This window comes from Zingiber officinale, chromosome 9A (assembly GCF_018446385.1).
Source record: "Zingiber officinale cultivar Zhangliang chromosome 9A, Zo_v1.1, whole genome shotgun sequence".
Lineage (NCBI taxonomy): Eukaryota > Viridiplantae > Streptophyta > Magnoliopsida > Zingiberales > Zingiberaceae > Zingiber > Zingiber officinale.
Window position 1 is genome coordinate 92,718,468 of NC_056002.1, and position 72,089 is coordinate 92,790,556.

The following is a 72,089-nucleotide window of genomic DNA, read 5'->3' on the forward strand; positions in this document are numbered from 1 at the left end:
CCAAATGAGTCAATATGAGATATTGAGCTCATTTGATTTAGTGAGTCTACTTGGAGATCAAGATTTAGATTGGTCAGAGGATGACACGGTCTATGCCTCACATTGATCAATCTAGATGTCTAGGATAGAAGGACACTTGCCATATATTATGAGGAGTCACAATTAGTAGTCACAAGGTGATGTTGGATCTCGACATTCTTGTAACTTGGGTAGTAATGATGTGTTGCTAGATACCGCTCATTACTTATGCTCCTAAATGGGTTTAGGGGCATTGCCAACGTTATAAGAACCTATAGGGTCACACACTAAGGACAATTAGATGGAGATTAGATTCATATGATGAACCAAGAGAATTAGATTCATTTGATGAATCAAATTGGATTAAGAGTAATCCTAATTGGGATAATTGAGTTGGACTCAAGTTGATTCATGTGTTCAATGAGTCTAATTTAGATTATGACTCATTGAATCAATTTAATTAAATAAATTAGATTCATTATATTAAATTGACTTGAATTAAATGGTTGGATTAGATCAACCATGAGAGAGATTAAGTCAAGTTTGACTTGACTTGAGAGGAAGAGGAAGAGTCAAGTTTGACTTGACTTTATGCCACATCATTTGTGACTTGGCATTAAGTGGGCAATGATGAGGTGCCACATCATCATGTTTAGTACATGTGTGTGCCACCTCATGGAGGTTACAAATCTCTTTAATGGCCACACTTAATGCAAAATGGGGGTTACAGTTTTGTAAAAGTGGCTGACCACTTTTGTAAAGGGAAGGAATTCATTTTTCATTCAAGTGTCATTTACATCTTCTTCTTCCTCAAGTGCTCTCTCTTCTTGCTCTTCCTCTCCTCTCTTGGCTGAACATCATCTAGGTGCTAGCACACCTATTGTTTGGTCTTCTCCACCTAATTAGTTCGTGTGGATACTTTTAGAGAGTTGTCTACTTTGACAACTTGAGATCCGACATCTCCTTGGATGAGCGGGATACGAAAAGGGCATGCATCGAAGGTATAAAGGGATTTCTCTTTGTAAATCTAGTGTATATCTAGATTAGAAACTCGTACTCGTAATTTTTGTTTTATTTCTACTTCGCACGGATCCGGTGGCTTGGGGCTTCAGGGTTTCCGCGACGCGAAAAAGTGATTTTCGCGGCCCGAAAAATCCAACAATTTCTACTTGCAGTACTGGGTGGAGAATATCGCCATGTGCCAGCAATTGGCCCAAGTGGAGGATGAGCTGAAGAGGCTCAAAATTTTCGGAGAAGCCTCCTCCTCCCAGGGATCACCGGTCGCCCGTTTGAAGGCCGAGCTGGAGAGGTCTCAACAACTCCTCACCGAGGAGCAGCAGAAGTCGGTCGAGCAGGCCAGCAGGCTGGGCCAGATCGAGGCACAATTGAAGACTTATGATAGGAAACTTGATCTGGCCTCCACGAGGAAACGACGGGCCATTGCCGATCTGGAAGAAAAGAACAAAGAGGCCTGATAGTTGGCCGAGGATCTGAAGAAAGTAGAGGACTCCCTGTCTGCCGAGAGGGAAAGTCGCTCAACCAAGGAGGCGGAACTTCAGGATCAAGTGAAGCGTCTAGAAGAGGAGCTGGGAGCCTCCTGGTCGGCATTAACATCTTATCAGGAGGTTGAATCGAGCCGCTTCGCGGTCTTGAGGTAGTAATACCTCCGGTCAGACCAATTTCATGAGAAGGCGACCAACTGGATCATCCACTCGTTCGAACTGGCCATCGACGCTACGCTCATCCTGCTGAAGGTGAACGACCACATTCCTCAAGCTTTCTCTGACAAGGATGTTGACTGAGTCTAGCTTCTCGAGTCCATTCCTGACGAGGCCTTCGACTATATTGAGTGAGCGAGGGGTTGGTAGAGAGTGTTTTTTGTAAGCCTTGACTATACTCCTGCCATTCGGCAGTATTTATTAATGAAATCTTTTTGCGCCTTCTTCGTATGCCATCTGTTTGCTAAGTATTTGGCTGTATAGTTCCGATCGGCTTTTACGACTGTGCTTTCGTTATTGAAATATTTGCTAGGATCATACTCCCGGGGTTTATCGTCACTGCTTGACTCTAGGTTTTAACGTCTCCGCTAGATGATCTTTTAAGGTAGGAGTTTAAGGTCGCCGCTCGACAGTCAATGGAGACATGGGTTTAACGTCGCCGCTCGACGATTTAGTGAAGACTGGGGTTTAAGGTCGCCGCTCGACCGTCGGTGGAGACATGAGTTTAACGTCGCCGCTTGACGATTTGGTGAAGACCGAGGTTTAAGGTCGTCGCTCGACCGTCGGTGGAGACATGAGTTTAACGTCATCGCTCGACAATTTGGTGAAGACCAGGGTTTAAGGTCGCCGCTCGACCGTTGGTGGAGACATGGGTTTAACATCGCCGCTCGACGATTTGGTGAAGACCATGGTTTAAGGTCACCACTCGACCGTCGGTGGAGACATGGGTTTAACGTCATCGCTCGACGATTTGGTGAAGACCGGGGTTTAAGGTTGCTGCTCGACCGTCGATGGAGACATGAGTTTAACGTTGCCGCTCGACGAGTTACATGGGCAACCTTTCATTTTTCATTTCAATCCTGCAATCAGAGGGCACAGGCAAAATGGAAGGTACACTTTAATTACATTGGTGCACCTTTCATCCAGCTCGGTACGGCTAGAGGTGGTTTGCACTCCAAGGACGTTCTAGTTGTCGTCCATCCTCATCTTCTAGGTAGTAGGTGTCCGAGCGAAGCTTCTCCACAACTTTGAATGGTTCGGCCCACGGAGCTTCTAGTTTAGTGACATCACCGACCGACTTCACTTTTTTCCACACGAGGTCGCCGACCTCGGGATCACTCGTCGATTGCAGCTTTGTCTCATCCTTTGCCTATAGGCCATCAGCCGAACAACTACTTTGTTGCACGTCTCATCCACCAAGTCCAGCTCCAGAAGCCTCCGCTCAACGTTGTCTTCACCGTAGTGCTGTATTCGATTGGACTCGACTCCGACCTCGACCGGGACGACCGCTTCACCGCTGTACACCAGGCGGAACAGGGTTACACCCGTGCCTTCCTTAGTGGTCGTGTGGATTACCCATAGTAGCCAAGGAGCTCGTCCACCCAGTTCCCTCTGATGTGATTGAGCCGCACTTGCAGAACTCGCAAGATCTCCCGATTAGTGACCTCAGCCTGTCCGTTGCTTTGAAGGTATGCTACGGAGGTGAAGGCTTGTTGGATGTCATATCCCTCGCACCATTCTTTGAGTTTCCGTCCGACGAATTGTCTGCCATTGTCAGAGATGAGCCGACGCGGAATGCCGAACTGATAGATGATATGCTGCCAGATGAACTTTTGGACCATCTGCTCGGTTATTTTGGCTAGAGGCTCGGCTTTAACCCACTTGTAGAAGTAGTCTACTGCAACGAGCAAAAACTTTTGTTGTCTGGTCGCCATGGGGAAGGGTCCCACAATATCCATACCCCACTGGTCGAATGGGCACGACACAGTGGAAGCCTTCATTTCTTCAGTCGACCGGTGGGAGAGGTGGTGGTACTTCTGGCAGGATAGATAGTTAGCCACTGTCAGAGCGGTATCTTCCTGTAGAGTCGGCCAGAAGTATTCGACCAACAGAATCTTCCTTGTTAGCGACCGACCGCTTAAATGTCCTCCACAAGAGCCTTGGTATACTTCCTACAGTATATAGTCGGCGTCCTCCGACCCGATGCACTTAAGCAGTGGCCTAGAGAAGGCCTTCTTACAGAGCTGGCCCCCCGACTAAGGTGAAGCGACCAGCCCTTCTTCTCAATAAGCAAGCTTCCTCCTGATCAGAAGGTGCATCTCCCGATCATAGAAACTCTATTATGGTCGTTCTCCAATTGCTGGGGAAAGTGAGCCCCTCCATCCGATTGACGTGCGCCACCAAGGATACTTGCTCGATCGGTTGAGTAATGACGATCGGCGAGAGCGAGCTAGCCAGTTTGGCCAGCTCGTCCGCTGCTTAGTTCTCCGCTTGGGGGATGTTCTGGATGATTACCTCCTGAAAGTTTGCCTTCAGCTTTTCGAAGGCTTCGGCATACAACTTGAGCTGCGTGTTACTAATCTCGAATGCTCCAACCAACTGCTGAGCGGCCAATTGAGAATCAGAGTGGATAAGAACTCTGCCCGCGCCGACGTGCCGAGTGGCTTGTAAGCTGGCTATAAGAGCCTCGCACTCAGCTTCATTGTTAGTTGCACGGTACTCCAGCTAAACAGATAACTGCACTCGCTCTTCTTGTGGGGAGATAAGCAGTATGCCGATCCCGCTACCCTGCCGGGTGGACGACCTATCCACATATACTTTCTAGACTGAGTTGGGTTCAGGGTTTTGTACCTCAGTAACAAAGTCGGCTAAGGACTGTGCCTTGATTGCTGTTCGGGGCTGATATTGGATATCGAACTCGTTGAGCTCCATCGTCCATTTAATCAATCGGTCAGACGCCTCTGGGTTAAGCAATAATCTTCCCAAAGGGTTGTTGGTCATCACAATGATAGTGTGCGAGAGGAAGTAAGGACGGAGCCTTCGAGCGGTGAGTACCAAAGCAAATGCGAACTTCTCAAGAACGGTGTAGCGAGATTCAGCATCCTTTAATATATGACTCAAGAAGTACATCGACTGTTCTTCGTCGTTCTGTCGAACTAGCACCGAGCCGACAGCATGCTCGATCGAAGACAGATATATCCGAAGTGGTTCACCGACAGTAGGCTTAGCTAGTACAGGTAGTGAGTTCAGATATACTTTGAGTTCCTCGAAGGCTCGGTCACACTCCTCGTCCCACTGAAACTTGGTGGCTCGGCGCAGAATTTTGAAGAAGGGAAGACTCCGGTCAGACGACTTGGAGATGAATCGTGACAATATTGTTATCCGCTCGGTAAGGCGTTGCGCTTCCTTCAAGTTTCTTGGTGGTGACATATCTTGGAGTGCTTTTACCTTGCTAGGGTTTGCCTCAATGCCCCGCTTGGTGACGATATATCCCAAGAAGCGCCCACTTTTAGCGCCGAACAGACACTTCTAAGGATTTAACTTTATTCTGTACGTCCGAAGGGTCTGGCAGGTCTCCTTAATATCTGCATAGAGGTCGACGGCTCGGAGGGATTTAATTAATATGTCGTCGACATATACCTTCATGTTGCGGCTGATCTGCTGCCGGAAGACTTTGTTCATCAGCCGCTGGTAGGTGTCTCTTGCATTCTTCAAGCCGAACGGTATTACGTTGTAGCAGTACGTACCGTCGACGGTGATGAAGCTGTTGGTTGCTATTCGGAATACCGTTCTAGTTCCCCTGTACAAAAATTTGTACAAGCATAGAACTAACCCAGCTACCCATGTGCTCTACTGAAGTTAAATTTGGATTGCAAACGATGCTTAACATTATTAATCCAAATTATCCTTCAGAAGTTAAACTTGGATTGGAAACGATACTTAACATTTTTACTCCAAGTTTAACCGATGTGTTTCTTCATAAGTTAAACCATATTACAGAAGTTAATTAAATATCTATTTCAAAAATCGGCTTCCAGGTTAAAGATAGCGAGGCACTTGACCTTCTTGGGTATGAGATCATCCACCACTTCCTAGACAAAGCCTTTTAAAGAAATCGGATATTTAACTTCTTACAGAAAACTAGGTTTAACTACAAAGACCTCAATAGAAGCACAATATCGAAACATGAAATCAAAAAAATATAATCAATAACAAAACGATAACATAAAATTGATAGCCTCTTGTATTTGATTTTTCAAGATCTATACAAAGAAGATGAACTAGTTATGATGCGGAAACAAATAACTAGTTATACCTTTCTTAGTAGCTTATAGACCTCTTGATCTTCTGCTGTATTCCTCTCCTTCTCTTGGATGTCGTGTGGGCGATGATCTTCCAAGATGAAATCCACCCAAGCTTCTCCCTTTGCTTCCAAGTTTTGGCCACCAACTAACCTCCAAGGGATGCTAGACAAGAGAGCTTCCTTCTCTTCTTCTTCTCCTTCAAGCAACCGACCACCAAGAGAAAACCAAGCTTGATGCCGCTGACCTCCAAGAAAGAAAACAAAAGGAGAAGAGAGAAGGAAGAGGGTCGACCACCAAGGAAAAAGGAGAGGAACAAAGGATGTTATTGTTGTACCATGAATACACCTTCTACCTCTCTTTTATAATCCTTGGTGAATGTAAAAAAGAAAAGTTTTAAAACAAAAAATTAAAACTTCCTTTTAATCCTTTATATGGCCAGCCACATCATGTCCTAATAAGGAAAGATTTTAAATAAAAATTAAAATCTCTCTTTTAAAATCTCCTTTGTGGATAGCTATAAAAGACATGTTTTATAAAATTAAAATCTTCTCTTTTAAATTCTTTTGTGGATATCTATAAAAGAAAAGTTTTAAAATAAAACTCCTTTTAAATCATGATTTAAAAAAAAGGAAAGTTTTATCAAAAATTAAAATCTTTCTTTTAAACATTATAGATAACTACAAATAAGGAAAGATCTCAAATATCTCTTTTAAACCTTTGTAGTAAGCTATAAAAGGAAAGATTTTAAAAATTTAAAACTCTCTTTTAAAACAATGTGGATAGCAACAAAATTTTATTTTAAATAAATTTTTCCTTTTCTCTTCTTATATGGCCGACCCCTTGCTTGGGCAACAAGCAAGGCTTGGCCGGCCCTAGCTTGAGCTCCAAGCTTGACTTGGTCGGGCCCATGCTTGGGCTCCAAGCAAGGATGTGGCTGGCCCCTAAGCTTGGTTAAGAAGCTGGGCTTTGGGTAGATATAAGGCTTTATAAATAAGAGGCTACAACAGGGACCGAGAGAAGGAATTGGTTTTGGTCTCCCAATGAGCTTGAGCTTCCCATGTTCTCCCGAACACCCAACTCAAGTTCATCAATAATAACTTATACCATTAAAGAGTTATTATTGCACTACCGCACCAATCCCATATTACAATATGGGATTCTTCTTATCATGAGTGCGCTAATCTCCCTGTGTTTAAGATATCGAATGCCCATTAATTAAATGAGTTACTGACAACTCACTTAATTAATATCTAGCTCCAAGAGTAGTACCACTCAACTTCATTGTCATGTCGGACTAAGTCCACCTACAAGGTTTATATAACAATCCTTATAAGCTCCTCAAGGGGACATCACTAACCTAGATCACTAGGACACAGTTTCATTCTATAATCAACAACACACCATATAAATAATATCATTTTCCAACTTATCGGACCTATTGATTTAACAAACTAAATCTCACCCTTTGATAAATTAAAGAAATAAATATTAAGTATATGTGCTTGTTATTATATCATGATTAAGAGTATGCACTTCCATAATAACAGAGATCTTGTTCTTTTTTATAGTCAGTATAAAAAGAACAACCTCAAATGATTCTGCTCAATACACTCAGAGTGTACCATCTCGACATAGCATCTCCGAGCGGCCAGCTGATCACCCTTTACCTCTCCAACTCGATCTTCTACCGGGAACTTAATCTTTTGGCAGAAAGTTGAGACGATCGCTCGAAATTCATTCAGGGTCAGTCGTCCCAAAATGACATTGTAAGCTGAGATGGCCATCTTGATGAAGTTGGTGGCTCTTGTCCTCCGAAGTAGTTCCTCCCCGAGCGAGATGGCCATCTTGATCTGGCCAATTGGCAAGACTTCATTATCGGTGAACCCGTATAGAGGGGTCGTCATGGGAAACAGCTCGCCTCGATCAATTTGGAGCTGGTCGAATGCCTTCTTGAAAATGATATTGACTGAGCTACCTGTGTCAACGAATATACGATGAATAGTGTAATTGGCTATTATCGCTCGAATAATGAGTGTGTTGTCGTGCGACACTTCAACTCCTTCGAGATCACGGGGGCCAAAGCTGATCTCTGGACCGCTGGCCTACTCCCGGTTGCAACCCACCGCATGGATTTCCAGTCGCCGAGCATGTGACTTCCTAACTCGGTTGGAATCCCCGTCGGTCGGTCCGCCAACTATGATGTTGATCTCCCCTCGAGCAGCATTGCTCCTGTTCTCCTCCTCTTGAGCGGACGACCTGTTTTGATCACGTCCGACTCTTGCTGGCTCTGCACTCTTCCGATGAGACTGTCTCAGAGACCGCCTTGCTTCCTCTCACATATCAGAATGATGATACTCATGTCACCGATCAGGAGAGGGGGATCGTCGACGATAACTCCTGGGTGCCGGCTGGGCTATTGGATTGAACCCACAACAGTCGCGGGTGTTATGGGTTGCAAATTGGTGGAACGAGCAGAACAAAGAGGTCCATGCCTTCCCCTTGGGTCTTGGCCACTCTACGGCAACATGCTAGACGGCGTGTGGCCTTGCTTCTTGGTGTGGCCGCACCCCTTCGGCCCGGGGTCCTCTCGATGGCTGATGACTGGATGGCAGTCGATGCTCAATCGGCGCCGAGGGCTCGGATGGGGCCTCTTTCCTTCTGGTCGCCTGGGCTTCCTCCACGTTTATGTACTCGTTGGCCTTCTTCAACATGTGGTCGTAGTCGCGAGGTGGCTTCCGGATGAGCGATCGGAAGAAATCTCCGTCCACGAGTCCCTAGGTGAACGCGTTCATCATGGTCTCGAACGAGACCGAGGGGATATCCATTGCCACCTAGTTGAAGCATTGGATGTAAGCTCAAAGAGTTTTCCTCTAGCCCTGCTTCATGGAGAACAGGCTGACGCTTGTTTTCTGATAGCGCCTGCTGTTCGCGAAGTGGTGAAGGAAAGCCATTCTGAAGTCTTTAAAGCTTTCGATTGACTCATCCGACAACCTCCGAAACCACCGTTGTGTCGAGCCAGAGAGTGTAGTAAGGAAGACTCGGCACTTGACTCTATCCGTATACTGATGAAGAGTAACAGCGTTGTCAAACTTACCGAGATGGTCATCCGAGTTAGTCAACCCATTATATTCTCCGATCGCTAAGGGAGCATAGTGCCTTGGCAGCGGATCCTGTAGGATGGCCTCGGAGAATTGCCGGTTGATCCGCTTGGGTGATAAGTCAGCTCTGGGTGCTTTGCCCTTTCGTGCATCCCGCACGGGAGCCTCGTTCGAAGAACCTCTATCCTGGTTGGCTTGAGCAATTTCCGAGGGCGTCTGAAATAATGCCCTGTGAAATGGAATTGACGCTGGCGGAACCTCTCCTGGAGTGCCCGTCGACATCTTGTGTTGGTTGGTCCTAGGAAGATCGTATCGGTTCCACTGTACAAAAATTTTGTACAAGTGTCAAACCTTTCCTAAACAACCTATTGTATTCTTTAGAAATTAAATTAGGAATCGCAAACGGAACTTAATATTATTGATTCCAAATTTAACTTATCTGTTCTTAATGGTTTAGACTTGGATCGCAAGCGGAAATTAACACTATTGATCCAAATCAACGTATGTTACAAATTCAATTAAATATTTATTTCTAAAATTGGCTCCCAGGTCAAACATGACGAGTCACTTGACCTTCTTTGGTATGAGATCATCCACCACTGCCTCGACAAAGCCTTTAATAGAAATTTAATATTTAATTTCCTAAAATAACATTAGGTTTAACCAAAAAGAATAATCGAATCACAAGATCGAAAAATAAAAGAAAAGAAACACAACTTCAAATATTTAATCCGAAAATCTAGAATCTAATGCCGCTTGTGTTTGGAATTCATACAAAATAAAAACTAGTATGATGCGGAAAATAATTACTAGTTATACTTTCCTTTGTATGCAACGACCTATTGATCTTCTACCGTATTCCTCTTCTTATCCCGGACGTTGTGTGGGCAACGATCTACCGAGATGAGAACCATCCAAGCCCATCTTCTTCCTCCTTGCATGTTTCGGCCAAACCAAGACTCCTCCAAGGATGTAGAATTTCGGCCACAACCACCATGCTTCAAGGGATGCAAGAAACAAAACCTTCTTTCACTCCTTCATCTCCTAGCTAGAATCGGCCACCATCAAAAGCTCCAAGAGAAGGATGAAACTAGCCATTAAAGAAGAAGAGAAGAGGAGAGGGAGAACCTCTAGGGTCGGCCACAACCAAGGAAGAGAGGGAGGAAAAATAGAATAGAGTCATTACCTTTGAAGGCACCTCTACCCCCTCTTTTATATTCCTTGGTCTTGGCAAATAAGGAAATTTAAATAAAAACTTCCTTAATTCCTTTGCCATGAAAAGGAAATTTTAATTGATTTAAAATCAATTTCCTTTTCTTAATTTATATGGCCGACCACCTTTAATCCCCAAACAAGGAAAATTTAATTCACACAAGAATTAAAACTTACTAATTTATTTCCGGAAATTTATAAAAAATTTCTCCAATAATTTTTCCCTTCATGGTGAGATACAAAAGGAAATTTTTATAAATTAAAATCTTCCATTTAAATATGTGGATGATTTCCAAAAAGGAAAGTTTTCTCTAAAATTAAAATCTCCTTTCAATCTACAAATAAGGAAAGATATCTTATCTTTTCTTAATCTTTTGTAGAAACTTATAAAAGAAAATATTTAATTTTAAAACTCTCTTTTAAATCATGAGCATGGTTACAAAAAGGAAAGCTTTTCTCAAAATTAAAATCTTCCTTCCAATCTACAAATAAGGAAAGATATCATATCTTTTATTAATCTTTTGTAGAAAGCTATAAAAGGAAATATTTAAATTTTAAACTCTCTTTTAAAATCATGAAATCCACATAAGAAAATTTAAAAAATAAAATCCCTTTTAATATGATGTGGCCGGCCACACCAAGCTTGGGTTCAAGCTAGGGCCGGCCACACCATCTTACTCATCCTAATTGCTTTGGTTGGCCTAAGCTTGGGATCCAAGCTTGCTTGGCCGGCCCCATTAGGATGGGTATAAAGGTGGCTAAGAATTGAGTATGTGGTGGGTATAATTCTCTATATACAAGAGGCTACGATAGGGACCGAGAGGAGAAATTAGTTTTGGTCTCCCGATGAAATTAAGCTTCCCGTGTTCGCCCCGAACACTCAACTTAATTTCATCAATAATAATTCATACCACAAAAAAATTATTATTGAACTACCGCACCAATCCCAAATTACGTTTTGGGCTCCTTCTTATTATGAGTGTGTTAATCTCCCTGTGTTTAAGATGTCGAATGTCTACTAATTAAATGAGTTACTGACAACTCATTTTAATTAATGTCTTAGTCCAAGAGTAGTACCACTCAACCTTATCGTCATGTCGGACTAAGTCCACCTGCAGGGTTTAACATGACAATCCTTATAAGCTCCTCTTGGGAACATTCTCAACCTAGATTACTAGGACACAGTTTCCTTCTATAATCAACAACACACACTATAAGTAATATCATTTCCCAACTTATCGAGCATTTTGATTTATCGAGCTAAATCTCACCCTCTGATAAGTCAAAGAAATAAATACTAAATATATGTGCTTGTTATTATATTAGGATTAAGAGCACACACTTCCATAATAACTAAGGTCTTGTTCTTTTATTAAGTCAGTATAAAAAGAACTTACCTTAAATGGTCCTACTCAATACACTTAGAGTGCACTAGTGTAATTTATTAGTCAAGATAAACTAATCTCTAATTACACTACGACTTTACTGACGATTTGTTCCTTTCCATCTTAGTCGTGAGCAACTGTTTAAAATTTATAAAGAACTGATAACATGATTTTCTGTGTGTGACACAACACGCCATGTTATCTACAATATAAATTAATTGAACAACTACACTTAGCAAATAAATGTAGACTTTTGACCAATGTGATTCTTTTATTTCTAAATAAATGTTTATATAAAAAGCTAGGCTTTTAGTATACATTTCAACAATCTCCACTTATACTAAAAGACTAAGCTGTCATATCTTCTGCTATACATCTGATTCCCAAACCTTCAACATGCCCATCAAAAGCTCTTGCCTTAAGGGTCTTAGTGAAAAGATCTCTCAGGTTATCATCTGATGCAATCTAGGCGGCCACAACTTTTCCTCATTTATATGATTTCTCGTATTGGGTGGTACTTGCGCTCTATTGTGTTTACTTACCTTATGGACTTATGGTTTCTTCGAGTTTGCTACTACACCAAATAATTTTGGGCAAACCAAAAATCATATCTAAGTCTATCTTGAAGTATCTGAGCCATACAGCTTCTATGGCTGCCTCAGAGGCTGCCATATACTCAGCTTCTATGGTGGAGTTCGAAAAAGCACCTATGCTTATCACTCTTCCATAGTTATGACTTCACCTCCTAAAGTAAACACAAAATCCCAAGGTCGACTTACTATTGTCCCTATCCGATTTGAAGTAAAAATCCGTGCAACCCACAGGGATCAAATTATCTGCCTTGTAAGCTAGCATATAATCTCTAGTCTCTCTAAGGTACTTTAATATATGCTTTATGACAGTCTAGTGTCCCGGTCCTAGGTTACTTCAATATCTGCTAACTATGCCCTGGGCAAAACAGATATATGGTCTCATGCACAACATAACATACATTAGGCTTCCTACAGCTGAAGCATAAAGAACTGCCTTCATGTCTTCTATCTCTTTTGATGTCTTCGGAGACATCTCTTTAGATAAAGCTACTCTAAGTCTAAAAGGTAAGAAACCTTTCTTGGAGCCTTGCATGCTAAAATGAGATTATATCGATATTTGAAGCTTGGGATAAGCATAATATTCTTTTCTTGCGATCCCTTTGATCTCAAGAATATGTGCGCCTTCTCCCAAGTCCTTCATATCAAATTGTTTGGACAACCATACCCTTACTTCTGACAATACTTTGATATTGTTTCCAACTATCAAACATGTCATCTACATATAGTACAAGAAATACCATCATGTTTCCATCACACTTCTTGTATACACAACTCTCATCCGGGCATTGAATAAATCCATAGGTCTGGATTACTTCATTAAACTGGATGTTCCAAGACTTTGAAGCTTTTGCTTCTGTCCATAAATAGACTGATTGAGCTTACTTACTAGATGCTCTTCGCCCTTTGCAATGAATCCCTCTGGATGCTTTATATGGATGTTTTCTTCATGACTTTCTTTAAGGAAAGCCATCTTGACATCCATTTGCCAAATCTCATAATCCATATGAGTAGCATAAGAATCCAGATAGACTTAAGCATGACTACCGGTGAAAAGGTTTCCTCGTAATTGAGACCCTTTTCAACAAGCCTTGCTTTGAAAGTTTTCACCTTCCCGTCTGTCCTACTTTTTCTAATGGTTTTTACACCATTTGGTGATTCTACAAGCTCCCAGACTTTTCTATATTCGTTGTTTTTTGCAAAAATGCTACATCTTTATCTTGGAGCGCTTCGTCATATATCCGGGGATCAGGTTCATGTTCACCAGGGATCAAGTCCAAAGACTCTCCCAAAATATGAAATTTTTTTAGGTTGCCTAACAACCCTCCCACTACGACGAGGCATTGTCTGCAATTGTGCATCATTTGTGACACGTGTTGCAGTTTCTTGTGGTATCACATCTTGTACAATTGGTACTAGTTTAAACATGTCTTCTCTAATTTTCATAAGAACAATTTTACTTATGGGCTTGTGATTCATAACATAGTCCTCTTCTAAAATCGAGCATTGATGCTAACAATGACCTTCTGATTTTAAGGACTATAAACCTCCTTTCGTTTCTCTAAGATAACCCATAAACAAGTGAACTCCTATTCCATCTTATCAATGTTTCCCTTTCAGCACATGTGCTGGCCTACCCCAAATCCGAATATGCTTCAGATTAGGCTTACGCCTATTCTGCAATTCTATGGGAGTAGAGAGTTCTGACTTAGAAGGCACTACTTTCACTTCCGTTTCTAGATTATATCCTTAAAACGAACTTGGTAATTTTCTAAATAACTCATCATCGATCTAATCATTTCCATAAGAGTCATATATCTTCTTTCTTCTACACCATTCTGTTGGGGTGTACTTGGTGCAGTCAGTTGGGATTGAATCCCGACTTCTGATAAGCGACTCCTAAACTCTCCTAAGAGGTACTCGTCACTACGATCTCACCGTAGTGTCTTGATACTTTTACTTTGATGTTTCTCCGCATCAGCCTCGTACTCTTTAAACTAATCAAAGCACTTGGACTTGCGGTGCATCAAGTAAATGTATCCGTATCTCGAATAGTCATCTATAAAAGAGACAAAATATTCGAAACAACCTCTTGCCTGGATAGTCATAGGTCCACACAAATCAGAATGAACCAATACCAACATGTTGGATCGAAAGCGCTAGAGGGGGGCGGGTGAATAGCGCTCTTGGCTATTTCGTTTGTTTCAGAATCGTAAAACAATTGAGTAAATAAACGCAGCGGAAAAATAAAAGAGCACACTCTAACACAATTTGGTTACTTGGTTCGGAGCCTGTGGCGACTCCTACTCCAAGGCCTGTGATCATTGATCGCTTCCGGTGGGCAACAACTATAAGCTCGAAAGTTGTTATTACAAACTAAGTACAGTGTAAAAGCAGTAAACAAACTTTATATCGACAACGAAATACTGAAAGCTGACGCTCTGGGTCGTCGGGATCTTGTTGCAGCACTTTGGGGTCATCTCGTAAGCAGCTTGTAGCAGAAAGATCGCTTGGAAGAAGTTGTCTTGAGCTGCTGTTCGAAGTCCCCTTATAAACAGTGTTGGAGGCGCCTCTAAGGCTGTCCGGGCGCCTCCAACGAGCCGATTCAGCCGCGTAGATCAGCGCAGACTCCTTCTACGCTTATCCTCCTCAAGGCGCCTTAAAGGCCAGTCCAAGGCGCCTTGAACCCCAGCTCCAAGGTGTCTTCAAGTACATATAGGGTGCCTCCAGCGTTTCTGGACAGCTGGCTTCGGCTAGCACCCGAGGCGCCTCCAAGCCCCACGGAGGCGCCTCGGACACTGTTCATCCGAGGTTTGAGTTGCTCCTTTGTTCCTGCAAGTTGTGTTAGTCCCAAACACAAATCCTGCAAAACAAAGTTAGCACAGAAATAATATGAAAGATAAACTTGACAGTCGTCGGACTATCCGAGTCTGACTTTAAATTTCCAATCGGAAACCCTAGGTCGACCCGACGTCTACTGTTCCCTCTACGGGGAACGCGTCCTCACCTACTCCACTCAGGAGATTTACCTGTTGCCAGTGCGATCCTCCAGATCGACTGGGCTTTTGCTCAGCGTTCGAAGCTTCCGGACTTTCTGCTGGACTTCCGCTTCCCGGCTGGTCCAGTTTTTCACCTGGTTCGCGACACCAGGACTTTTCACCTAGGGTTACCCCCCCCCCCCTCCTAGGACTTTTACCTGAAGCTCTCGACCTGCTAAGGCTTTCCGCATAGGGTTACCACCCCCTATGATCTAGGGTTACCACCCCCTAGGGTTTTTCAACTGCCTAACCGCAGCTAGGACTTTCCTGAAACACTCAATCAAGTGCATTAGATCACAAAATAACTTAACTTTGAATTCCTTTGCCATTATCAAAACAACGGTCGATCGTCGGATACTTCCTGCACCAACAATCTCCCCCTTTTTGATTATGGCAACTGAAATTCAAAGCTAAGTAAAATAGATACATAAAGTTTAAGTAAGCAAGCTTAATAGATTTTAAATGCACGCGTGGTTAAGCTAAACACTTAAACTTCGTCAGGCTCCCCCTTAATAAAGGCATTCTTAAAAGGGATTTTTTATTTAACCTTTCTTTTGAATTTGCCTACCCTCCCCCTTTGTCAATCATCAAAAAATAAGTACGTTTGAAAAAAATCTTAAGTCTTTGTGAAGGTTTTTAGGAAAGAGAAAAAATCTGAACTTTCTAAAAGTAAATCAAATTCACTAAGTTAAAACAGTTTGAGCTCGAAGTTTGGTTTTCAAAAAATTAAATTTTGCTGGAGAAAGAGTTTTCTTTTGTAGTATAGCAAAATCAATTTTAGTTTTAAGCAATTTAGTTAGGATTTTGAAACATTAGGCTTTTAATAAGGGACAAGGTATTTTGGTAACACTTGATTTTGTATAATATTCTGAAACCAAGGTCTAAAGAGCAATTTTTCTTTCAAAAAGCTAAAAAGTTGACTTTGAAAAGTACTTAGTTAAATTTTCAAAATACTTTAGCTTTTTAAAATGGCCAGAATTTTGAAAGCTTAGTCTAAAAATACTTAGCTAGTATTTTCAAAAAAAGTACACAAAAATGATTCGAAAGTTTAAGGTTTTGAAAACTTAGCTTAAAGTTTGAAAGAATTTTTCTTTTGGTCAAATAATTAATTTAAAGCTTTTGAGGGCAAGGGAGGAGCTTTAATCCTTAATGTCCAAGCATGAGTTGAGTTAGATTGGTTGTTAATTAGTTAATTTCGCTTTAAGTAAGGTATCAGAGCCCTAATGTTCATGCCAATTTTTTTTTAAAAAAATCAAGCACTTGGGTTTGCGACCACATGTCTAACCAGTTAGCTACTAGCTGATTACCTAGAGGGCAATAGTTTTCACTTAGTTAGTCAAGTTAAGTCAATAGATCCAGTTAGATTTGACTAGTGTTGGAAGACTTGACTTGATTACTGTTGACTATGTGTTTAATGCCTAGACTCATATTGATGCACAGATATAAGCATTCTTGAGTCCAGGCTATACCCTATGTATCTCACGTCGTTCTATCTTTTTCAAACACAAGCAAGGTAAGCCTAGGTGTTTGTGAGATGCTCTGGTTGAATTCTAGGGGAGCAAGATTTCTAGGGTAGAGCCTAAGCTAATTCCATATTTTTGAAAGTCTAGTAAAATTGGAATTTTAAAAATAATATTTTCCTAGAATTTTTGAAACAGACGATGATTTTGAAAATTGTACGAAGCTGATTTGAAAATCAGAAACTATTCTACCCAACACATTCCTATTTGCCTTCTAAGTGCACTGAACTCAAGTTCAGGTAATGGTTTAGTGAAAATGTCAGCTAGGTTTGACTTGGACTCAACATAGCTGAGTACAATTTCACCCTTAGCCACATGATCTCTTACAAAATGGTGTTTTACCTCAATGTGTTTGGTCCTGGAGTGGTGAAATGGATTTTTGGTTAAGTTAATTGAACTTATATTGTCAATTAAAATTTTTATATTTTTGTATTCTAGCTGATAATCTTTTAGTGTATGCATCATCCACAAAAGTTGGGAGGCACATTCTCCTAGTGCTATGTATTCAGCTTCAGTACTGGATAGAGCAACACAGTGTTGCTTTCTGCTTGACCAACTTACTAGGCACTGACTTAGAATTTGGTAGCTCCCACTTGTGCTTTTCCTATCTAACTTACACCCGGCATAGTCTGAATCAGAGTAGCCAACAAGGTCAAGGGTGCATGTTCTAGGGTACCAAAGTCCTACATTTAGGGTGCCCTTAATGTACCTAAGTATCCTTTTAACATATGTTAGGTGTGACTCTTTTGCACAGGATTGGTATCTTGCGCACATACCTACTGCAAATAAAATATCGGGACAACTTGCAGTTAGGTAGAGTAGGCTACCTATTATACTTCTATAGTACTTTAGGTCTACTGATTTTCCATCTAGATCAGAATCAATGTTGCTATTTGTTGCCATTGGAGTATTTATAATTTTTGAGTTTTCCATGCCAAATTTTTTAATTAGTTCCTTAGCATATTTGGTTTGGTAAATGTAGATTTCATCTTTGGTTTGTTTAATTTGTAAACCTAAGAAAAAATTGAGTTCCCCCACCAAACTCATCTCAAATTCGTTTTCCATTAAACTAACAAATTCTTTTAAAAGTTTAGTGTTGGTTGAGCCAAAAATTATGTCGTCAACATAGATTTGGGCAACAAAAATGTCTTTTTCTATGGTTTTGACAAATAGAGTCTGGTCTATGTGACCTTGGTTAAAGCTTTTGGATATTAGGTAATTAGATAACCGTTCATACCATGCCCTAGGTGCTTGTTTTAGTCCATATAAGGCCTTTTTTAGTCTAAATATATGGTTTGGATGATCTAAATCCTCAAAACCTGGGGGTTGATCTACATATACCTCTTCTTTAATAAATCCATTCAAAAAGGCTGACTTGACATCCATTTGGTATAATCTGAATCCTTTATGTGCTACATAAGCCAGCAGCATTCTAATGGATTCGAGTCTAGCTACTGGTGCATAGGTTTCGTCATAATCTAAACCTTCAACCTGACTGAAACCTTTGGCTACTAGTCTGGCCTTGTTTCTAACAATTTCACCCTGATCATCCAATTTGTTCCTAAATACCCATTTGGTGTCAATTATGGACTTATCTATGGGTTTAGGTACAAGTTCCCAGACTTAGTTTCTTTCGAATTGTGCTAGCTCTTCCTGCATAGCAATGATCCAGTCTGGGTCGGGTAGGGCTTCTTCTATAGTCTTAGGCTCAATCTTTGAAATAAGGGCAATCTGACTTAGGTTTCTATACGAGGATCTAGTTTTAACTCCTAAGTTTGGGTCACCCAAAATTTGGTCAGGTGGGTGAGAAGTACCTATTCTTGTTGGTCTTATATTTGTGTTAGGAGTTAGTTCCTCTGGTTTACTAGTATTAAGTTGAATTTCATCGTCTTCTATAATTCTTGGGTTAATGTCTGTGTCTTTATCTATATTTGGTAGATTATTTTCTTCATCAAATATTACATTAGTTGTTTCTTCAACTTTTAGGGTATTTTGATTATAGACTCTATAGGCCCTACTGGTTGTAGAGTACCCTAAGAAGATTCCTTGGTTTGATTTGAGTGTAAATTTTCCTAAGTAGTCTTTAGTGTTTAAAATATGAACTTTACATCCAAATACTTTTAAGTAGTTTAAGTTGGGAATTTTATTATAATAAATTTCATAAGGGGTTTTATTATAAAGTTTGTTAATTAGAATTCGATTTTGAATGTAGTTTGTCGTATTTATTGCTTCAGCCCAAAATTGATTATTTAGATTATATTCATTTAGCATGGTCCTAGCGGCTTCTTGTAAGGTTCCATTTTTCCGTTCTACTAGCCCATTCTGTTGGGGGGTTCTAGGGCATGAAAATTCGTGTTTATATCCGTTGGTTTTACAAAATTGGATAAATCTATGATTTTCAAATTCTCCCCCATGATCACTTCTAATCCTTTTAATTTTAGTATCTTTTTCATTTTCTGTTAATTTACAAAAATTACTAAAGACTTCAAAAGTTTCATCTTTTATTTTTAGAAATTTTACCTAGGTGAACCTGGAGTAGTCATCAATTATAACTAAGCAATACTGGTTCTTACTTAATGACTAGGCTCCATGTGAATCAAATAGGCCTAGGTGAAGGAGCTCAAGTAAAGAGTTAGTTCTTTCTATATTGGTTGACTTGTGGGTTGACTTGGTTTGTTTTCTTTGTTGACAGGGATGACAAATTGTATTTTCTAGATTTCTTAATTTGGGCAATCTTCTGACTAAGCCATTTTGACTCATTTTTGAAATGAGTCTTATATGTGTATGACCCAGTCTTCTGTGTCATAAGTTGGTTTCCTCTTGTTGTGTCAAGAGACACTTTATTGAGGGTAGGTCAATTGTATAGATGTTATTTTTCCTAAGTCCTTTAAGTCTTATTTTCGGGTTGTTAACGTTTTCAATTAAGCATCCAGAATTATCAAAGGTAACTAAGTATCCACTATCACATAACTGGCTAATACTCAATAGATTGAAGTTAAAATTTTTAACTAATAGAACTTTTTGAATGACAAAATTGGAGTTAAGTTCGGTATTACCTCTTCCGATTAGCTTAAGTTTATCGTCGTTGCCGAATGCAACTGACCCTAGGTTCTTCAGTTTGAGCTTACTGAACTTCAACCTATCTCCAGTCATATGTCTGGAGCATGCACTATCTATCATCCATTGATCCAATTCCTACACATAAAGTAGTTGGTTTGGATTTAATGGATTAAAAGATAGTTTGATTGAAATAAGCTCTCTATTTTTCATTTCACTTGTACTAGGTTTTCAATAGTTATTAGGTTAGTTAAATTGAAAAATATTTTAAGTTGATACAAATTTATTATTATTAAGTTGATATAACAAACAGGTTAATTAAGTATTGAAACATATTTTACGTTAGTTAATTTTGAAAAATAATTTATGTTAATTTATTTTCGAAGAATAAATTAAGTTAATTAATTTTTGAAAAATAATTCAAGTTAATTAATTTTTGAAAAAAAATTTTAAGTTAATTAATTTTTGAAAAATAATTTAAGTTAATTAAGTATTGAAAAAATAATTTGAGTTAGTTAATTTTTTAAAAAAATTACATTAATTAATTTTGAAGAAATAATTTAAGTTAATTAAGACAAAATTTACGTTAATTAATTTTGAAAAACAATTTTAAGTTAATTAATTTTTGAAAAATAATTTAAGTTAATTAAGTATTGAAAAAAAAATAATTTGAGTTAGTTAATTTTAAAAAAATTTACGTTAATTAATTTTGAAGAAATAACTTAAGTTAATTAATTTTTGAAAAATAATTCAAGTTAATTAATTTTTGAAAAATAATTTTAAGTTAATTAATTTTTAAAAATAATTTAAGATAATTAAGTATTGAAAAAAAATTTAATTACGAATTTAACTTTAATTACGAATTTAATTTTGAATTAACTTTAATTACGAATTTAATTTTTAATTAATTTTAATTTCGAATTTGAATTAACTTTAATTACGAATTTAATTTTTAATTAATTTTAATTATGAATTTAATTTTTAATTAATTTTAATTATGAATTTAATTTTGAATTAATTTTATTACGAATTTAATTTTTAATTAATTTTAATTACGAATTTAATTTTTAATTAATTTTAATTTTGAATTAACTTTTATTCCTTAGTCATCTCACCTGATCTAAATTTTCAATTAGGGAATCCTATAATTGTTGTGAGATGAATTATGGTTCAATTTTAGGGTTTAGTTTAACTTTGTGTTAAATTCAGGTTTAGCTTTGGGTTCAACAAGTAGGCATCCTTTAGATAAACTTCTGGGCTATGGTGAGTCACAAAGACATCATTAAAGTAACCATGCCTTCGAGGGTTTCCAAATATTCCTACCCATTGAACTTAGTACAAAACCCTGGTCTAACTGGTTATGATCCATAAAGGGTAGCTTCGGTCAGTTCCACTTAGCCAAATGCACCAGGTCGAAGTCATATCTTCCTAGACATGAGATGACTAAGTTTCCCCAACGTACTATCATCCAATACTTCACCCTAGCCCATTTTAATCTAACCTTAATTTCCCGGTAGGGAGGTCTACTCTTGTTTACCCTTATCGGGTGGATTAATTTCGGAGGTGCCAGTTATTCTGTAGCCTTCCTTTGGATTTTGATTTAGTTTGAATTTAATTTGATTCTATTTGAACTTAATTTTAATTTGAATTTAATTTAATTTGAATTTAGTTTTATTTTTACTGTCTTTCTTTTAGCTCCCCCTGGATCATAGCCTCGATATGGTCTATCGAGGTAATGTATTTGATCTTTAGGGACCCAATATTATCCAAGTCCAACTTGATTGATCAAGTTAGACTTGGGGACCCATGCTTGGATCATTTTTCTATTTATTCTTTGTATAAGTGATAAATATGATTTATATTTCCTTTTTGATTTGAATCCTAATCTAGTTCTATTGTAAATTTCCCTTTGTGTTCCAAGAAGTAGGTCAAGGTTCTTGGAACCCAAAGAAAATCGTTCTAATGTTTTCTCCAGATCCTTGACCTGAGTTTTCAGGCTGGAGTTCTCTTTCTCAAGTTTTAGGACTTGAGTCGAGTTTTCAGTCTGAACTGGTTCAGTCAAAGATTCGGAGTTAGTCACTTCTTTAAGGACAGCTGCTTCTTTTAGAAGTGACTTAATTCTAAGATTAGACTTAGCTAATTTTCGTAATAAATAATTAACTAGGTTGTTAAGTCGAGGGATACTTACAGAGGGATCGGGCCCTTCGGAAACGGATACGGATCTGTGGCTTCTTTCTGATTCTACTTCCGACTCGCTCTCGCTCTCGGACACATCGATCTGGTCTCGAGCCATCAAGGCAAGAAGGCTCGTCTATTCGAGCTCGTCGTCGGTATCCTCTTCTGAAGATTCTTCAAAGGTTACTTTTAGTACCTTCTTCTTTCTTTGCTTCTTTGCATCCTTCTGATTGGGGCAGTTGGCCTTGATATGCCCCTTCTGGTTGCATCCATAGCAGGTCACCTCAAACTTGACCTTTGAGCTTGGTTGACCCTCCTTGGATTCGACTGCCTTCTTTAGGTCTTTCTTGTTAAAACCCTTCTTTTTCTTGTAGAGCTTCTTTACCAAGTTCACGAGTTCGGTTATTAGTTCGTCGTCTTCATCATCTGAGTCTGGTTCTGGTTCCGACTTTGGCTCGATTCTTCGTCGTGATCTTAGTTCGCGTGTTCTACTGGTACCTGCAAGCAAGGCTACACCTTTCTCGGGTGGTTGTGTATTAGTCTGCTTATGAAGTTCAAATTCAAAGGATAATTCGTCTAATCTAATGGAAGATAAATCCTTGGAGACTTTGTAGGCATCTACCATTGATGCCCACAATGTGCTCCTCGAAAAAGCATTAAGTGCGTACCTTATGATGTCCCTGTTCTCGACCTTTTGCCCGATCGCGTGGAGGGAATTTAGGATGTCTTGTATACGAGCGTGAAGTTGGCTGGCCATCTCGTCTTCCTGCATTTTCAAATTATATAATTTATTGAACAGGAGATCTCTCTTGCTTACCTTAGTGTCGGAGGTGCCCTAGTGGAGTTCGATCAGCTTCTCCCAAAGCTCTTTTGGACTGGAGAATGGTCCAACTCTGTTGAGTTCCTCCTTGGTCAGTCCGCACTGGAGGGTGCAGGTTGCTCTGGCATCAGCTTCCACCTTCTTGATTAGGGTCGGTTCCCATTTTTCGCAGGGTATCGGCTTGCCGTCTTCGTCGGATGGTAGTTGTAGTCCAGTCTTGATAATCATCCACGTGTCGAACTGTGTCTTTAGAAAGGTTTCCATTCGCCCCTTCCAATATCCGAAGTCTTCTCCGGAGAAAAGTGGGGGGCGAACGGTGCTGAAACCTTCTTATTGGGCCATTAGAGATATGCAACTCAAAAAAAAGGAAAATATCCCAAGACTAGGTCTTGGATTAGCAGTGCGGGAAATAAAGTTAAGAATTTGTGAACTCGAGTGGTATTACACCAGTCTCGAGCAAAAACCGATTCGAAAAAAAATTAATTAGAATATAACTATTAAGCTAATTCTAATTGACTCTGAAAAAGTAAAAATACCACGAAAAAAATTGTGTGATTGGTGGTTGCACCAGATCAACGCGACCCCACTCTGATACCAATTGTTGGATCGAAAGCGCTAGAGGGGGGGGTGAATAGCGCTCGTGGCTATTTCGTTCGTTTCAGAATCATAAAACAATCGAGTAAATAAACGCAGCGGAAAAATAAAAGAGCACACTCTAACAAAATTTGGTTACTTGGTTCAGAGCCTGTAGCGACTCCTACTCCAAGGCCCGCGATCGTTGATCGCTTCCGGTGGGCAACAACTATAAGCTCGAAAGTTGTTATTACAAACTAAGTACAGTGTAAAAGCAGTAAACAAACTTTATACCGACAACGAAATACTGAAAGCTAACGCTCCGGGTTGTCGGGATCTTGTTGCAGCACTTCGGGGTCTTCTCGTAAGCAGCTTGTAGCAGAAAGATCGCTTGGAAGAAGTTGTCTTGAGCTTCTGTTCGAAGTCCCCTTATAAACAGTGCTGGAGGCGCCTCTAAGGCTGTCCGAGGCGCCTCCAACGAGCCGATTCAGCCGCATAGATCAGCACAGACTCCTTTTGCGCTTATCCTCCTCAAGGCGCCTTAAAGGCCAGTCCAAGGCGCCTTGAACCCTAGCTCCAAGGTGCCTTCAAGTCCATATAGGGCACCTCTAGCGTTTCTGGACAGCTGGCTTTGGCTAGCACCCGAGGCGCCTCCAAGCCCCATGGAGGCACCTCAGACACTGTTCATCCGAGGTCTGAGTTGCTCCTTTGTTCATGCAAGTTGTGTTAGTCCCAAACACAAACCCTGCAAAATAAAGTTAGCACAGAAATAATATGATAGATAAACTTGATAGTCGTCGGACTGTCCGGGTCTGATTTCGGATTTCCAACCGGAAACCCTAGGTCGACCCGACGCCTACTGTTCCCTCTACGGGGAACGCGTCCTCACCTACTCCACTTAGGAGATTTACCTGTTGCCAGTGTTATCTTCCAGATCGACTGGACTTTTGCTCAGAGTTTGAAGCTTCCGGACTTTCTGTTGGACTTCCGCTTCCCGGCTGGTCCAGTCTTTCACCTGGTTCACGACACCAGAACTTTTCACCTAGGGTTACCTCCCCCCCTCTAGGACTTTTGCTTGAAGCTCTCGACCCGCCAATGCTTTCCGCATAGGGTTACCACCCCCTAGGGTTTTCCAACTGCCTAACCGCAGCTAGGACTTTCCTGAAACACTCAATCAAGTGCATTAGATCACAAAATAACTTAACTTTGAATTCGTTTGCCATTATCAAAACAACGGTCGATCGTCGGATGCTTCCCACACCAACATAACATACCTTTAGCTCTATACCCCTTAGACTTAAAAGCTTCTTGGTTATTTTTCCTTTTAAGTAACACTCGCAGGTTGGAAAGATTTCCTCTACCAATGAACCCAAGAGTTCATTGGTTATTATCCTTTGAATCCTACTCAACTTAATATAACCTAGCCTTATATGCCAAAGATATGATTGGTTCATTTCCGAATATTTCTTTCTCTTATTAGAGTTAGAAGATGTGTTATTAATTTCCATTTGTTGCATAGTGGGAGTTATTGAATTTATAAATTGACAACCAACGTACCAAAATAGATAACTTTCCTCTTTTTCTTGATAACAACTTTGTTATCAAAAGAGACAGAATATCAAGTTCTTTGAATAGTTTAGAAACTGAAAACTAGTTCTTTCTAAACTTGGTACGTAAAAATAATTTCTCTAAATTCATGTTTTATTCCTATCGGAGGATAAACATCTCCCACTGCAACAGTTGCTACTTTTGCAGCAGTGCCGATGAAGACGGTATTTTCCCTTTCATATATTTGTCAGGTTTCCTGAAACCCCTGCAATGAATTGTAGACATGATCAGTGGTTCCCGTATCTACACACCAGCTACCGGTAGATAACACCACTAAACATATAACAACTAATGAATAAAAAACACCTTTATTATTCTCAGTTCTGAGAAGACATCCCACTTTAATGTCCAAGTCTTATTTCCAATCATTATAATTAGGACCACTAAGTCTATTCTATAGTATAACAGCTAGGTGATTGACTAACATTTGAAATCCTAAGAATCACAAAAATATTTGGTCAAGATCAACTCCTTAAAATCCCTATGAATTTTGTATGTCACGATAGTGTGGATGTATACAAAATCAAAGAGGAGATTTTATCTATTAATTTTATTATCTCGTCAACCTTACTTTATGACGAATAAAATTAATAGTTGATCTGTCTTTGATCAAATATTTGGTCAAAACTTATGAATTTAAAATAATATTGATTCCTCAAACAATATTATTTAAATTCACCAACACCTCAAAACACCGTGAATATTGCATGCCACATTAGTGTAGACGTATACAAATTCAACATTTGTAAAAGAAGGGTCTTACCCATTAATTTTATTATCTTGTCATCCTAACTTTATGAAGAATAAAATTAATAGCTGGTTTTACTTTGGTCACGCAAAACAATAGCAGTGACTCCGTTGGGGAGGATATATTGAATGCGTCTAAGTGTATAGCATTACTTGATACTTATTCCATTAAATAGGATTGTGCCCCTTCAGTTGGAAAAGATCACACGCTCATAAATAATTTCTTATAACCATCTATAAAGGAAGTTTGATCTAGTGATCCGTAAAAACCCATCCGTTGTGGAGAGAGGCACTCAGAGTCAACACGCAAGCTTGTTGCATCACTTACAAACCAGTAATGGAGACCGTGGAATTTATTTAAAAATCCCTCTCCCACTTAGTTATTTAAGGTGAGGAATTTTAACCTAAGCTAACATATATCACATGCACACACACACATCACAGTAAATAAAAAGCAATAAATTTGGAAATTAATTTTCCAACTATTATGGCATTTTCCGTCACTGTTCTCCATGTGCTCCAACCCTAGCTGCTGCCATCTTTTGCCACCGCCATCGGGTCAAGTCGTCGCATCCATCTTACTTCTTATTCCGTTGTGCTTCTGGTGCTCCAAAAGTACCACGCCTCGCAATAATCCGATCCGCGACATAAATAGAATTTTACATATATTGATCCTATATTCCACGAAGGAATGTACATGTAATCTAGATCAAAAATAAAATTCTAAAATCCTAGGGCTAATACAGCTCCTGCTGTATTAGTTACATGCAATCATGCACACATAAAATAATGCCCTTGACATGTCCAAGGGTCCAATCACACACAATATCTATTTGCCATAATAGTTGGAGCCTGCAACCACAAAGTTAGCACATCCTACTTTTATCCTGCCTAAATTATGTATGACATGTGCATAATTAATTTGAAAACCAAACACACAGAGGCAAACCCTAGCTCTGATACCAGTTGTTGGTTAGTCCTAGGAAGATTGTACCGGTTCCACTGTACAAAAATTTTGTACAAGTGTCGAACCTTTCCTAAACAACCTATTGTGCTCTTTAGAAATTAAATTAGGAATCACAAACAGAACTTAACATTATTGATTCCAAATTTGACTTATATGTTCTTAATGATTTAGACTTGGATCGCAAGCAGAACTTAACACTATTGATCCAAATCAACCTATGTTACAAATTCAATTAAATATTTATTTCTAAAAGCGGCTCCCAGGTTAAACATGGCGAGGCACTTAGCCTTCTTGGGTATGGGATCATCCACCACTGCCTCGACAAAGCCTTTAATAGAAATTTAATATTTAATTTCCTAAAATAATATTAGGTTTAACCAAAAAGAACAATCGAATCACAAGATCGAAAAATAAAAGAAAAGAAACACAACTTCTAATATTTAATCCGAAAATCTAGAATCTAATGCCTCTTGTGTTTGGAATTCATACAAAAGAAAAACTAGTATGATGCGAAAAATAATTACTAGTTATACCTTCCTTTGTATGCAACGATCTCTTGATCTTCTACCGTATTCCTCTTCTTATCCCGGACGTTGTGTGAGCAACGATCTACCGAGATGAGAACCACCCAAGCCCATCTTCTTCCTCCTTACAAGTTTTGGCCAAACCAAGACTCCTCCAAGGATGTAGAATTTCGGCCACCACCACCATGCTCCAAGGGATGCAAGAAACAAAGCTTCCTTTCTCTCCTTCTTCTCCTAGCTAGAACCGGCTACCATCAAAAGCTCCAAGAGAAGGATGAAACCGACCACTAAAGAAGAAGAGAAGAGGAGAGGGAGAACCTCTAGGGCCGGACACAACCAAGGAAGAGAGGGAGGAAAAATAGAATAGAGTCGTTACCTTTGAAGGCACCTCTATCCCCTCTTTTATATTTCTTGGTCTTGGAAAATAAGGAAATTTAAATAAAAACTTCCTTAATTTCTTTTCCATGAAAAAGAAAATTTAATTGATTTAAAATCAATTTCGTTTTCTTAATTTATATGGCCGGCCATCTTTAAACCCCAAACAAGGAAAATTTAATTCACACAAGAATTAAAACTTCTTAATTTATTTCTGAAAATTTATAAAAAATTTCTCCAATAATTTTTCCCTTCATGGTGGGTTATAAAAGGAAATTTTTATAACTTAAAATCTTTCTTTTAAATATGTGGATGATTTCCAAAAAGGAAAGTTTTCTCAAAAATTAAAATCTCCTTTCAATCTACAAATAAGAAAATATATCTTATCTTTTCTTAATCTTTTGTAGAAACTTATAAAAGGAAATATTTAATTTTAAAACTCTCTTTTAAATCATGAACATGGTTACAAAAAGGAAAGTTTTTCTCAAAATTAAAATCTTCCTTCCAATCTACAAATAAGGAAAGATATCATATCTTTTCTTAATCTTTTGTAGAAAGTTATAAAAGGAAATATTTAAATTTTAAACTTTCTTTTAAAACCATGAAATCCACATAAGAAAGTTTAAAAACTAAAATATCTTTTAATATGATGTGGCTGGCCACACCAAGCTTGGGTTCAAGCTAGGGCCACCACACCATCTTACTCATCCAAATTGCTTTGGCCGACCCAAGCTTGGGTTCTAAGCTTGCTTGGCCGACCCCATTAGGATGGGTATAAAGGTGGGTAAGAAGTGGGTATGTGGTAGGTATAATTCTCTATATACAAGAGGCTACGATAGGGACCGAGAGGAGGAATTGGTTTTGGTCTCCCGATGAAATTAAGCTTCCCATGTTCACCCCGAACACTCAACTTAATTTCATCAATAATAATTCATACCACTAAAGAATTATTATTGAACTACAACACCAATTCCAAATTATGTTTTGGGCTCCTTCTTATTATGAGTGTGTTAGTCTCCCTATGTTTAAGATGTCGAATGCCCACTAATTAAATGAGTTACTGACAATTCATTTTAATTAATGTCTTAGTCCAAGAGTAGTATCACTCAACCTTATCGTCATGTCGGACTAAATCCACCTGCAGGGTTTAACATGATAATCCTTATGAGCTCCTCTTGGGGACATTCTCAACCTAGATTACTAGGACACAGTTTCCTTCTATAATCAACAACACACACTATAAGTAATATCATTTCCCAACTTATCGGACCTTTTGATTTATCGAGCTAAATCTCACCCTTTGATAAGTCAAAGAAATAAATACTAAATATATGTGCTTGTTATTATGTTAGGATTAAGAACACACACTTCCATAATAACTAAGGTCTTGTTCTTTTATTAAGTCAGTATAAAAAGAACTTACCTTAAATGGTCCTACTCAATACACTTAGAGTGCACTAGTGTAATTTATTAGTCAAGATAAACTAATCCCTAATTACACTACGACTTTATCGATGGTTTGTTCATTTCCATCTTAGTCGTGAGCAACTGTTTATAATTTATAAAGAACTGATAACATGATCTTCTGTGTGTGACACCACACAACATGTTATCTACAATATAAATTAATTAAACAACTACACTTAGCAAATAAATGTAGACTTTTGACCAATGTGATTCTTTTATTTCTAAATAAATGTTTATACAAAAAGCTAGGCTTTTAGTATACATTCCAACAATCTCCACTTATACTAAAAGACTAAGCCGCCATATCTGCTGCCATACATTTGTTTCCCAAACCTTCAACATGCCCATCAAAAGCTCTTGCCTTAAGGGTCTTAGTGAAAAGATCTCTCAGGTTATCATCTGATGCAATCTAGGCGGCCACAACTTTTCCTCATTTATACGATTTCTCGTATTGGGTGGTACTTGCGCTCTATTGTGCTTACTTGCCTTATGGACTTATGGTTTCTTCGAGTTTGCTACTACACCAAATAATTTTGGGCAAATCAAAAATCATATCTAAGTCTATCTTGAAGTATCTAAGTCATACAGCTTCTATGGCTGTCTCAGAGGTTGCCATATACTCAGCTTCTATGGTGGAGTCCGAAAAAGCACCTATGCTTATCACTCTTCCATAGTTATAACTTCACCTCCTAAAGTAAACACAAAATCCCGAGGTCGACTTACTATTGTCCCTATCCGATTGGAAATCAAAATTCGTGCAACCCACAAGGATCAAATTATCTGCCTTGTAAGCTAGCATATAATCTCTAGTCTCTCTAAGGTACTTTAATATATGCTTTATGGCAGTCTAGTGTCCCGGTCCTAGGTTACTTCAATATCTGCTAACTATGCCCTGGGCAAAAACAGATATCTGGTTTCGTGCACAACATAGCATACATTAGGCTTCTTACAGCTGAAGCATAAAGAACTGCCTTCATGTCTTCTATCTCTTTTGATGTCTTTGGAGACATCTCTTTAGATAAAGCTACTCTATGCCTAAAAGGTAAGAAACCTTTCTTGGAGCCTTACATGCTAAAACGAGATTGTATCGATATTTGAAGCTTGGGATAAGCATAATATTCTTTTCTTACAATCCCTCTGATCTCAAGAATATGTGCGCCTTCTCCCAAGTCCTTGATATCGAATTATTTGGACAACCATACCCTTACTTCCGACAACACTTTGATATTATTTCCAACTATCAAACATGTCATCTACGTATAGTACAAGAAATACCATCATGTTTCCATCACACTTCTTGTATACACAACACTCATCCGGGCATTGAATAAATTCATAGGTCTGGATTACTTCATTAAACCGGATGTTCCAAGACTTTGAAGTTTTTGCTTCAGTCGATAAATAGACCGATTGAGCTTACTTACTAGATGCTCTTCGCCCTTTGTAATGAACCCCTCTGGTTGCTTTATATGGATGCTTTCTTCAAGATTTTCTTTAAGGAAAGTCGTCTTGACATCCACTTGCCAAATCTTATAATCCATATGTGTAGCATAAGAATCCAGATAGACTTAAGCATGGCTACCGGTGAAAATGTTTCCTTGTAATTGAGACCCTTTTCAATAAGCCTTGCTTTAAAAGTTTTCACATTCCCGTCTGTCCTACTTTTCCTAATGGTTTTTACACCATTTGGTGATTCTACAAGCTCCCAGACTTTATTAGAATACATATATTCTAATTCTATATTCATTGCTTTTTGTAAAGATGCCACATCTTTATCTTGGAGCGCTTCGTCATATGTCCGGGGATCAGGTTCATATTCACTAGGGATCATGTCCAAATACTCTCCCAAAAAATAAAATTTTTTTAGGTTGCCTAACAACCCTTCAACTACGACGAGGCACTGTCTTCAATTGTGCATCATTTGTGACACATGTTGCAGTTTCTTGTGGTATCAAATCTTGTACAGTTGGTACTAGTTTAAACATGTCTTCTCTAATTTTCTTAAGAGCAATTTTACTTATGGGCTTGTGATTCATAACATAGTCCTCTTCTAAAATCAGGCATTGATGCTAACAATGATCTTCTGATTTTAAGGACTATAAACCTCCTTTCATTTCTCTAGGATAACCCATAAACAAGTGAACTTCTATTCCAACTTATCAGTGTCTCCCTTCAGCACATGTGCTGGCCTACCCCAAATCTGATTAGGCTTACGCCTATTCTGTAATTCTATAGGAATAGAGAGTTCTGACTTAGAAGGTACTACGTTCACTTTCGTTTCCAGAGTATATCCTTAAAACGAACTTGATAATTTTCTAAATAACTCATCATCGATCTAATCATTTCCATAAAAGTCATATACCTTCTTTCTTCTACACTATTCTGTTGGGGTGTACCTGGTGCAGCAGTTGGGATTGAATCCCGACTTCTGATAAGCGACTCCTAAACTCTCCTAAGAGGTACTCGTCACTACGATCTCACCGTAGTGTCTTGATACTTTTACTTTGATGTTTCTCTGCATCAGTCTCGCACTCTTTGAACTAATAAAAGCATTTGGACTTGCGGTGCATCAAGTAAATGTATCCGTATCTCGAATAGTCATCTATAAAAGAGACAAAATATTCGAAACAACCTCTTGCCTGGATAGTCATAGGTCCACACAAATCAGAATGAACAAATTCCAACATACCTTTGTCTCTATACCCCTTAGACTTAAAAGCTTCTTGGTTATTTTTCCATCTAAGTAAGACTCGTTGGTTGGAAAGATTTCCTCTACCAATGAACCCCAAGTGTTCATTGGTTATTATCCTTTGAATCCTACTCAACTTAATATAACCTAGCCTTAGATGCCAAAGATATGATTGGTTCATTTCTGAAGGTTGCTTTCTCTTATTAGAGTTAGAAGATGTATTATTAATTTCCATTTATTTTATAATGGGAGTTATTGAATTTATAAATTGCCAACCAACGTACCAGAACAGATAACTTCTCTCTTTTTCTTGATAACAACTTTGTTATCAAAAGAGACAGAATATCAAGTTCTTTGAATAGTTTAGAAACTGAAAACTAGTTCTTTCTAAATTTGGTACGTAAAGACAATTTCTCTAAATTCATGTTTTATTTCTATCGGAGGATAAACATCTCCCACTGCAACAGCTGCTACTTTTGCAGCAGTGCCCATGTAGATGGTATTTTCCCTTTTATATAGTTGTCAGATTTCCTGAAACCCCTGCAATGAATTGCAGACATGATCAGTGGTTTTCGTATCTACACACCAGCTATCGGTAGATAACACCACTAAACATGTAACAACTAATGAATAAAAAACACCTTTATTATTCTCAGTTCTGAGAAGAAAGTTCACCTTAATGTCCAAGTCTTATTTCCAATCATTATAATTGGGACCACTAAGTCTATTCTATAGTATAATAGCTAGGAGATTGACTAACATTTGAAATCCTAAGAATCACAAAAATATTTGGTCAAGACCAACTCCTTAAAATCCCTATGAATTTTGTATATCACGATAGTGTTGACGTATACAAAATCAAAGAGGAGATTTTATCCATTAATTTTATTATCTCATCAACCTTACTTTATGACGAATAAAATTAATAGTTGATCTGTCTTTGATTAAATATTTGGTCAAAACTTTTGAATTTAAAATAATATTGATTACTCAAATAATATTATTTAAATTCACCAACACCTCAAAACACCGTGAACATTGCATGCCACATTAGTGTGAACGTATACAAATTCAATATTTGTAAGAGGAGGGTCTTACCCATTAATTTTATTATCTTGTCATCCTAATTTTATGACGAATAAAATTAATAGCTGGTTTTACTTTGGTCACGCAAAACAATAGCAGTGACTCTGTTGGGGAGGATACTATTGAATGCATCTAAGTGTATACCATTACTTGATACTTAGTCCATTAAATAGGATTGTGCCCCTTCAGTTGGAGAAGATCACACGCTCATAAATAATTTCCTATAACCATCCATAAAGGAACTTTGATCTAGTGATCCACAACAAACCCATCCGTTGTGGAGGGAGGCACTCAGAGCCAACATGCAAGCTTGTTGCATCACTTACAAACCAGTAATGGAGATCGTGGAATTTATTTAAAAATTCCTCTCCCACTTAGTTATTTAAGGTAAGGAATTTTAACCTAAGCTAGCATATATCACATGCACACACACACATCATAGTAAATAAAAGCAATAAATTTGGAAATTAATTTTCCAACTATTATGGCCTTTTCCATCACTGTTCTCCGTGTGCTCCAACCCTTGCTGCTGCCATCTTTAGCCACCGCCATCGGGTCCAATCGTCGCATCCATCTTACTTCTTATTCCACTGCGCTTCTGGTGCTCCAAAAGTACCACGCCTCGCAAGAATCCGATCCGCGACATAAATAGAATTTTACATATATTGATCCTATATTCCACGAAGGAATGTACATGTAATCTAGATCAAAAATAAAATTCTAAAATCCTAGGGCTAATACAGCTCCTGCTGTATTAGTTACATACAATCATGCACACATAAAATAATGTCCTTGATATGTCCAAGGGTCTAATCAAGCACAATATCTATTTGCCATAATAGTTGGAGCCTGCAACCACAAAGTTAGCACATCCTACTATTATCCTGCCTAAATTATGTATAACATGTGCATAATTAATTTGAATACCATACACATAGAGGCAAACCCTAGCTCTGATACCAGTTGTTGGTTGGTCCTAGGAAGATTGTACCGGTTCCACTGTACAAAAATTTTGGATAAGTGTCGAACCTTTCCTAAACAACCTATTGTGCTCTTTAGAAATTAAATGAGGAATCACAAACGGAACTTAACATTTTTGATTCCAAATTTAACTTATCTGTTCTTAATAGATTAGACTTGGATCGCAAGCGAAACTTAACACTATTGATCTAAATCAACCTATGTTACAAATTCAATTAAATATTTATTTCTAAAATCGGCTCCCAGGTCAAACATGGCGAGGCACTTGACCTTCTTGGGTATGAGATCATCCACCACTGCCTCGACAAAGCCTTTAATAGAAATTCAATATTTAATTTCCTAAAATAACATTAGGTTTAATAAAAAAGAACAATCGAATCACAAGATCGAAAAAATAAAATAAAAGAAATACAACTTCGAATATTTAATCTGAAAATCTAGAATCTAATGCCTCTTGTGTTTGGAATTCATATAAAAGAAAAACTAGTATGATGCGAAAAATAATTACTAGTTATACCTTCCTTTGTATGCAACGACCTCTTGATCTTCTACCGTATTCCTCTTCTTATCCCGGACGTTGTGTGGGCAACGATCTACCGAGATGAGAAACACCCAAGCCCATCTTCTTCCTCCTTACAAGTTTCGGCCAAACCAAGACTCCTCCAAGGATGTAGAATTTCGGCCACCACCACCATGCTCCAAGGGATGCAAGAAACAAAGCCTCCTTTCTCTCCTTCTTCTCCTAGCTAGAACCGACCATCATCAAAAGCTCCAAGAGAAGGATGAAACCGACCACTAAAGAAGAAGAGAAGAGGAGAGGGAGAACCTCTAGGGCCGGCCACAACCAAGGAAGAGAGGGAGGTAAAATAGAATAGAGTCGTTACTTTTGAAGACACCTCTACCTCCTCTTTATATTCCTTAGTCTTGGCAAATAAGGAAATTTAAATAAAAACTTCCTTAATTCCTTTGCCATGAAAAGGAAAATTTAATTGATTTAAAATCAATTTCCTTTTCTTAATTTATATGACCAGCCACCTTTAAACCCCAACCAAGGAAAATTTAACTCACACAAGAATTAAAACTTCTTAATTTGTTTCCGAAAATTTATAAAAAATTTCTCCAATAATTTTTCTGGGTTATAAAAGGAAATTTTATAAATTAAAATCTTTCTTTTAAATATGTGGATGATTTCCAAAAAGGAAAGTTTTCTCTAAAATTAAAATCTCCTTTCAATCTACAAATAAGGAAATATATCTTATCTTTTCTTAATCTTTTGTAGAAACTTATAAAAGGAAATATTTAATTTTAAAACTCTCTTTTAAATCATGAACATGGTTACAAAAAGGAAAGTTTTTCTCAAAATTAAAATCTTTCTTCTAATCTACAAATAAGGAAAGATATCATATCTTTTCTTAATCTTTTGTAGAAAGCTTTAAAAGGAAATATTTAAATTTTAAACTCTCTTTTAAAACCATGAAATCCACATAAGAAAATTTAAAAAATAAAATCCCTTTTAATATGATGTGGCCGACCACACCAAGCTTGGGTTCAAGCTAGGGCCGGCCACACCATTTTACTCATCCTAATTGCTTTGGCCGACCCAAGCTTGGGTTCCAAGCTTGCTTGGTCGGCCCCATTAGGATGGGTATAAAGGTGGGTAAGAAGTGGGTATGTGGTAGGTATAATTCTCTATATACAAGAGGCTATGATAGGGACCGAGAGGAGGAATTGGTTTTGGTCTCCCGATGAAATTAAGCTTCTCATGTTCACCCCGAACACTCAACTTAATTTTATCAATAATAATTCATACCACTAAAGAATTATTATTGAACTACCGCACTAATCCCAAATTACGTTTTGGGCTCCTTATTATGAGTGTGTTAGTCTCCCTATGTTTAAGATGTCGAATGTCCACTAATTAAATGAGTTACTGACAACTCATTTTAATTAATGTCTTAGTTCAAGAGTAGTACCACTTAACCTTATCGTCATGTCGGATTAAGTCCACCTGCAGGGTTTAACATGACAATCCTTATGAGCTCCTCTTGGGGACATTCTCAACCTAGATTACTAGGACACAGTTTCCTTCTATAATCAACAACATACACTATAAGTAATATCATTTCCAAACTTATCGAGCCTTTTGATTTATTGAGCTAAATCTCACCCTTTGATAAGTCAAAGAAATAAATACTAAATATATGTGCTTGTTATTATATTAGGATTAAGAGCACATACTTCCATAATAACTAAGGTCTTGTTCTTTTATTAAGTCAGTATAAAAAGAACTTACCTTAAATGATCCTACTCAATACACTTAGAGTGCACTAGTGTAATTTATTAGTCAAGATAAACTAATCCCTAATTACATTACGACTTTACCGACGGTTTGTTCCTTTCAATCTTAGTCATGAGCAACTATTTATAATTTATAAAGAACTGATAACATGATCTTCTGTGTGTGACACCCCACATCATGTTATCTACAATATAAATTAATTGAACAACTACACTTAGCAAATAAATATAGACTTTTGACCAATGTGATTCTTTTATTTCTAAATAAATATTTTTACAAAAAACTATACTTTTAGTATACATTCCAACATCTTGTTCTGCCCCCATATAAAGAGTTTCTTCGGTCGATCTTCATCTGCCGCTCGGCCTCCTGAGGCTGATGTTGCTTGCTGCGCCAGCCAATCGGCTAGCGCCTTTTATTGCTGCTGCTCGACCATTTTCACCGTCGTACCTGAATGAGCGCATCGAGCTCCTCTGGAGTGAGAGTCACGGTGTAGAGACGTCCAACTTCTTCCATCTCTTCAGCTCGGATTCAGGTGTCTTCCCACAGACGACGCCAAATTTGATCTTGTCTGAGTGTGAGTAGATAGATGCTAGGAAGATGGTGCTCACGTTGACTGGATGTCAACTGAAGATGGCGTGGACCTCCGATGAGCTAAACCTGCACTCATAGAGTTGTTAGTGCCAGGCCAGGGAGAGGTTCCCCGGCGATGGCCCTCCGACGCTCAAGTCAGCTACCCGCGACGAGTAATTGAAGTGGAGAAGAAAGGAGCGGCGTAACTGTAGCAACAGTAGAAAAACACATACCTCCAATGAAGCTATAGGGCTCCTTATATAGAGCTACCAGGGGCGCGTGCACGCTTCCTCAAGGCACGCACGCTTCTCAAAGCATACCTGAAAAGACATGTCAGAAAAGCGTGTCTGACGTCATACCTTAACAACCCGAGTATATCCTTGATGTGATAGTAGAAGGTTCCACCGTACGATCCTCTGCCTAGCCATGCCGCATGTCGACGACATTGGTCTCTAGGAAGATATTGTCAACTGCTCCCTTTGTCTGTTATTGGGCCGAGCGGGAGAGCCGCTCGGCCAGTCTATCGTTCGGGTGATGCAACGGTCTGACCGAGCGTCCACTCGGTCCAGGAGCTGCGGTCCGACCCCACGCTATCGAGCGAGGGAGCCCTGCCCGGGTTGAGGTTGCGTCCATTGCTTAACCGAGCGGGACGGCCGCTTGACCTTCGTCCTTTCCTGCTTTGAGCTTCATGAGCGTCGAAAGCTTGGTGCCTGACCGAGCTGTCGGAGTATTGGGCCGACTACTCTTCCTACTTGATCGGGATGACTGTTCGCCCGATTGGATGTCTACCCAGGACGTTGACCACTCTGACCTCCACCCGGGCTGACCCCACCTTACCACAGGATCAGAAAGCATGATGAGAAAAAAGAGAAAGGAGAGTGTGATGTGAGAAACTAAAGAGAGAGAAAGTATGATGAGAGAGAAAGTGTAATAAGAAAAAAAAGACGGAAGAGAGTGTGATAGAAGAGATTAAAGAGAGAGAAAGGTGACGGGAGAGAAAGTGTAATGAGAAAAAAAAAGAGGAAAAAAAGTATGATGAGAGAGATTAAGGAGAGAGAAAGTGAGTGATAAAATGAGGAGAGAGAAAATATGATGAGAGAGAAAAAGGAGAGAAAAAGTGATATGAAAGAAAAATTAAATAAATATATTTTGATATTTGATATTAAGGGAGAAAATTTTGATTTTGGATCAAGGGTATTTTTGGAATAAGAGAATATTTTGATGGTTGAAAATACAGTAATGACTCATTGAAGGGGGAAGACATGAGAATAAGTCATTATCCAATTATAAGGATTCATTCCCTTATTTGTATTTCTATTCCTATAATCCAAACATCAACAATGATAATTAATAATTATTATTCATTTTTCCATTCTTATTCGCTTAAATCAAACACCCCCTAAGTTACTAAATAGATACTTTTGATCGTATATTAATTTCTATGATTAATTTTAATTAGTTAGAATTAAACCATGTGGTTTTTTTTTTGCTTGTTAAGGAAAAAATAATTTTGAATTATTTAGTTGATGAAAATAAATAAAAAAGATTTTTTTAATTTAATTTGATTGAAAATATGTTTTGGGGGGCCATGTTGAGAATTTATTATGGGCCGAAATGGAATAATATTTGAAATGGGTCAAATTTGGGCTTCTCCTCTTTTTCTCGATGTTCGTCTCCTCTCGCCCCACTCGCCGCCGCCGCCGCGGCCGCCGCCGTCCCCGCAGCCGCCACATGCTCGTCTCGAAGAGGCCTCGACCACATACGCGCGTCCTCCTCTTCCATATTCCCTGCGTCGGAAGAAGAAGCCGTAACTGTTCTCACTTCTCCGGCAGCGCCGCAGCCTACCCTTCCTTTGCCTCCGACTCCGACGCGCCTGCTACGGACGAGCTCCCTTCCGCATCAGTATCTGTATCCACTTCCCATGCAACTCACTGTCTCTCTCTGCTTCATCGCCTCCTTCTCCGGGGCATGCTCTCCGCTGCTCGTTCCGTCCTCAACCGTACAGTCGCCGGGTTGGCCATCCCAGACGCAGAGTCCTCCATCCAACTCGCTGCCTCCTTCGGAATATCTCCCGAGTACGGCCGAATCCTACGATCCTTGGTTTCCTCTGGCCAGTTCCTGAAGGCCAAGGCTCTTTTCACTCACTCCACAGGCGGCAAACTACCCGAAGATCCCTCCGTGCTCGATGCTATGATGGAATGCTTATGCAAGCTAGGAAAGCTTGTGGATTCCAAGCTTCTGCTGGACCACATGATAAAAATTCGATCTTTGCCGTCGAAGAGGACGTACATTGCCTTGCTGCGATTGCTCTGCGCAGAAGAAAAGTTCCTGGAGGCTCTGGATCTCTTCGTACTTATGGATGGTGCTTGTGTTTTCCCAGACCTATCAGGTTATACAGCATTGATCTACGGGTTGTGCTCAAAGGGGCATTTCGCTCAGGCACGTCAGCTGTTTGATAAAATGGTCAGCAGGAGCTTGAGACCTTCTGCCCACATGTGCAAGACCTTGTTTTACGGACTTTGCAAGGGAGGTAATATTGTTGAGGCCGAACATGTATCCATAGTGATGGAGTCCCATGGTCTCCATTTGGACCGTGTGATGTGTTCCACCCTTGTTTCTGCATACTGCAAGGAGGGAAGACTGGAGTCGGCGCTGGTCATTTTTGAGACAATGAAGGAGCATGTCTTCTCGGAGCCTGATGTATATTCCTACAATACCCTGATACATGGCTTGTTGAGGCTTGGCTATGATGTTTCGGCATGGAAGCTCTATGATGAAATGATAATGACAGGCTTGAAACCTAACGCAGTTACTTATGGTATACTGATCAGTTGGTACTGCAAGAACCAGAAAGTGGATTGTGCTCTGAGGCTTCTTGAAACAGTGCTTGGGTGTGGTTTAACTCCTAATATCCAATGCTACACGGCCTTGATAACGGCTCTTTGCAAGTCAAACAGATTGGTAGATGCTGAGCATTTGTTCGATAGAATGTTGGAGAGTGATCTCGTACCAGATCATTTAATGCTTGTTTTATTATCTCAAAGTTTTCCCAAAAGTCATGGATTTGCAATCATTAGCAAGACTCTGCAGGCTATGGCTAAGACAGATAGTAGTGGAAAATTTAGAAATTCATCCATATTATTTGGTTCTAGCTTAGATGAGAAATCACTTAAAGAACTAGAACTTATATTTGATGAGATTGTGAAACTTAATGTGCTTCCCGTTGATGTAGCTTTTAACATAGTGATAAGCACTATGAGCAGAGAGGTAAGGTTTGATGCTGCTTATTGTTTGTTGGACAAAATGGTTAGTTATGGTTGTGAACCTTCAATTTTCACGTACAATGTTCTTCTAAAATGCCTATGTAGAGAGAACCAGATGGAGAATGTTAGACTGCTCCTAGCTTTAATGAAGAGTAAGGGAGCGGTTTGGAATTTGGTTACATACTCTGTTCTGATAAATGCATATGGGAAGCTTGGGGACATACACTCTGCTTTTGATTTTTTTAATCAGATGATTGACCAAGGTATTGAGCCTAATGTTATTGTCTATGATCCAATAATCAGGTGCCTATGCAGAATGCGAAGATTCAGGGAGGCTGAGCTTGTATTTGGAAGAATGATTGAAACTGGAGTAACACCTGATGAAGTAGCCTATGTTAATCTTATAAATGGTTACTCAAAGATTGGAAAGATTAATGACGCTCGTTATTTTTTTGATGAGATGTTGCGATGTGGTTTTTGTCCAGGCTCACATGCCTACAGCACCCTTATAAATGGATTAACAAAGAAAAATATGTTCATAACAGCCTGCAAATATCTGGACAAGATGTTGGAAGATGGATTTGTGCCAAATAGGGTTCTCTACACAATGCTAATTAATCAGCTCTTTAAGAAAGGTCAGGAGAACTTTGCCTTATATCTAGTTGACTTGATGGTGAGAAACCAGATTGAACCTGATATAGTGACTTATGGCTCATTAACAAATGGGATTTGCAGAAACATCCTACGTCAACAAAGAATACAGCCTTACTTAGCTCATAAATTAAAAGAAGGTTGGCATATGCTTTTCAGATTGCTATCTCAGAAAAACGATTTCCTAAGGAAAACAAAACGCTGTGATTGCTGCCAATCAGCAGAAAAAAAGGTTGAATATGCATTAGATATAATGCGAGCTCTTGTGGACAATGGGATGATGCCAGATCTTCATTTTTATAATGGTATACTCAATGGACTATGTAGAGCTAAAATGATCCCAGATGCTTATGATTTGGTTTCATTGATGCAGAAACTTGGTGTTATTCCTAACCACATAACTTATACAATTCTAATGAATGGCCACTTCAGATCAGGTGAAACTGATTATGCTATTCTGCTATTTAACAAGATGAGCCAAGAAGCACATGTTCTAGATGAATTTGTTTACAATACATTGATTAGGGGACTTTCTGGGGCTGGGAGAATCACTGAAGCACTTTCTGTTGTAAAAATGATGCAAAAAAGAGGCCTTTTTCCAAACAGGAAAGCTTATAACAGACTAGCTGAATCTCTATCTCTTACTTCCACTAAACTTGCTGTCAAACTGCTAGAGGAGATGCTTTCTCATGGCTATTTTCCACGTTATAGCAATTACAATAAGTTGCTGTGGACTCTCTCTGATAATAACTTGTTCGAGGCTCATAGAGTTTTTGCTATGATGTTGAAAAGAGGAAAAAAACCAGATCGAGAAACAAAGAGACATTTGGTTGACAAGTGTTGTCAGAGTGGGCAATTTAACATGGCTTTTGAGATTGAGGAGAACATGGTCATCTACGAATATTGAAATTCATTCAGAGCATGGCTTCCTAAGCCCCAGAGGTTCTCCGATGATGCTTGAAAACTTTAAATCAGTTGCTTGTTTTGTGCCTTCTAGTAATCTTTTGAGAGGTAACTTTTATTTCCATAATGCATGATTCTCTACTTGATACATTCATACCAGATGTATTGGGCTATGTACATGTTGGAACTCTCTCAAAGTTTTGGATGCTGGAATCCCTTTTAAGGAAAAACATATTTCTTAAGTCAATAGTTTATAGTTGATGCACTGAAGATAAATAAGTAGTTTCAAAGTCATTAAGGTTACTCTTACTCAATATTTGAATAAATGAGTATATTAGTTCATGTGACAAGCATATAAATCAAAATTAGGTGATTTTCTTTTCCAAGTCATTGCTACGAGTTGAGGAGTTGGAGATCTTTGGCGAAGTGTAGTTCAGAACTTAGTAGGAAAAGTGTGTACGTTTATATCCAATTCTGTTGCTCTGTCCTAAGGCCTCTGTAAATAGTTGGAGAGAAAATTAGATTAAACACACCCATTTTATGACTCATGTTTTTAGTGAGCAAAAATGACATACAAACTGTTTTCTTTCAACTGGTAACTTCTCATTCTTTTACTATAATTAAGTTTGCCAAGCTGTTTTGCCATGTAAAAGACATACAATCTTAGTATAAATAGAATGTCTTTACAAAATAAAACATTTGTTGATAATCATGGGTGAAATTTAGAGTTTGCATAATTGATAAAATTAATTTTTTTTGTTCATTTATTGACTTTCATATGAATTGTTCTCTTAAGGATACAACTTTATTTCCTGGATCTTGGTTGCATCCACCAATGCCTAATTTTTCCTTTTCAGGTATAACCATTGCTAATAATTACCATGCAAATGCTAGTGATAATTAGCTTGCATACTATCCGGTTAGTGATTGAATAACCCTGAAGCACTCTTTCGCAATGAAGAACTCAAGATTTTTCTTGTTTGAAGGATTGTTGCAACTACGCAAATTTGGACAGCAAAGAAACTTGCAGTGGTGTACTTAAATGAATTGAACTATAAATTAATGAAACCGTAGGTTTTGAAAGAGGTTGCATAGATGGGTGTTTTGAAAAGAGGTCTAGGCGGCTCTGGAGGGGAGGGGATCTCAGACAAAATTCTTCATAAATTTCTCTTCTTCTACTATTGCAAAGCGGTGAATTTTTCCTCTCACAGTGAGGTATTATCTTTTATCATCCTTTTAACTTGTTGCTTTAAATCCTTTAATTTTGCATATGATTGCTTGTTTGATGAATTGCGCATGTTGAGTTTAGTCATCACTTGTTTACTTGTGATTTATAAGTTGTTTTAGTTGATTAATATACTTTTGTTACATATGTCGGCCATCGAGTTGATCTCGTATATCACTGCATATCCCATATCCCAACTGCCTAGCATCTTTAACTGTCTTGTAAAGCCCAGGCACTTCAACATTTTTAGCTAACTTAGCTTAATGATAACCAACCAATGAGTCAATGCCTTTCATTTATTAGGTTATCACTTGGTCGAATTATATTTGGTGATTTCTCTTCTGCAAAAAGGGTGAGGAAAACTAGTGGATTCTTGTGTCGATATTACTTTAACTGATGCAACATAATGCAATGCTCACTGAAAGAAAACTAAAGCCCGCTATTGAAGTGCAATATTTCAATGATATTCGACTTCATACTCGAGCATTGCTTTCTCACAACTCCATGGTATAATTGTTGTAGAACTGTTCTAACTATCTATAAATACTGTACAAGATATTGGTCCTTTTCATTATATCTCGATGACAATTTTTCTTCTCGCAATTTAGCTTCTCAGATTTCATCTTGTTAAACATTGACAGTGTTAATCTCTCAGATTGCCTGCATTAATATCAAAAAAAATTCTTTTTTTTTTCACATGAAAAATTGTTTTATATTGCTTCAACACATGTGGACAAAAGTATTTTCGGTTAACATCTTACTATTTTACATCACAAAGGCTCTTGTTGGCAGGAGTTGAACAAGAAGAGCAGAACACTTATGGTTGGATTAGGCATGAATATATGTACAACTCTGATTTCATAGGCATCAAATTGTATTTGTCCTTACTATACGACTCTTATCTCTCCATTGGCCTCTGTGCAATGCTGTATATACATACAAAGGCAATGTACTACATTGTCGTCATCGGCGGCGGCAATTTGGGAACAGCTACAAGGAGAATGAATACGAGAACTCGGACAGCCTTCCTGCCTAAACTAAATTGGAGCAACTCGAAAAAGCACAATCCATTACTTATATGTATCTCATTCTTTCATTCAACTCTAGGTAGCACGAGTATGCATACAACAAGGATTATTCTTCTTCTTCTTATTATGATTATTATTGTATATTTCATTTTAGATTTGTAGGTGCATGTGAATATCAAAGGCATTGCATCAGTGTTGATGCATTTGGCAAAAGCTATTTGAAGAAGTGGTTTCTATGAATGTTCTGCAATATTGTATTATACATGTTGTAAGAAAAGTTATTAATTTTAAAATACTATTAAAGAGCAATACTATTACAAATAGTAGGAAATTATCGAATATATTTGTCATCATTTTAAGCAAAAATTGTGAAGGAGAAATGTCTTATTTTGTTAGATGTAACTAACAGACATTCAAAATTAAGCGCTAGAAGGAGGGCTTGAACCTCCGACCTCTTATTTTGTTAGATGTAACTAACAGACATTCAAAATTAAGCGCTAGAAGGAGGGCTTGAACCTCCGACCTTGTGGTTAACAGCCACACGCTCTAACCAACTGAGCTATTCCAGCAGTGTGCTAAACTGATTCTTTCAGATATCATATTGTATTCTATTTTTCTGAAGTAAGAAGAAAGACAATTAATCATGTCCTAAACACAATGAGAATTTTGTTAGTCTATTTTTATTTATTTATTATCATCGAGTTCCAAAGTTATATAGAGAAGATAAATATGGGGAGTTCCTGATGCTGTTCCAAGGCAAAGGCAGCAGGGCTTCAAAGAGGAGAATGGTCCTCTGAAGAAGACGCATTGCTCACAAACTACATCCACTTGAATGGAGAATGCAGGCTGAGATGGATGAATTACTTGCGGCCCGGGATCAAGCGAGGCAACATCGGAACTGACGAGGAAGACCTCATCATTCGGCTCCACAGGCTGCTGGGCAACAGGTGGTCGTTGATAGCGAAGAGGCTCCCTGGTCGGACCGTCAACGAGATCAAGAATTAATATTGGAACAGTCACCTGAGCAAGAAGCTCTCGTATCGGCAGCCAGAAGGCCAAGAAGGCAGAGGACACGCTCAAGGTCTTCTCTCCGACAGCAGTCAGAGTTAGGCCGATCGTGAGGACCTTGAACTACGAGAGTAAGAGTCTTTTGCAGAGAGAGGCGTAATAGACGTTAGTGTGTGCATCAACGACAAGTGTTGTAGCGTTAGTGAAAGCGGTGACTTGCGCGAGGGAGGAGATGCCATGGAATACGAGCATTACGATCGAGAGGCTCTTCAACGAGTACTCGCAGCTGTTGGCCAATTCAGGAACAGAGACAACCTTATGAACTTGTTCACTTGCATTCATGAATGCCTTTTGACTGTTTAACGGTTCGAAATCATCGGCTCAACAGTTCTTGATAAGTCGACTCTTGATCTTAACTGGGCAAGACGATTACGATTCATGGTTCGGAACCGTCAATTTACGGTTCGATTTATGATTTATCACAATTCATCACGATTCAAGATTATTATATTAAAAAATTTAAAATATAAAATTTATTTAAAAAAGGAGTTTACATTTATTTAAGTTGCCTACATATCCCCTTAGAGTATAGAGGAATCAAAGTTCACATAGTTCTTTTATATTTTTACTCTTTTACATTTGAAAGTGGTGTTGTCATTCACTCTCATTTCTCATTTCTATTGTATTTGTTTATTCGGTATTAAAATTTTCAACTTTATCATCTGAAAGTTATATTCTTTAGATTCTTTTCTCAGCTCTGGTCCAATCGTCGAGTAATGCTTGGGTTTTCAATGAGTCGGAAGACAAAGTTGACCGTTGTTCATTTAATATGTTGTCGTTGGTACTGAACATCTGTTCCATAGCAACAGTTGACACTAGATAAGTTAAAATTTCTTTGATGATCACGGAGAAGATGGGAAAACTTTAAACTTTATGTAACCACCACTTTAAGATATCAAAATTTTTATTATATGCTTTATTAAAATCAAAAGAAGTCATAAAATAATTCTCAAGTTCCTATGTGGAACTTGAGGATCCTCATGGATATTTCGTCCGTTCTTTTAATAAAAATTGTGCTTTTGTAAGTTTTAAATTACTCGTAGTAGTTTATTGTATTTCAAAAATATTAATTTGTATTTCATATTTTACGTACTATTGATTATAAATATCATATAAATAAATTCTAACATTATATATAATAGAATTAAAGCGTCATAATATAAAATTAACATTTCTGGTAAAATTTCTAATTTAAATATAGGATCTAAACCAAATACACTTAAATAAACTTCAAGAATAAAATAAAAATATTTTTCTCATTTAGTTTTCATTGCTGATATGCAAGAAGATAAATATTCATTTAAATTCATTTAAAATTAATACTATATTAGAAAAAAATTCTAAAACTAATTGAGTAGTGGGATAATAAATACTGGAAAGTTGTTCTATTATATCATTAAATACTTTTAAAATTTCACAAATACTATTACAAATTTCCATTGTTAAATATATATAAGTATTAGTATTTTGTATAAAAAAATAAATATAATAATTCTTTATATTGAAATGAATCTTGTAATAATTGGAATGTTGAATTATAACGTGTTGGCACATCATGTGAAAAAATTTTAGGTCTCATTCCATTAGTTTTATAAAATATATCCTATTGTTTCATTATAGATGAGTGCGACCATAAATAAGAAATTATAATTCTAATTAGTTCAATATAATTTTCTAAAATTTTTAATCCATCTTGAATAAATAAATTTAAAACATGTTGATCCTGTCCGAACCAGAAGCCAACAAACGCTGGGCACGTGGCGCTTTCCGACTCGCTGATGTAGATCTTCAACGGATGGCGCGATGCTCCGGCTAACCTGCACAGAAGTCGGGCCGGGAAGGGGGTTCCCGGCGGCGACCCTCCGACGCTCAAGTCAGTTAAACTACGATAAACAAGGTGGCTCCAAAAGTGATTTTCCGCGTACCTGCGGTGAAGTAAGAGACTCTATATATAGAGCGAGGAGAGATCTAATGCACGTTTACCGAAGTGCAGACGTGTCAGCAACCCATACCTCGGCATGTACTTGTCAGAGAGCTTACTTGACCCATATCGCTACAGTCAAAGCATGCCCTTGATGGGACAGCATAATCCCCTGTCACAAGATTTGGAGCATGGCACACACATGAAACCTACCGGCTGTCAGAGAAAGAAGTCTCTTGTCCTTTTCCCTTGCTCCGAACTTGTTGTTCGGGCGGACAGCTCCCTCAACATCCGGCCGGACGTCCGCAGTAGTTTACTTGTGCTTTGTGGAGACTAATAAACAGGGGTGCTTTATGACTTTGGTCGGTCGAAGGTCAGCTCGGTCCATGACTTTTTCAACTGAGCGTCGGAACCCCGATTTGACAGGGTGCCTTCCAACCATAAGCGCGAGCCGGCCGAACCCTTCCGAGTATTCGATTCCATCGGCCGGCCGGCAGTCCGGTCAGACCGGCCGTCTACGGCCACCCGTCTGGTCGGACCACACTCTCCCCGGATGGGCGGCTGCTCCGGTGCCCTCCACGGGGCGTTGACTCTGCTAAATGGGGTCCCCCATTCTTACTGCCGGATCACTTGCCTCCCCTTCAAGTCTAGTCGAAGGAGGCGCATAGTCCGACTGACTGGACTGTGAGTCTAGCCGAACAGCTCATCCATGCTGATACTTTCCGCCCGGTCAGCCGTAAAGATATCCTTGAATGAATCGATGATGGCCTTCACCGGATCTCCTCGCGTTCTGCGCCAATCTTCGACATCAAGGTTGATCATACCTTCATTAAATGCTCCGAATGATTGACTGCCACGTGGAGCAACGCCATCGGAGTACGGAGGCGGTGGCATGATATTTTGATGTGATCGAAGCAATTCGAAATAAACGGCTAGATGCATGCTTCGATTCCTGTAACCTGGATCCGACGGTGGAGGCCGCCCGACCCTCACCCTATAAATTCTTACACTTCCTTCTCACCTTCACTTGCCTCCATTACCTCTACTGTTGCCCTCTGCGCTTTGGAGTTCCGGCGATCTTGTTTCTGCCCTTTGACGCTCTTCGGCGCCTTTCTTCGATCCCTCTCCTCTCAGTAAGATTTTAGATCTTTCCTTCTTCCTTTCCGGTATCTAATTCGCATTTCTTCCCCTAGTTCCAGTCTTTGAAACTCCTTTTCTTCATCTTTGAAACTTCCTTTTTGATTTCTTCTGTCTGGATCATGGCCAGTTCTTCTCATCCCGAAGAACAATCCCTAGGCCCATGGTATACCACCATGCGGTCCCGTTTCGAACAACGGGATTTTGATATTTTGGCTGACAATTTTGAAATTCCCGAGGATTTCGAAGTTCGCCTAGCTGGTCCCGCCGCTCGACCACACCGACCGCCGCGCGGCGGTTTCTGTGTCTTCCGCGACCAATTTACCGCCGGTCTGCGGTTCCCCGTGCATCCTTTTATAGTAGACGTTTGTAATTATTTTGGCGTGCTGCTCGGAAGTTTAGTACCAAATACCTTCCGTCTCCTCTGCGGTGTTGTCGTTTTGTTTAAGATTCATAACATTCCCCTCCGACCGGAGGTCTTTTATCCTAAGCAAGCCGAGCCGGGCACCTTTATGTTCCAAGCTCGGCCCGGTCTGGTCTTCTTCAATAAACTACCCACTTCCAATAAACATTGGAAGGACTATTATTTCTACATCCGCATGCCCAGTCAGCCAAACTTTCCGACCCAGTGGCAGGTCAGTCTACCTCCTACTCCCGAGTTGAAGAAATTCAAGACCCGACCGGATTATCTTCACGCCGCAAATGTACTAGCCGGTCTGCGGCTCGACATCAACAAACTTCTTCACGAGGGAGTGATGTACATTTTTGGGCTGAGTCCTATACGGACTCCTCTTCCGACCAGCTTCGGTAAGAATTTTGCTTGGGCATTTGCTTTAATTGCTAACTGATTTCTTCTTCTTTTCATGCAGCTGACATCGTTATGGACTCGGTGATGGCCGGCGTCCTGAAGAGAAAAGCAGCGGCGCTGGAGGCCGCGGCGACCAAGGAAATGGAGACGCTGGGTATTCAGCCGGTCGGTTCTCACGAAGGAGAGAGCGGCACCCAGGCCGAATCGGACGCTCGGGCCTCTCAACAGCAGGTGGCCAGCGGAGCAACCCCCTCCAGGGAACCAACGGGCCCCGAGGAAGGGTCCGTTCGGGAGGAAGAACAGCCACTGCAAAAGAGGCGCCAGGTAGAGACTGTTGGTTGCTACTCGGAAAACCTAGAGGTTCCACTGTACAAAAATTTTGTACAAAGGTCTGAACCTTTTCCTAGCTACCATGTGTTCTTTTAAATTAAATTTTGGATCGCCTGCGGAACTTAACACGTTTGATCCAAAACTTAATCTATTTGTTCTTTAAGGTTTAGACTTGGATCTCCTGCGGAACTTAACACGTTTGATCCAAATCACCTAAGTTATTAATTCCATTAAATATTAATTTCCATAATTGGTTCCCAGTACTGACGTGGCGAGGCACATGGCCTTCTTGGATATGGGAACAACCACCACCGACTAGACAAAACCTTTTATGGAAAGCTAATATTTAATTTCCTAAAATAACTTTAGGTCAACCAAAAGGAACAATCAAATCACAAGGAAAAGAAAAATAAAAGAACACAACTTCGAAAAACATATTCGAAATACTAGAATCGTAAGCCTCTTGTATTTGGTATTATTTCCATAAATAACTAGTATGATGCGGAAAGAAAAATTACTAGTTATACCTTATAGAAAAACCTCTTGATCTTCTACCGTATTCCTCTTCTTATCCCGGACGTCGTGTGGGCGATGATCTTCCGAGATGAGAACCACCACGCACCTTCTTCTTCTCCAAGCAAGGTTCGGCTACAAGAAGAACCACCTCCAAGGAAGAAGAACTTGATCACCACCAATGCTCCAAAGGATCTTCAAGATGAGGCTTCCTCCTCTTCTTCTTCTCCTTCCTAGATCCGGCCACCAACAAGAGCTCCAAGAGATGTATGGTTCGGCCACCAAAAGAGAAGAAAGGAGAAAGGCTAGGGCCGGCCACAAGAAGAAGAAAAGAGGGAGAGAAAAATAAAAATATTGTCTCTCTTCAAGGCACCTTAACCCCCTCTTTTATAATCCTTGGCCTTGACAATTAAGGAAACTTATTAAAAATAATATCAATAGCTTTCCTTAATATGATTTAATGAGGAATTAATAAAATAAAACTCCCCATTAAATTCATATGGCCGGCCACAAAAAAAAAAATTTCCAATCAACAAAAATTTCCTTATTTGTTCTTGTAAATTTAATTTCTCTTCAAAATCCCTTCATGGTTTATAAAAAGGAAATTTCTATAATTTTAATTTTATCAACATGTGGATAATATTTAAAGAGAAAATAAAACATCTCTCCAATCTACAAATAAGGAAAGAGATCTAATCTTTTTCTTTAATCTTTTGTAGATCTATTACAAGAGATATTTTAATTTTAATTCTCTTTAAATTATATCTTCCACATAAAATTAAAATTAAATTTCTTTTTAATTTATTTTGGCGGCCCTACTAGCTTGGGTTCAAGCTAGGGCGCCACCAATTTTATACCTAGGCCGCCCTAGCTTGTTCCCAAGCTAGCTTGGCCGCCCCTATGGGTTTAGAAGGTGGGTATAGGTGGGTATAGAACTCTATAAATAAGAGGCTACGATAGGGACCGAGAGGAGGAATTGGTTTGGTCTCCCGATAAAATTAAGCATCCCGTGTTCGCCCCGAACACACAACTTTTATCAATGATAATTCATTCCACTAGAGAACTATCATTGAACTACCGCACCAATCCCAAATTACATTTTGGGCTCCTTCTTATTATGAGTGTGTTAGTCTCCTGTGTTTAAGATATCGAATGTCCACTAATTAAGTGAGTTCATGACAACTCATTTAATTAATATCTAAGTCCAAGAGTAGTACCACTCAACCTTATCGTCATGTCGGACTAAGTCCACCTGCAGGGTTTAACATGACAATCCTTATGAGCTCCTCTTGGGGACATTATCAACCTAGTATCTCTAGGACACAGTTTCCTTCTATAATCAACAACACACACTATAAGTGATACCATTTCCCAACTTATCGGGTTTATTGATTCATCGAACTAAATCTCACCCATTGATAAATTAAAGAAATAAATATCAAATATATGTGCTTGTTATTATATTAGGATTAAGAGCACACACTTCCATAATAACTGAGGTCTTTGTTTCTTTATAAAATCAGTATAAAAGAAACGACCTCAAATGGTCCTACTCAATACACTCTAAGTGTACTAGTGTAATTATACAGTCAAGATAAACTGATACCTAATTACACTACGACCTTCTAATGGTTTGTTCCTTTCCATTTTGGTCGTGAGCTACTGTTTATAATTTATAAGGTACTGATAACATGATCCTCTGTGTGTGACACCACACACCATGTTATCTACAATATAAATTAATTGAACAACTACATTTATCACAAATGTAGACATTTGACCAATGTGATTCTTATTTCTAGATAAATGTTTATACCAAAAGCTAGGCTTTTAGTATACACTCTAACAATCTCCCACTTATACTAAAAGACTAAGCTGCCATATCTGCTGCCATACATCTGATTCCCAACCCTTCAACATGCCCATCAAAAGCTCTTGCCTTAAGGACCTTAGTGAAAGGATCTATAGGTCATCACCTGATGCAATCTAGGCGGCAATAACTTCTCCTCGTTTATACAATTTCTTGTATTGGGTGGTACTTGCGCTCTATTGTGTTTACTTGCCTTATAGACTTATGGTTTCTTCGAGTTTGCTACTGCACCAACATTATTACAATAAATTGTAATAATCTTTGGACAAACCAGAAATCATATCTAAGTCTATCTTGAGGTTATTGAGTCATTCAGCTTTTATGGCTACCTCAGAGGTTTGCCATATACTAAGCTTCTATGGTGGAGTCCAGAAAAACACCTATGCTTATCACTCTTCCATAGTTATGACTTTACCTCCTAAAGTAAACACAAAACCCCGAGGTTGACTTATTATTGTCCCTATCCGATTGGAAGCCAAAATCCGTGTAACCCACAGGGACCAAATTAACTGCCTTGTAAGCTAGCATATAATCTCTAGCGCCTCTAAGGTACTTTAATATATGCTTTACTGCAGTCCAATGTCCTTGTCTAGGGTTACTTTGATATCTGCTAACTATGCCCTTGGCAAAACAGATTTCTGATCTCGTGCATAGCATACATTAGGCTTCCGACAGCCGAAGCATAAAGAACTGCCTTTATTTCCTTTATCTCCTTTGATGTCTACAGAGACATATCTTTAGATAAAGTTACTCCGTCCTGAAAAGGTAAGAAACCTTTCTTGGAGTTTTGTATGCTTAAAACGAGCAAGGATTTTTTCTGATGTATCAAGCTTGGGATAAGTAAAATATATTTTTTTTTCTTTAGATCCCTTATTACTTTGATCTCAAAAATATATACATTCTCCCAAGTCCTTTATATCGAATTATTTGGACAACCATACCCTTACTTCTGACAACATTTTGATATTGTTTCCAACTACCAAAAATGTTATCTACGTATAGTACAAGAAATACCACCACGTTTCCATCACACCTTTTTGTATACACAAGACTTATCTGTTTACTCAATAAATTCATAGGTCTGGATTACTTTAATAAACCGGATGTTCCAAGACCTTGAAGCTTTGCCTCAGTCCATAGACTGATTGAGCTTGCACACAAGATGCTCTTAGCCCTTTGCAATGAACCCTTCTGGTTGCTTTATATGGATGCTTTCATCAAGACTTCCATTAAGGAATTCTGTCTTGACATCTACTTGCCAAATAGATAAAAGAATCCGGATAGACTTAAGCATGGCTACCAGTGAAAAAGTTTCCTTTTTCATCAAGCCTTGCTTTAAAAGTTACTACCTTCCTGTCTATCCCTCTTTTCCTATTATAGACCTTTTTACACCCAACGGATTTTACACCATTTGGTGATTCTACAAGCTTCCAGATTTTATTAGAATACATATATTCTAATTCTTTTATTCATTACTCTTTGCCAAGATGCTGCATCTTTATCTTGGAGTGCTTCATCATATGACCGGAGATCAGGTTTATGTCCTCCAGGGATCGAGTCCAAAAACTCTCCCAAAACATGAACCTATCTAGGTTGCATAACAACCCTCCCACTATAACAAGACACTTTCTGTAATTGTGTATCAATTTGTGATACGTGTTGCAGTTTTCTTGTGGTATCTCATCTTGTACAGTTGGTACTAGGTTAGACATGTCCTTTATTATTTCCTTAAGAACAAATTTACTTATGAGCACGTGGTTCATTATATAGTCCTTTTCTAAAAAATCAGTCATTGATGCTAACAATGACCTTCTGATTTTTAAGACTATAAACCTACTTTTGTTTATCTAGGATAACTTACAAACAAGTGAACTCCTATCCAACTTATCATTGTCTCTCTTTAACATATGTGATGGATTACCCGAATCCGAATATGCTTCAAAATAGGTTTTCACCTATTCAGCAATTCTATATGAGTAGAGAGTTCTAACTTGGAAGGTACTATGTTTACTTTCGTTATCAGAGTTTATCCTTAAAACAAATTTGGTAATTTTCTGAATAACTCATCATCTATCTAATTATTTCATAAGAGTCTTTTACCTTCTTTCTACTACACCATCCTTGTTGGGGTGTACCAGGTGCAGTTAGTTGGGGTTGAAATCCAACTACTGATAAGTGACTCCTAAAATATCTCAAGAGGTACTTGCCACTATGATCTTACCATAGTGACATTTACTTTAACATTTCTCCGCATCAGCCTTGTACTCTTTGAACTAATCAAAGTACTTAGTCTTGCGGTACATTAAGTAAATTTATTTGTATCTTGAATAGTTGTCTATAAAATAGATGAAATATTCAATACTACCTCTTGTCTGGATAGTCATAGGATCACATAAATCAGAATGAACCGATTTCAACATATCTTTGACTCCATACCCCTTGGACTTAAAAGCTTCTTGGTTATTTTCCTTCCAAGTAAGACTCGCAGGTTGGAAAGATTTCCACTACTAATGAACCCAAAAGTTCATCAGCTACCAATGAATCCTACTTAAGTTAATATAACCTAGCCTTAGATGTCAAAGATATAATTGGTTCATTTTCGAAGGTTGCTTTCTCTTAAAATTAGAAGATGTGTTACTAATTTCCATTTGTTGCATCATGGGAGTTATTGGATTATAAATTGTCAACCATCATACCAGAATAGATAACTTCTCTATTTTTCTTGATAACAACTTTGTTATCAAAATAGACACAATATCTATAATAGTTTAGAAACTGAAATCAGGTTCTTTCTAAACTTGGTACGTAAAGACAATTACTTAAAATCCATTTTTTATTCTTATCAAAAGATAAACATCTCCCACTGCAATAGCTACCACTTTTACAGTAGTGCCCATATGGACGGTGATTTACCTTTCATTTAGTTGTCGGGTTTCCTGGAACCCTGCAATGAATTGCAGACATGATTAATGGCATCATGTATCTACACTCCAGGTACCGGTAGATAACTCCACTAAACATGTATCAACTAATGAATAAAATACACCTCTATTGTTCTTAGTTAAAAAAAAAAACAGTCTACCTTAATGTCCAAATTCTATTTCCAATCAATTATAATTGGGACCACTAAGTCTATCCTAAAGTATATCAGCTAGGGATTGACCTTCTTCCTAAGAATCACAAAAATATTTGGTTAAGACCAACTCCTTAAAAATCCCCATGAATTTTGTATGCCACGTTAGTGTGGACGTATACAAATTCAAAGAGGAAATTTTATCATTTAATTATCTCGTCAACCTTACTTTATGACGAATAAAATTAATAGTTGGTCTATCTTTAATCAAATATTTGGTCAAGACTCTAAATTTAAAATAATATTGATTCCTCTAACAATACTATTTAAATTTACCAACACCTCAAAACACCGTGAATTTTGCATGCCACGTTAGTGTGGACGTATACAAAATCAACATTTGTAAGAGGAGGGTTTTACCCATTAACTATCTTGTCAACGTAACTTTATGACAAATAAAATTATCTCAAACACCGTTAATTTTGTATGCCACGTTAGTGTGGACGTATACAAAATCAATCATTTGTAAGAGGGGTTTTAACCCTTTAATTTATTATCTTGTCAACCTTGTTTTATGACAAATTAATAGTTGGTTTCATTTGGTCACACAAATAATAGCAGTGACTCCGATGGGGAGGATACCATTAGATGTGTCTAAGTGTATACCATTACTTGACACTAAGTCCATTAATAAGATTATGCCCCTTCCGTTGGGGAAGATCACACGCTCTTAATTAACTTCCTATAGTCATCCAAAAATGGAAGTCTATTCTAGTGAAACAAGCTCATCCGTTATGGAGGAAGGCACTCGAGCCAACGCGTAAGCTTGTTTGCATCACTTACAAACCAGTAATGGAGACCATGGGATTTAAAATCCCTCTCCCACTTAGTTATTTATTAATGAGGAATTTTTAACTATGCTAGCCTACTAAACTTGTAAACTAACATGCACACACCGACAATATAAAAGCAATAAATAGAAAATCTAATTTTCAACTATTATGGCTTTTATCTCTAGTTGTCCTCCGTGTGTTGTCATCCCAAGTTTCTGCCATATTTGGCCACGCCACCGGGTCTAGTTGTCGCATCCATCTTGCTCCTTGTTCTGCTGCCTCCGGTCCTTAGAAGGTTCCACGCTTGCAAGATTCGATCCGCGACATAAATAGAATTTTACAATTTTGATCCTATATTCCATAAAAGGAATGTACATGTATCTAGATCAAAATAAAATCATAATAAAACTAAATACAGCTCCTGCTGTATTTTATAATACAATCATGCACACACATATAAATGCCCTTGACATGTCCAAGGGTCCAATCACACACATAAAACTAAGTACTCACCACCGCGTAAACAAGTTTATTTCGTTATGTAGCATTTAAACTATTATATGGAGGCAAAACCTAGAGATCATGTTTGTTGGTTGCTACTCGGAAAACCTAGAGGTTCCACTGTACAAAAATTTTGTACAAAGGTCTGAACCTTTTCCTAGCTACCATGTGTTCTTTTAAATTAAATTTTGGATCGCCTGCGGAACTTAACACGTTTGATCCAAAACTTAATCTATTTGTTCTTTAAGGTTTATACTTGGATCTCCTGCGGAACTTAATACGTTTGATCCAAATCACCTAAGTTATTAATTCCATTAAATATTAATTTCCATAATTGGTTCCCAGTACTGACGTGGCGAGGCACATGGCCTTCTTGGATATGGGAACAACCACCACCGACTAGACAAAACCTTTTATGGAAAGCTAATATTTAATTTCCTAAAATAACTTTAGGTCAACCAAAAGGAACAATCAAATCACAAGGAAAAGAAAAATAAAAGAACACAACTTCGAAAAACATATTCGAAATACTAGAATCGTAAGCCTCTTGTATTTGGTATTATTTACATAAATAACTAGTATGATGCGGAAAGAAAAATTACTAGTTATACCTTATAGAAAAACCTCTTGATCTTCTACCGTATTCCTCTTCTTATCCCGGACGTCGTGTGGGCGACGATCTTCCGAGATGAGAACCACCACGCACCTTCTTCTTCTCCAAGCAAGGTTCGGCTACAAGAAGAACCACCTCCAAGGAAGAAGAACTTGATCACCACCAATGCTCCAAAGGATCTTCAAGATGAGGCTTCCTCCTCTTCTTCTTCTCCTTCCTAGGTCCGGCCACCAACAAGAGCTCCAAGAGATGTATGGTTCGGCCACCAAAAGAGAAGAAAGGAGAAAGGCTAGGGCCGGCCACAAGAAGAAGAAAAGAGGGAGAGAAAAATAAAAATATTGTCTCTCTTCAAGGCACCTTAACCCCCTCTTTTATAATCCTTGGCCTTGACAATTAAGGAAACTTATTAAAAATAATATCAATAGCTTTCCTTAATATGATTTAATGAGGAATTAATAAAATAAAACTCCCCATTAAATTCATATGGCCGGCCACAAAAAAAAAATTTCCAATCAACAAAAATTTCCTTATTTGTTCTTGTAAATTTAATTTCTCTTCAAAATCCCTTCATGGTTGATAAAAAGGAAATTTCTATAATTTTAATTTTATCAACATGTGGATAATATTTAAAGAGAAAATAAAACATCTCTCCAATCTACAAATAAGGAAAGAGATCTAATCTTTTTCTTTAATCTTTTGTAGATCTATTACAAGAGAGATATTTTAATTTTAATTCTCTTTAAATTATATCTTCCACATAAAAATTAAAATTAAATTTCTTTTTTAATTTATTTTGGCCGGCCCTACTAGCTTGGGTTCAAGCTAGGCAATTTTATACCTAGGCCGGCCCTAGCTTGTTCCCAAGCTAGCTTGGCCGGCCCCTATTGGTGGGTTTAGAAGGTGGGTATAGGTGGGTATAGAACTCTATAAATAAGAGGCTACGATAGGGACCGAGAGGAGGAATTGGTTTGGTCTCCGATAAAATTAAGCATCCGTGTTCGCCCAGAACATTTTATCAATGATAATTCATTCCACTAGAGAACTATCATTGAACTACGCACCAATCCCAAATTACATTTTTGGGCTCCTTCTTATTATGAGTGTGTTAGTCTCCCTGTGTTTAAGATATCGAATGTCCACTAATTAAGTGAGTTACTGACAACTCATTTAATTAATATCTATGTCCAAGAGTAGTACCACTCAACCTTATCGTCATGTCGGACTAAGTCCACCTGCAGGGTTTAACATGACAATCCTTATGAGCGCCTCTTGGGGACATTATCAACCTAGTATCTCTAGGACACAGTTTCCTTCTATAATCAACAACACACACTATAAGTGATACCATTTCCCAACTTATCGGGTTTATTGATTCATCGAACTAAATCTCACCCATTGATAAATTAAAGAAATAAATATCAAATATATGTGCTTGTTATTATATCAGGATTAAGAGCACACACTTCCATAATAACCGAGGTCTTTGTTTCTTTATAAAATCAGTATAAAAGAAACGACCTCAAATGGTCCTACTCAATACACTCTAAGTGTACTAGTGTAATTATACAGTCAAGATAAACTGATACCTAATTACACTACGACCTTCTAATGGTTTGTTCCTTTCCATTTTGGTCGTGAGCTACTGTTTATAATTTATAAGGTACTGATAACATGATCCTCTGTGTGTGACACCACACACTATGTTATCTACAATATAAATTAATTGAACAACTACATTTATCACAAATGTAGACATTTGACCAATGTGATTCTTATTTCTAGATAAATGTTTATACCAAAAGCTAGGCTTTTAGTATACACTCTAATAGAGACTCCGCTGGGCTCGGCTACCTCCGTGGTCCGACCCTCCGACCGGGCCGCCGTGACTACTAAAGGCAAGGCGCCTGTGCCCGAGACCATTTCGTCCGACCGGACTCCGTCTGACTGGGACGAGCTGACTGCTCCGGTTGAGGCCACTCCGGTCGACACTCTCCCCCCTGCTCACCGTTCATCCCAACGCTCGACCATCCATTCGCGGTTTTCTGCGCCAGCTTCTGATCCCGGCCGGGCGATCCCTGGTCACGGCCGCACAATACGGCGACCAGCCAACCGTGCCCGAGCACACCATTACTTTGAAAGGGCCCCTCGCCGAGATGTGGGCCGACGCTCGGGCGCGCGTAGCAATGATCCCCCTCCGGAACTTAGCCAACAGCCACATGCAAGCGGCTACGGGGGTAAGCTTGTTGAAGTTTTGTCAGAATATTTCCGCTCGGCTTTTAACAACTGCGCCTTCTTGCTTCAGAGATGGGTGGAAGAGATAGCAGTTTCCAACCGCCTGGCCATGGCGGACGAGGAGATAAGGCAACTAAAGGCGGCAGGTGGTCCGAGCGGCTCCCAAGGCCCTTCCTACTCCGAGCTGCAAAGAGAGCTGAAGAAAGCTCAAACTCTGCTGGCTGCTGAGCAGAAGAAGACAGCTGACCAGGCCCACGCCCTAGCCGAGTCCGAGCGACAAGTCAAGTCGCTTGACACAAAGATAACTCTGGCCACCACTCGGAAGAACACAGCCATCTCCGATCTGGAGAAGAAAAACGTGGAGGCCCGGGGCCTGGAGTTGAAGATAAAGGAGCTGACGGAGCAGCTCGACCGGGAGAAGGCAGGCCGCTCGGCCGATGCGAAGAAGATCGAACATCTGAATGAGGCCCTCACAAGCTCCCAGGCAACCTTCAAAGAATACCAGGATGCCGAGCCGAGCCGAGTTGCCGCTCTACGACAAAGCCATATCCGATCGCCCGAGTTCTCGGAGAAAATTTGCGAGCGGATGTACTCAGCTTTCGACTTGGCCATTACAGCCACTATGACTTATCTGAAGTCGAAGGGCCTTCTTCCGGAGTCCACCAATATTCCAGCCGGCGATCAGGTGGAGCTCCTGAACAACATTCTGAGGGACCTCTACGACTACTTCGAGTAGTTCTTGTAATTTCGCCGCTCGGCTGAACATGAATCTTTTTGTACTTAGGCCACTCGGCCTAAGGTTTTAATTTCAATGAAATGCTTTCCTTTCGTGCACCCCCTCTTTTTGCACTGTCCCCTCGCTAATACTTGTGCTACCCGCTCGTCTACTATCACACCTTTGACCTTCGAGGTGCATTCTCGCAAGTGTTTTCCCCAGCCCTTCCGTTCGGCCGAATATCATCCGATGTTGCCAAGAATCGCTCGTTATAAGCCGATCAGAACTTTTGTACCTCGAATCTGAGCGGAACTTAGCGCCGGTCTAACTATCGGCGGAGAATACGGATAATTGTAATGTCGACGATATTTCGCTCGGATTATTTATAGACGCCGAGGCGTCTCTAGATGTTTAACGTCGGTGCTCGACGGCGCGGTTATTTATAGCCGGTCGGCGCGGCTCTCGATGTTTAACGACGGTGCTCGTCGATCTTCCGCTCGGGGATTTATAGACGCCGGCTCGTCTCTCGATATTTAACGTCGGTGCTCGACGGCGCGGTTATTTATAGCCGGTCGGCTCGGCTCTCGATGTTTAACGACGGTGCTCGTCGATACGGATGTTTATAGCCGGACGACGCGGCTCTCGATCTTTAACGACGGAGCTCGTCGGCACGGATGTTTATAGCCGGACGGCGAGGCTCTCGATCTTTAACACGGCGGGCTCGTCGGTAGCGGATATTTATAGGCCGTCGGGCGCAGCTCTCGATCTTTGCAGCGGGCTCGTCGGTCTTCGCTCGAGGATTTATAGGCGGGCTCGTCTCTTGATATTTAACGTCGGTGCTCGGCGGCGCGGTTATTATAGCGGTCGGCGGCTCGATGTTTAACGGCGAGGCTCGTCGGCGGATATTTATAGCGTCGGTCGCGACTCTCGATCTTTAACCGGAGCTCGTCGGTAGCGGATATTTATAGCGGTCGGCGCGGCTCTCGATCTTTAACGACGGGGCTCGTCGGTCTTCCGCTCGAGGATTTATAGACGCCGGCTCGTCTCGATATTTAACGCGTCGGTGCTCGGCGGCGCGGTTATTTATAGCCGGTCGGTGCCTCTCGATGTTTAACGGCGGGGCTCGTCGGCGCGGATATTTATAGCGGTCGGTAGCGGTCTCGATCTTTGAACGGAGCTCGTCGGCGGATATTTATAAGCCGGTCGGTAGCGGCTCTCGATCTTTAACAGATCGGTTGGTCTTCCGCTTGGGGATTTATAGACGCCGACTCGTCTCTCGATATTTAACGTCGGTGCTCGACGGCGCGGTTATTTATAGCCGGTCGGTGCGGCTCTCGATGTTTAACGACGGGGCTCGTCGGTGCGGATATTTATAGCCGGTCGGCGCGGCTCTCGATGTTTAACGACGGTGCTCGTCGATCTTCCGCTCGGGGATTTATAGACGCCGGCTCGTCTCTCGATATTTAACGTCGGTGCTCGACGGCGCGGTTATTATAGCCGGTCGCGCGGCTCTCGATGTTTAACGACGGTGCTCGTCGATCTTCCGCTCGGGGATTTATAGACGTCGGCTTGTCTCTCGATATTTAACGTCGGTGCTCGACGGCGCGGTTATTTATAGCCGGTCGGCGCGGCTCTCAATGTTTAACGACGGTGCTCGTCGACGCGGATGTTTATAGCCGATCGGTGCGGCTCTCGATCTTTAACGACGGTGCTCATCGGCGCGGATGTTTATAGCCGATCGGCGTGGCTCTCGATCTTTAACGACGGTGCTCGTCGGCGCGGATGTTTATAGCCGATCGGCGCGGCTCTCGATCTTTAACGACGGTGCTCGTCGGCCTTCAAGGCTAACTCCTTACCAGGTCGAGCGACCTTGGCCTTCATAACTTATCTCGCGCTTGAACAGCCTTTGTGCCCGGCCGAACGGCACGGGTCATTTGCTTGCGAATCCAATCGGCTGGAAGGCCTTCACTATTCGGGTGCTTGGCTCGGATAATCCATATGCCCCTTTCACCCAGCTTGGAGAACGTACTCCTGGCCGAACGGCTCAGGGTCTGCTTCGTCGAGCATTTTGGCTCGGATAATTTACCTCCGGCCGAACGGCTCGGGGCCTTCGCTTTCGAGCTAGGGGCTCGGCTAACATACTCCTCGATACTCGAGCGTTTGGCTTGGCTAATATACCTCCGTCCGAATGGTCCGGGGCCTTCGATACTCGAGTGTTTGGCTCGGCTAATATACCTCCGTCCGAATGGTACGGGGCCTTCGATACTCGAGCGTTTGGCTCGGATAATTTACCTCCGGCCGAATGGTCCGGGGCCTTCGATACTCGAGCGTTTGGCTCGGATAATTTACCTCCGGCCGAACGGTCCAGGGCCTTCGATACTCGATCGTTTGGCTCGGATAATTTACCTCCGGCCGAACGGTCCGGGGCCTTCGATACTCGAGCGTTTGGCTCGGCTAATATACCTCCATCCGAATGGTACGGGGCCTTCGATACTCGAGCGTTTGGCTCGACTAATATACCTCCGTCCGAATGGTACGGGGCCTTCGATACTCGAGCGTTTGGCTCGGATAATTTACCTCCGGCCGAATGGCACGGGGCCTTCGATACTCGAGCGTTTGGCTCGGATAATTTACCTCCGGCCGAATGGTACGGGGCCTTCGATCCTCGAGCCTTTGGCTCGGCTAATATACCTCCGTTCGAATGGTACGAGGCCTTCGATCCTCGAGCCTTTGGCTCGGCTAATATACCTCCGTCCGAATGGTACGGGGCCTTCGATACTCGAGTGTTTGGCTCGGATAATTTACCTCCGGCCGAACGGCACGGGGCCTTCGATACTCGAGCGTTTGGCTTGGATAATTTACCTCCGTCCGAATGGTCCGGGGCCTTCGATCCTCAAGCCTTTGGCTCGGATAATTTACCTCCGGCCGAACGGCACGGGGCCTTCGATACTCGAGCGTTTGGCTCGGATAATTTACCTCCGGTCGAATGGTACGGGGCCTTCGATACTCGAGCGTTTGGCTCGGATAATTTACCTCCGGCCGAACGGCACGGGGCCTTCGATACTCGAGCGTTTGGCTCGGATAATTTACCTCCGGCCGAATGGTACGGGGCCTTCGATACTCGAGCGTTTGGCTCGGATAATTTACCTCCGGCCGAATGGTCCGGGGCCTTCGATACTCGAGCGTTTGGCTCGGATAATTTACCTCCGGCCGAATGGTCCGGGGCCTTCGATACTCGAGCGTTTGGCTCAGATAATTTACTTCCGGCCGAACGGTCCGGGGCCTTCGATTCCGAGCTCGGGGCTGGCTAACATACTCCCGGCCGAGTGGCACAGGCTTCCCATCGAGCTCTTGGCTCGGCTAATACACTCCCGGCCGAGCGGCACGGGGTCTTCCCATCGAGCTCGGGGCTCGGCTAATATACTCCCGGCCGAGCTGCACGGGCTTTCCATCGAGCTCGGGGCTCGGCTAATATACTCCCGGCCGAGTGGCACGGGGTCTTCCCATCGAGCTCGGGGCTCGGCTAATATACTCCCGGCCGAGCGGCACGGGCTTCCCATCGAGCTCGAGGCTCGGCTAATATACTCCCGGCCGAGTGGCACGGGGCTTTTAGCTCGAGGAACTATAATAAATCTTAAATCGGAAAGAGGATAACTGAAGAACTGACCTGCCGACCAGCGAGGGTTCTGACCCAATTTCTCGACTCCCGAATACCCGTGGAGTGATGAAGAATATATATACTTGTCGAAACTCATCATGGCTTCCTCGTCGGACCGATATCGGGGCAGGAGTTACTCCCACTTGAGTGCTGGTCGGACCCTTATTTTGCCCCCATTTCTAATGCTTCTCCGGTCGTTCCTCCTGGGCCGCTCAGATATCCGCTCAGCTTGAGCCTTCTGTTTCTGTTGGTCCACGAGCTTAGCTGCTCTTGCCTCAATTAGAGCGTCGAGTTTCTCCTGGGAGAGCGTCACGGTGAGGTCGTCCAGCTTCGTCCATCTATTCCGCTCGGATACAGGCGCGTTCCCACAGACGGCGCCAAATTGATCCTGTCCGAACCAGAAGCCAACAGACGCTGGGCACGTGGCGCTTTCCGACTCGCTGATGTAGATCTTCAACGGATGGCGCGATGCTCCGGCTAACCTGCACAGAAGTTGGGCCGGGAAGGGGGTTCCCAGCGGCGACCCTCCGACGCTCAAGTCAGTTAAACTACGATAAACAAGGTGGCTCCAAAAGTGATTTTCCGCGTACCTGCGGCGAAGTAAGAGGCTCTATATATAGAGCGAGGAGAGATCTAATGCACGTTTACCGAAGTGAAGACGTGTCAACAACCCATACCTCGGCATGTACTTGTCAGAGAGCTTACCTGACCCATATCGCTACAGTCAAAGCATGCCCTTGATGGGACAGCATAATCCCTTGTCACAAGATTTGGAGCATGGCACACACATGAAACCTACCGGCTGTCAGAGAAAGAAGTCTCTTGTCCTTTTCCCTTGCTCCGAACTTGTTGTCCGGGCGGACAGCTCCCTCAACATCCGGCCGGACGTCCGCAGTAGTTTACTTGTGCTTTGTGGAGACTAATAAACAGGGGTGCTTTATGACTTTGGTCGGTCGAGGTCAGCTCGGTCCATGACCTTTTCAACTGAGCGTCGGAACCCCGATTTGACAGGGTGCCTTCCAACCATAAGCGCGAGCCGCCCGGACCCTTCCGAGTATTCGATTCCATCGGCCGACCGGCAGTCCGGTCAGACCGGCCGTCTACGGCCACCCGTCTGGTCGGACCACACTCTCCCCGGATGGGCGGCTGCTCCGGTGCCCTCCACGGGGCGTTGACTCTGCTAAATGGGGTCCCCCATTCTTACTGCCGGATCACATGTCATACACAACGAATATGAAAAAATAAACTACCAATAATAGGTTGACAAGTAAATTTTAAATCATGTATTGGAACTAGCATTATCTAATGATATTGAAAATATTTTATGAGTTAATCCATATTCTTATAAAATTAAAAATAATAATTATGCAATGTTATGAGTATTATGTAATTCATCAAAAACTCTATAAGCTAACAATCTTGTTTGGAGGTTTCAAGAGTTATAGATCCAATGACAAGTCATACTCATATATGAATGTGTTTGCCAATGATCACTCCAAATATCGAAACAAAAAGAAATTTTATTATCTAATTTACTAAATTCATCAATTAAATTCTTTTTTTTTCTTGTTTTACTAATTTTTTAATTATATGAGTAAGAGTAGTCCTAGGAATACATTTAGCACGTGGATTAAGAGATTTTTTTACAAAAATCTTTAAATATGAATTTAAATTCAAAACTAAAAGAAAGATGTTCTGTGGAAATAAATTTAGCTAATGATTCTCTTAATTTATTATTAAAATATAAAATAAATCAGAATCAGTACTACTACTAGTTGAAGAAAATCTAGATAATTATGTTTAAGAACAGTCGAGTCCATATTCCGTCGAGTGCTTCGTTTCTACATGTCATTTCAACAACCCATAGCCACCGTCGGGTTAGAATTTATAGGAAGTATTGCAATGCTTACATTTTGCATGCAATTCTCCTAATAGAAGAGTGATATTCTCAAAATATTTAGTGAAAATAGAAGACTTTAGAGGAGGAATTTTCTGAACCTTAGAAGTAATTGCATCGATATTTCCTTGTGCTTCGTATGTCGGATTCAGAAGGTGCTCGGTCTCATTATCGGTAGATTGAATGTTAGGATCCTCATGCATATTCACTACTTTCTGACTTAAAATCGATGAACCTTTTTCATTATTTCTTAATTGAAAATTAAGAAAGTAATGAGAAATGAGATGGTAAATAGGGAATGTGAAATTGAGATTAAGAGTAGAGAAGATATGTGCAAATGATAAAATAAATTCTCTATTTATGGAGTTTGGATAGTAAAAGACACTAAATCATAGTCATTGATCAAAATACGGTCAAATAATCTTAATTGTTGAAAAAATACCTAAAAAATCCCCCACCCTCTCCTCAACGGCTAGCAACTGATAGTTCCAATGACTAGGAATTATCAGTTTCCAATGGGCAAAAAAATTAGGGGTGAAATCGGTGAGCCGAACCGGCGATTAATCGATGGTCTATCAGTTTTTGATCCTTGGAACTAAAACTGGCCCAGCATCCTGCCGGGCCGGTTTCGAATCAGACCCGACCACAAACCAGGCACGACCTGGCCATGTTTATATATATATATATATATATATATATATATATATATATATATATATATATATATATATATATATACGAGAGCATTGTAAACCTAATGTATGCATGTAGAGAATTCTAATAAAGTTTCAAATGCTTTCGTGGAATAGACACATCGTCGAACCATTGTAATTCTCCATTGTCTCTTCTTTTTGTTTCTTTCACATGTTCGGTATTTTCTTGTGTTTTCTTTCTCAAATTTCTTTGTTATCTTGCTGTCGTACTCTCTTTTCCGTATCCCCTATGAATAAAGCAAAGAATGCAAATAGAATGTTAACACAAAGAGAAGCAGTGAAAGATATAGCCACAAAAAGATGCTAGCAAATTGTATTACAAAGTCTTAGGGTTTACAAAGAAAAGAGGGATGCAAATAGACAACAAAAATAATAATAAAAAGATTATTCTACCCTTACATAATAATAATAAGTTATACTAACATCCCTCTCAGACTCATGATGTATTAGGAAAAAGCATCGAGAGTTTGTTAACCAGAAATTAAAAACGTGTGGTGGAATGCACACCTTGGTGAGTAAATTTGCAATTTACATGGAAGATGAGATAAATGGTAAGGTGATGGTGTCATTCTAATTGTGATGATGAGTGAGATGACAATCAATTTTGATATGCTTGGTGTGCTCATGAAAGACATAATTATGAATAATTTTAATTGCACTGGAGTTGTCACAATACATAAGGATAGGGTCTAAGAGAAAAACACCCATATTAGCAATTAACCAATGCAACTAAACAATTTCAGCATTAATAAAGGCCATAACATGATATTCTGCTTTGATAGAAGAATGAGAGGCGACATTTTACTTTTTACTCTTCCAAGAGATAAGGGAGTCTCTCAAGAAAATATAAAATCTGGTGGTAGACTTATAATCTATAGAATCACCATCCCAATCTGCATCTGAGTAGGTGTGCAACTTTAAGGTAGAAGTGGATGAATAAAGAAGATTATGAAATTGGGTATCTCAAAGATATCAAAGGATGTGAAGCACAACTCCCCAATATACTAAAATGGGAGAAGCAACAAACTGGCTGATAATGTGGACAACATAAACAATGTAGGTCTAATGATGGTGAGATACAGTGGACTGCCAACTCGAGTGCGATATAAAGAAGGATTTGGCAAGAGAACACCATCAATAGAAGAGTACTGAGTATTAATCTCAAGCAGAGTATCAACAGTGTGAGTGTCAAATAGATGAGCTTGTTCTAGAATGTCACAAATATATTTAGATTACGAGATAAAATAGACACGAGGAGAATAAGCTACTTTTAATTCCTAAAAAATAATACAGATGACCCAAATCTTTTATCTCAAACTCACGAGCCAAATACAGTTTCAACTCTGTTATTCCATTTATATCATCTCCTGTGATAATCATGTCATCAACAAAAAGAGAGTAACGTATGACCTACCGAAGTACAATGAACAAAAATAGCAGTCATACCAGCTAGGAAAAAACCCAAGAGATGTAATCACAATGGAGAATTTGTCAAACCAAGATTGAGGAACTTGCTTAAGGCTATAAAGAGCCTTCTCCAACTACAAAATTCACCAGGGTTCTGAGTGACACCTAATGGAGGCATCATGTAAACTTCTTCTTCTCTATTTAAAAAAGCATTTTTAACATCCATTTGAAAAATGGACCACTAATGAACTGATGCAACTGCAATGAGAGTATGGATAGTAAAAAGTGTTAGATCGTGAATTTCGCTAGGGGGGGGGGTGAATAGAGATTTTAAAATTTAGAAAGACTACGCAGCAGAAAGAATAAACGAAAAGAAATAGCAACGCTAACACAAGTATTTTTTACTTGGTTCGGAGCTTTCGGCGACTCCTACTCCAAGGCCCGCACTCGTCGAGCGCTTTCATTGGGCAATTCACTAGCAATTAGGAAAATTGATTACAAATTGAATTACAGGAATGCTAAAAATAATAATACCGACAAGGTGACAATGTAAATAAGGAAACGGAAAAGTGCTCTGTCGGTCGTGGAGTCACAGGAGCACAACAGAGCACTAAGACTAGCGTTGAAGGATCTTGTCGTTGTTCTTCTTACTTCAGCCTTCACCCTCCTTATATAGGAGGTTCGGGGTGCCCGGATACCTTCAGGGTGCCCTGAATGTGACATGGCCCAGCCAATCATGAAGCTCCATGTGTCGACGCGCGTTGGGGATAAAGTTTGCATTCCGAGCACCCGGATCCCTTGCGGACACCCGGACCACTCTTCTCCAAAAAATCCTTCTCCTGCAAGAAAGAGTTAGTCCGAGGTAAAATGCAAATAATATTATCCTGCAAAACAGAATGTTAACACAATTTATAGAAAAGTACAATAGTAATTAGATTCCGTCTCTTCGAGACCGGAATCTAGTCACGATCTCGACTTAGGTATCCGAAATGGGTCTAAGTCGGATCGACATCTAATGTTCCCTTCCCGGGACGCGCCCTCACACTCACTCCCCTCTAGTGACTTACCTTCACTTACTTGTCAGACGTCCGGTCAGCCCTTTGACCCGTCTGGACTTTGTGCCAGCTATCCGATCAGCTCGTCGACCTAGCTGGACTTTGTGCCAAACGTCCGGTCAACCCATCGACCCATTTGGACTTCGTGCTAGCTATCCGGTCGGCCCGTCGACCTAGCTGGGTTTTGTGCCAGACATCAGGTCAACCCGCGACCTGTCTGGGCTTCTCCTGCATACTCGGTTAGAGTGTTAGATAACAACGAAACTAACTTAACCTATTTTGTCATTCATCAAAACTTGAGTTAGACCGTTAGTGCTAACCACACCAACAAAAAGCTAAGAAACTAGAGCAAAAGTTTTCTCATAATCCATACCATACTATTGGGAAAATCCTTTAGCAAGCAACTGAGCTTTATATTACTCAATTGACCCATCAAATTTAGTTTTGATCTATACGCCCATCAAAAATTGATCGCATGCTTCCCAAAAGAAAATGAACAAGATCCCAAGTACCTGTTTGATGCAAAGTAGAAAGTGTTGGTGCAACCTTAGGTCAAGGTTGACCTGGTTGACCCGACTCGAGTTGACCTGACTCGAGTTGTATTTTGATGTTTGACGAGAATAGAAAAGTTATATCTTGATGTTTGACAAGAATACAAACTTGGGAGATTGTGGGTGCAACCTTCGGTCAAGGTTGACCTGGTTGACCCGACTTGAGTTGACTTGATTCGGTAAAGTCCAAGTATGGAGACTTGGCACGGAAAAGTCCAAGCAGGGAGCTTGGCATGGGGAAAAGTCCAAGTATGGAGACTTGGCACGGAAAAGTCCAAGCAGGGTGCTTGGCACGGGAAAAGTCCAAGTATGGAGACTTGGCACGGAAAAGTCCAAGCAGGGAGCTTGGCACGGGAGAAGTCCAAGTATGGAAGCTTAGCATGGGAAGTCGGAGAGGGCTCGGCAGCTCGTTCTCCGGACTAGGTCAAAGAGGGCTCAGGAGCTCGTTCTCTGGACCAGACGAAGTCGGAGAGGGCTCGGCAGCTCGTTCTCCGGACTAGGTCAGAGAGGGCTCGGTAGCTCGTTCTCTGGACCGGACGAAGTCGGAGAGGGATCGGTAGCTCGTTCTCCGAACTAGGTCAGAGAGGGCTCAGGAGCTCGTTCTCTGGACCGGACGAAGTCGGAGAGGGCTCGGTAGCTCGTTCTCCGGACTAGGTCAGAGAGGGCTCGGGAGCTCGTTCTCTGGACCGGAGGAAGTCGGAGAGGGCTCGGGAGCTCATTCTCTGGACCGGATGAAGTCGGAGAGGGCTCGGTAGCTCGTTCTCCGGGCTAAGTCAGAGAGGGCTTGGTAGCTCGTTCTCTGGACCGAACGTGGAAGTCGGAGAGGGCTCGGTAGCTCGTTCTCCGGACTAGGTCAGAGAGGGCTCGGTAGCTCGTTCTCTAGACCGGGAAGGCTTTAGGGTTTAGGGCTGGGAAGCTCTAAGGCATTGGATCGGTCTGGTGACCGATCCAGTGATACTCAGGTTTATCTGATCGGTTTGGTGACCGATCAGTAACTAAACAGTGGTTCACTGTAGGTTATCTGATCGGTCCACAGACCGATCAGAGAACGATCAGGAAGAGATGTTATCTGAGGAAGCGAGGGGATTCAGAGAAGGGGGGATCGGTCTGTGGACCGATCCACCTGTATCCTGATCGGTCCACAGACCGATCAGGGATACAGGACCGATGCCTGATCGGTCTGTGGACCGATCAGGGACCTCCTGGACCGATCAGGATGGAGCCTGATCGGTCCAGGCTTAGCCGTTGTGACTCAACGGCTAGATTTCTGGATTCTTCCTTGTCTTCTTCGCAGGTGCATATAAACCTCTACAGTGAAGGTTTATAGATAGAACTTCTTCTTGTTCCTCACTCTTGCGATCTGAGCTTTGCTGAGCTCTGTGTTTCTGAAGCTTCGTGTGAGCTTCCCTCGGCTGGTTTGCTGATCAGTTGCTGTTGGCATCGTGAAGTTGTTGCTTCATCGAACTCCAGTCGACAAGAAGGTAAGCAAAGTGTTGTTACATTCATATTCTTCTTGTTTTCTTGCTCTATCTTGTACTCCTTTATTGTTGTTGCAAAAGAGTTTGTGGCGAGGTTTCTCCACCCAGAAGGAGTTGTTGTTAGCCGATTTTCTGGGGTCTCATCCACCGACGGATTGATAGGCTTCGTCCACCTTACGGACACGCCGAGGAGTAGGAGTATCATCTCTGAACCTCGTTACATCATCGTGTTTGAGGTTTGATCTTCTCCACTTTCATTTCTACATTGTATTTCCGCTGCGCTAACCTAAATTATAGGAAGAAACGATAATTTGAGGTCGGCTATTCACACCCCCCTCTCTAGCCGCATCCGAAGGTCCTATTAAGTGGTATCAGAGCAAGGTTGCTCTACGTCGGATTAACACCCGGGGGAGCACAAGCTAGAGAATGGATCTACTTGGAGAAGACATCACGATTCCACCCTTCTACGATCGCGACGACTTCGCGTATTGGAAGGTAAGAATGAAGTATTTTCTTATGACTAACCTAGTGAATTGGAATTGTGTACGAGTAGGTTTTACTCCTCCGGTGGATAAAAAGGGAGAACCTCTCGAGAAGAAGAAGTGGACGAAGGAACAAATTCACCAATCCACAATCAACGACGAGGTAACGAAAATCCTTGAATTTTCATTACCTAATGATATCTTGTGTAAGATAGGTGGATACAATGATGCCAAGGAGTTGTGGAACAACTTGGCTAAGTTCCATGAGGAGAGCTCCAATTCAAGTCATGAAGAGGAGTCAAGTGAGCCAAGTAGCTCACATCATGGAGGTATGGAATTAGAAGTTGAGGGCTACTCAACATCTAAGGAAGAAGAGGAGAAGAGTTCTTCTTCAAGATTGGAGCAAGAAGAAGAAGCCTCTACCTCCGGAAGGGATGAAGAAGAGAGCGTATATCCATCCTCAACCCTAGGTAACTCAAGCAACTTAATTTCAAATAAATTACATATAATGTGCTTTGAGTGTAGGGAATATGGGCATTGCAAGAGTAAATGTCCAAAGAGGATTAGGAAGACTCCACCGGCGCCAAAGGTCAAGGAAGCCGGAGTCCCGATACGCAAGGGCAAGGAGCACGTGGTGTGCTTCCAATGCAAGCAAAGGGGACATTATAGGAGCCAATGTCCGAGGGGGAGGCAACCTCACAAGGACAAGAGACCAAGCACATCTATGGGGGGAGCTAAGGCAAACCCTAAGGTACCCTTTAAGACATATCCTTGCAATTCTAATAAGACACATGCTAGTAGCTTTATTGCATTTGTTAATAATGATAAGCATGATGACTATAGAAACCGATATATGTCCTTGGGTGCCAAACATGTTAGCCTAGATAAGGACAATGCTAGAAATGTCAACCCTAGAGTTAACTCATCTAAGGTTAAGGAAAACCTAGATAGGAATCCCAAAACAACTAGACATATGCCTAGGAATACCTCAAAGAAAAATGAAAAATTAAAACTTGAGGTATTAGAGAAGGAAAATCAAGTCTTGAGGTCAAGACTTGACACCTTAGAAAAGACTCTTAAGAATTTGGAGAAGTCAACTCTAGGGTCTAAGGGTCAAAAGCAAAAGTCCAAGGACATGAGAGGTTTGAGTCACAAACCTAAGTCTCAAGTGGTCAAGCCCACTTACCATAATGTTCCATTCAATTATGGAACAAAACCTAGGGCTAGGAAGACCATCACCAAGGTCACAAGGGGAGTCACCCCTAGAGTTGATCTTGATGAGTCCCAAATGACCAAGGCTTTAAAGCCTAGGAGGGTCATTAGGAGGGTTGCTAGGGAAGTCATCCCTAGTGAATATTTAGTGAACCCAATGAGCTCAAATAGGTTTTGGGTTCCTAGGAGCGTGATTTCATCACGCTAGATGGTTTAGGGTGTGCCCACATTATTTGGATAGGTAGTTAACCTAATCATGGCAAAAGGTGGCATTTTAGGAAGTTTCAAGGTATAACCAAGCCTTGAAAATGAAATTAAAAATTATTCCTAAGGTGATTAGGATGTGC

The 72,089-nt window shown here is 40.3% G+C and overlaps 1 protein-coding gene and 1 non-coding gene across 3 annotated transcripts; one reads left to right on the top strand and one right to left on the bottom strand.

Annotated features, from left to right (window-relative positions):
- The first annotated feature begins 38,239 nt into the window (after nucleotides 1–38,239).
- LOC122020312 (pentatricopeptide repeat-containing protein At5g62370-like) lies at nucleotides 38,240–43,692 on the top strand. 2 transcript variants are annotated; one of them, XM_042578189.1, is made up of 3 exons: nucleotides 38,240–41,530; nucleotides 42,280–42,637; nucleotides 43,440–43,692. In XM_042578189.1, exon 1 carries the CDS (start codon nucleotides 38,271–38,273, stop codon nucleotides 41,424–41,426), a length of 3,156 nt encoding a protein of 1,051 aa, XP_042434123.1. In that variant the 5' UTR covers nucleotides 38,240–38,270; the 3' UTR covers nucleotides 41,427–41,530; nucleotides 42,280–42,637; nucleotides 43,440–43,692. The 2 variants fall into 2 exon arrangements, with proteins under 2 accessions (XP_042434123.1, XP_042434122.1); XM_042578188.1 differs by having other exon boundaries at nucleotides 42,409–42,637.
- Nucleotides 43,693–44,170: 478 nt separating this feature from the next.
- TRNAN-GUU lies at nucleotides 44,171–44,244 on the bottom strand. The gene has a single exon. It is a non-coding gene; the product is annotated as a tRNA-Asn (tRNA).
- Nucleotides 44,245–72,089: the final 27,845 nt, after the last annotated feature.

Coding starts and splice junctions, on each gene's coding strand:
- LOC122020312 (XM_042578189.1), top strand. CDS start 38,271: ATGTTCGTCTCCTCTCGCCCCACTCGCCGCCGCCGCCGCGGCCGCCGC.